General features: G+C 30.7%; 3 protein-coding genes and 5 pseudogenes across 3 annotated transcripts; 2 read left to right on the forward strand and 6 right to left on the reverse strand.

Moving 5' to 3' along the window:
* The window catches only part of LOC149057904 (uncharacterized), a 1,954-nt pseudogene extending 818 nt beyond the window's left edge, over positions 1–1,136 (reverse strand).
* Positions 1,137–8,552: 7,416 nt separating this feature from the next.
* LOC149057905 (uncharacterized) lies at positions 8,553–9,317 on the forward strand. Its single transcript, XM_089221258.1, has one exon. It carries the CDS (start codon positions 8,553–8,555, stop codon positions 9,315–9,317), a length of 765 nt encoding a protein of 254 aa, XP_089077384.1.
* Positions 9,318–12,104: 2,787 nt separating this feature from the next.
* On the reverse strand, positions 12,105–14,792 carry LOC149057906 (uncharacterized; annotated as a pseudogene).
* A 97-nt stretch (positions 14,793–14,889) lies between these two features.
* Positions 14,890–19,235, reverse strand: LOC149057907 (uncharacterized; annotated as a pseudogene).
* Positions 19,236–45,698: 26,463 nt separating this feature from the next.
* Positions 45,699–47,840, forward strand: LOC149057908 (52 kDa repressor of the inhibitor of the protein kinase-like; annotated as a pseudogene).
* A 1,289-nt stretch (positions 47,841–49,129) lies between these two features.
* On the reverse strand, positions 49,130–49,482 carry LOC149057909 (uncharacterized; annotated as a pseudogene).
* An 8-nt stretch (positions 49,483–49,490) lies between these two features.
* LOC149057910 (uncharacterized) lies at positions 49,491–51,382 on the reverse strand. The gene is made up of 3 exons (XM_089221293.1): positions 51,225–51,382; positions 49,673–50,563; positions 49,491–49,629 (listed from the first exon to the last, which is right to left on the reverse strand). The coding sequence occupies exons 1-3, from the start codon at positions 51,380–51,382 to the stop codon at positions 49,491–49,493; spliced, it is 1,188 nt and encodes a 395-aa protein (XP_089077419.1).
* A 4-nt stretch (positions 51,383–51,386) lies between these two features.
* LOC149057911 (uncharacterized) lies at positions 51,387–53,492 on the reverse strand. The gene is made up of 3 exons (XM_089221296.1): positions 53,118–53,492; positions 51,623–51,886; positions 51,387–51,545 (listed from the first exon to the last, which is right to left on the reverse strand). Exons 2-3 carry the CDS (start codon positions 51,800–51,802, stop codon positions 51,387–51,389), a joined length of 339 nt encoding a protein of 112 aa, XP_089077422.1. The 5' UTR covers positions 51,803–51,886; positions 53,118–53,492.
* Positions 53,493–58,815: the final 5,323 nt, after the last annotated feature.

Below are 58,815 nucleotides of genomic sequence, written 5' to 3' on the forward strand. Positions count from 1 at the left end.
TTTGCTTCAAGACTGGTAATTGTATCAGGTAAAAATCCATAATGTGACTTGATAAATACTAAATTTGCCGCAAGGCTTGCTTCAGAAAAATACTTTTGTGAATTTGGAATAGAAATAGCGTCTTCCTTATCCAAAGAGTCGACAATAGATTTAATAACTTCAAGGTGTTCACAGTAATAAACAGCGGCTCTTATCCACGTCCCCATCTTGTTAAAATAGGTGCTGGCGGTAGTGGAATATTGGGCGCTTTGTCTTTAAATATTGCAACACGATAGGGCACCTTCAAAAATACTTTTTTGACATTTGCGATGATTTTATCAACTTTACAATAATTTGCCCGAATTTTTTCAGCAATAAGATGAAGTCCGTGCACAATACAAGTAACGTGAATAACTTTAGGATAAAATATTTGAATTGATTTCCCGGATTTCACCATATAAGGAGCCGCATCACTTAAAAACAGTAGGACGTCGTCGTGACGCACTTTTTCTGGCCACAATAAATGCATCGAATTATCAAATAATTGCGCAATAGTCGAATGATTAGCTTTGGTCAGTACTTCGGAATTCAATAAAAATGTTTGGCCTGGACCATCGGTTTCAAGAGTACCGATTACTACGTTTGCAATATATCGGCCCAATGAGTCGGTGGTCTCATCTATTGATACCCAGATCTTTTTACCAGTGACAGCATTTCTAATTTTATTAATAGTTTCAGAATAAATTTCATCGACATAGCCTTTGCGCAAAGTAGTAATGGCCGGAATTTGTTTCCCAGTATATTTTTCCAAAAACTGTTTTAATTGAACGTTACCTAGCTTACGTATTAAGAGGTATGTTGGCTGATAGCATTGCAGAACATAAGTCTTTATTGAAAGATGATTTTTTAGAATTACTCACCAATTGTTGTACTTTTCCCAATTCAAGTGCATTTTAGTTTTTTTCTTTACGTTTGACGGAATTTTTGTGTTTATCTGTATTAATGTGTTGCGTAACATTAAACCGTTTTTCACTCCCTACTTTAACGTCACAATAGTTACAGTACAGGACTTTACCGTCGGTCGAAAACATACGGGCACCAAACTCAGACACAAAACAATTTAACCGGCTACTTAAATGCTGTTTAACTTTCGGAATTTTATTACAAATTTGAAATTATTAAATTTAAATGTTCAAATAAATTTATAATATTATACGGCTAATAAGTCGGCATGATAACACGATAACACGATTCCGCTGAACTGACTGAGACTAAATACTAAAATAATGATTCTTGTAGTGTCTAGAAACGTTTTATAAATAAATCCTAATCGAATAAAAGCCCGCATGGTGTACACACGTATCTGTGGTGGTGATATCGTAGGTATAGTTTGCGTTAAAATCGTTATCGCTTCTAAGAAAAATGTGTGACCGAGGACAGTCAAAAACCATATTAAACGACAAAAATTAAAAATAAATAAATTTTTATCCAAACATTTTGACTGTATTGTTTGAAATAAAAATGTCACTGTGGAAAAATCGATTCAAGTAAAATATGTCTCAAAAAATATTAAATAGCGCATAAAAGTGTAAAATATGCCCTACAAACTAAAAAAACGTAAAGTATGCATTTATATGCACAATAAAATTTCAAAACTAGCTTTGTGGAAGCATGAAACGTATTTGTTTCGCACTCTGTTATTTTTGTGGCTGTGCAAAAAAAATATACAAATGCTACAAGTCCTCTGCCCTAATTATAGGGATTATGAATGATAATATTAATATTATATTATAATGGCATAATATATTTTATGCAATATGCATAGAGTACTCTATTACTGAATTACTCTATGATTTTATGGTATACGATAATTTTACAGTCACTCAGTCACCGAAAAGCGCCCTCTATCTTTTCTCATCCGGCGTGCAATCACTTCGTGTCTATTAATATAAAGTCAATGAGTTTTCCCCTTGTCACTTATCATGTTATCAGTTATCATATACATTTTATCAATGCACAAGAAGTCCAACTCATATATTAACGCAGTGAAAAAACTGCAAAATAACTGACCGGGAATCGAGCCTCAACCTCAACTTCAACCCATTGCAACCTCAACCCGCCGTCGCCAATATACCAACAACACGCAGACACACAGACCCACAGACCCACAGACACACAGACACACAGTCACACAGACACACACACAGACACAGACAACAGACACAAAGACACACACACACACAGACACACACACACACACACACACACACACACACACACACACACACACACACACACACACACACACACACACACACACACACACACACACACACACCAATACAGCGGGACCCGGCCGCTGTCCGAGGTGGAACGGGGGAGAGTGGAAATAGCGTCCTCACCCAGTATGACCAACTTCACATATGCTGAGCTAGCAGGGCGGTCTTACTTCGTGCACAAACAGATATATCAACTCATTATAAGATCTGATTTACTAGTACTATTATTTCATAGTGTACAAAAGTACGTATATATCTAAAATAATCTGATAATATTTCAAATAAACATAATATTTTAAGTTATAATTAGTTATTACTATTATTATAACGAACGCCAGCGTATATACATCTTATTATTACTATTATTAGACAAAATAATGATGTGTAGGTAGGTATTACTAAGCTATAACCGAGAGCTTTATATTATTTTTGTTTTTGCTTTTACATATATAATATATTTATATTACATATACATGTATGTAATACTATAGCTTCACAACTATCTCTTTTTATTAATATATTTTTTTAAATCGTATTTTTTATATGTTAAACATATCACTAACATTATTTTTTTAAATTCTTAATTTTTCTTCATAAAATTTTACTGAAAAAAAAAAATATATTTATTTATAACCATTTTATCTTTACACACATATTTTTTATAATTTTTATCAATAGAATAGTAAAGTATTTATTTTATTTCAGTTCCTTCGGCTTCAAATCCCAATGATCTTAAGCGTGTACATGTGGAAAATTCGAACGAATCAGTAAATGCTAAACAAACAGGCATGACCATCGTTAAAACCCCCGGTTTTGTTAAGACTGGTTCATCGCTCTCTAATAAAATCATTTGGTATTATAAGAAAAATACAGATGATTTGAAAAACGTCAGCGCATTTTTAGTATCATCAAAAAAAGACTTAATTCAATTACTTAAATCATCGTCGACAAAACACCCAATTAAATTCAACCTAAGAGTTAGCTCTGCCAGTAGTTTGATTATTTTAGCCACAAAAGGCAGTACCAAAAATACTGTTTATAAAGAGGTATTGAGATGAATAAAATATGTCAATATAAATTTATCTTTTTGGCTTATATAACACCATAATCAATAATGTATATAATAATGTTACAACACTTACAACGACGTTGTAAAACTTAATTAGTTTTAAAAGATATTACAGAAACTTCTATACAATACATGGGCAACCTAGGATCAACATATCTAAAATCAGCCTGTAATAAATATAAAAAAAATGATAAAATAAAAGTAATAGTAGGTAACACAAAAAAGGATTTTGTATTAATTGATTATATTAATTCACCGTTAGTGGAATTGAGTGAAAATGGAAACTTGGTATAACTTTAAGACTTTAGAGTTAAATCATACACTTACGTACAAATAGCACCAGGTCCGCGATCTACCGCAGGTAGATTGCCTACCTGATAATATTATACTTAGGGTTACCAACAGTCCTTCATCGGGGAGGATTGTCTTACATTTGTTTCATTCGTCCTACGTCCAACAATACAGTAAACTTTTTAATAGGACAATCCTATACATTTTACGAAAATACCTATTTATATTTCATTTTTATTATTATTATTTTAATCTCATCAATTATTATTATTTATTAATTCTACTAGGACGTTCTAGACTTAGACATATTGCATTTTCTTTATATTATCACAATCTAATAATAATTATCGATTTACGTATTCTGTATGATTTAAGAAAGTAGGTATTATATCTTTTATTTAGATGTTTTTGGTCAGTTATCATTAAATCATACATACTCTGTTGGTTGCAGTATTATTGTTTACTAAACTATGCAGAGCCTATGTGTAGCTATGGCCCACATGGGGAATGAGAATTGTTTATAATAATTACCATAGCGGTGGTCTTTAAATTTTTTACTTTTCACCCCCCCCCCCCCCCAACCAATAACAAAATCTTGGCTATGGGCATAAACTATGTGGTTTAAATTGGATATGAGACAAATTGTCCTACATTGAACACCTTGAAGTTGGCAACCCTAATTATACTTCTGTGTGTGTGTTTGTGTGTGTGTGTGTGTGTGTGTGTGTGTGTGTGTGTGTGTGTGTGTGTGTGTGTGTGTGTGTGTGTGTGTGTGTGTGTGTGTGTGTGTGTGTGTGTGTGTGTGTGTGTGTGTGTGTGTGTCTGTGTCTGTGTCTGTGTCTGTGTCTGTGTGTCTGTGTGTCTGTGTGTCTGTGTCTGTGTGTGTGTGTGTCTTTGTGTCTGTTGTCTGTGTCTGTGTGTGTGTCTGTGTGACTGTGTGTCTGTGGTTCTCTGTGGATCTGTGTGTCTGTGTGTTGTTAGTTTATCGGCGGCGGCGGGTTGAGGTTGTGGTGGGTTGCAGTTGAGGTTGAGGCTCGATTCCCGCTCAGTTATTTTGCAGTTTTTTCCACTGCGTTAATATATGAGTTGGACTTCTTGTGCGTTGATAACTTAGATCATATACAATGGATAGAGCTACTGGCTAAATATATGAAGCCAACATTACTAAGGTGAATCGCCGCAAATGTGCATGCGCGCAATTTTTATCTCGCGCAGTCACGCGGTTAAACCGCAACACCACTGCGGCACTGTTTTTGACAGTGATAAACTGATAACGAAAAACAAAATTGAAAATTCCAGTTATTTTTTTGAAATTTAAATTTTTAAGTTTAAGCTGGTTAAAAAATGAATAACAATAACGCTTGTAGATTTTGCCTTAAAACTCCCGCCAAGTATCCAGGCATCTCTTTACACTCGTAAGTACATAGCACCGTACACCAGGTCCATAGAGTAATTGATGCAATCTACGATCTACCTCTCTTGAAAACAAATGCTACTGTACTTGTGCATTTTTAGACATCTCCCAAATATTTGACAAAGTCTGGCATGAAGGTCTTCTGTTCAAACTTCGTAAATTTCTTCCTCCTACACTATTTTTACTAATGGAGTCATATCTTACAGACCGACATTTTCAAATACTTACACAATATATTTAATATCAAGGGCGCCGAAAGTAGGTTATGTCATAGGTAAATAAAAGGGTGGGTAGATATAATGTTAAGAAAGATAGGGACCACATAATAGAATAATATATCCTTAACTGTTCTATATTTGTTTGAACTTGAGCCGTTTTCGCGCTTGTGATCAGCAGTGTGACCGTTGGACACCTGTCTTGTCACTCCGTTGGTTGTCCGACGTCGAAATGCGTTTGCGCGGAGTTTTTGGCGTCCGGCATCGCTGACCACCGGTTCTCCAGCGGTCCGGTTTTTTTGTATATTCACCACCGTCGTCCGGTATAGTTGCCGTGACCGGGTGTCGTGTGCCTTTTTTTTTGGTACTACCTTTGTAGTCGTGTGTCGACCGACAAATCCTGTAGTTCTATATATTGTATACGTTCGTCGATCGCAGTGTGTGCCGTATGGATGTCGACGGCCTTATAATTCATATGATATTATAGTTGCGTCGATCGTCGATCATTTGTATTATTTTGTATGCGGGTTTGATTCCCAACATCACCCGTCGCACGTAATTACACGTGCCCGCAATTTCGTGTGCGTCTATAATAAGTCGCGGAATTATCGTGTGTCTGGTGTATGAGACGTATAACGCAGCCGCCGTCAAGAGGTCAACGAGCTCACCATCGCCGAACCGTCTACAACATAATTTGGCTACCTCGCGGGACTAACTAACTTCGCACACCATTCGTATCAATCGCCGTGGGATTCCGCCATCATTGCGACTAGCGGTATCGTTACTATTATTATTATTGTATTTTTTGTCATATATATTTTTATTTAGTCTTGCATATTGCGCATTTGTTGTGTCCTTAATTATATTATTTTATTGGTATTATTATTTATTATTATTATAACAACTGTCCGAAGAGATATCTTCGGCGTTGTAACGTATTAACGTATAACATTGTTTGTACTTAAGGTGTAAGACACGTCTGATTATTATATATTCTGTATACCCTATTTCTTTCTAGTATTATTTACTGTCATTTGCTCCCACACATTTCGCGAGTCGTTCAACAAACTGCTCAAGCAAGTGCTGGCGGCGCAAACATTTTGGTAGCAGAGCGTGGTTTTTCCGTGTCGATGGGGGACCCAGTGAGCGTTGTGCGTGGGTATTGGTAATGTTATTATAGGACAAATTGTATTAGACACTTAATTAGTGTGATCAGCGCACGGTTCCGAGCGTTATCGTAGGCCGCTAGTGTAATTGCCTCGATATCACGCATTATCGGTATTGCCCTTATAGACGCGCGTTATATATTATTATAGTGTTTATCTGCGTGTATATTATAGCGTATATTATTATATTATTATTATAGTATTACATAGTTAGTGTTTTATCGTTTATATTTTATTTCATTTATCATGGTAAACCAGGAGCAGCAGCGGGTAGATCGGTTGACGCGATCGAAATTGTTCGCCGATGCAAAGCGCAAGGCCGCAATATCAGCTATTCGAGCAACACACACATTATCATTACATGCGTTAAAGGAGCCTGATATAGTTTCTGAATTTTTAATAGCAGCCACTGATTTGGAAAGTCAGTGGGCTCAATTTAAATTGGAATACGAGTCTTTTTTAGAACATTTAATTAATCTCGGTGAATCGGATGATTATTCGGTGGACTTGCCAGCTGAAGTTCAAACTCTAATTAATGCGTCGCGTTCGGTTGTAGGAAGGTTGACCCCGAAAGGCGTGGATACAATTGATTTATCGTACCTTAAATGTAAATTAGGACCGTCTGTCACCCCGAATAACCAACCGGGTCCGACAAAACAATTTTCTCGACTTCCTGATATTTCGTTGCCCGAATTTGACGGGGATTATCGTTATTGGCCTACTTTCTGTGATGCATTTGAGTCTTTGGTCAATAGTCGCCCCAATATATGTGATATCGATAAATTATATTATTTAAAAGGATGTCTAAAGGGCCGTGCGGCAGATACTGTGAGAGATATACCATTGTCGGCGGAAAATTACGCGTTGGTGCGGTCTACGCTTTCGGAGCGATTTTATCGTCCACGTCTATACTCTATTCGCCGTAAGTTGACCCACTTGCGCGCATGCATACTGAGCCGCCGAAACGTTCAGACCCCCCATGTCGGAGACAGGTGGCTTGTGATTGGTCAGTGGTGTTCGTCGTAGTAGTCAGCTGCCGCGGTGCATACAGAATGTTATACAAAATAATTGATACGAATTATAGCAATATAATAGCGCGCGTTCGCGGAGATAGTGTCGATACGTCGTGAAAATAATCAAATCACTACGTATACGCCAGGTGCGGTGGTAACGATCAACACTAGCGCTCCGACGACGCGGTGGCCTGCGCAGCTACGACCGGTTTTCGTCGAGCAAGTGGGTCAACTTACGGCGAATAGAGTTTAGTGGCTATGTCTTTGGTCGACAAATTGTTAGGCGCTACGCCCGTTAAACAGGAGTCCCTTTCCGAACTTATAGTTTCATGTGTTCATTTAGTGAAAGTATGTCTCTCCTCAACTTGTTAAAAATTCCAGATTTACGTTCTTTTATTTTATTTTCGGTTGCTTTTCGTTGTTTGCCGGTATCGACGCACAAATTGTTCGAAAAAAGTACGGTATCCGATTATCCAACAATTGACGAGCTCATGAAATTTTTGCGAAACCGCGTAGCCTTATTGGAGGTTGTAGGCGAACATCGTGATCACGGCGCCTTCATCGCGCATACAAAATCGACGTCACAACAGAGCCACCTCAAAAGGGAGACAAATCGATTAGGGAAGCCGCGGTTTTCGTCCCATCCCACTATGTTAGTTACGACCAAACCGTCTAACTCGACGAATAATAGTTGTCCGTGTTGTTCTGGTGCGCATGGTTTAGGGGTATGCGCTAGATTTAAAATGTGGGCTGTTGACGAGCGCTCTCGCTGGACACGGGAACATAAACTATGTTTTAACTGCTTTAGCGCCGATCACTGGGCTCCTAAGTGTACTGCCAAGTCGCGATGTCACGACTGTTCCCGTAGGCATCACTCCCTCCTTCACCCAACGGGGAATGCTATTCATGGTAGCGAGGACGCACAACAGTCGGATGTAGTGTTATGTGCGTCTGCACCACCGCCACAAGTGTCTAAAGTAACGTCAGTATTGTTAGGAACGGTGCTAGTCCATGTACGCGACAGGTCGGGCTCGTGGAAAACCGTACGCGCACTAATTGATTGCGCGTCACAAATTAGTGTAATAACTACCGCGTGCGCCGATCGGCTGGGACTTCGGCGTTAACGATGGACCACACCCGTGACAGGTCTGTCTGGCGTTACAATTATGGATGTTCAGGGCCGTGTCGATTGCGTAATACAGCCGCGATATACGAACGAACCCGTGTTATCAGTTCTGGCGTGGGTACTGCATTCAATTACGTACTAATGATCTCCCTAGGAATATATTACCTGCAGGACCGATTTTCGAATTTAGCGTTGGCCGATCCATCGTTCCACAATACAGCTCCGGTCGATTTATTGTTGGGGGGTGACGTGTATGCGGCAGTAATGGACGGGCGCAAAATCATGGTTGACAAAAATCTGCCGGTCGCGTTTAGTTCGATTTTCGGCTGGATTTTGATGGGACCAATTTCCGAGGGGGAACTGACGTCATTTCATTCATTATCGGTGTCCCTTACTATTTCCCTAGAGGAACTCATGCATAATTTTTGGGAAGTCGAAGAGCCTGAGGTTGCTCCGGAGACCTTTACTGATGATGGGCGATGCGAACAAATTTTCAGAGACGGACACGTGCGTTTTCCATCTGGTCGTTTTGCCGTGCCACTACCATTCCGCGCACCCGTTTCTGACTGTGAATTTGATCGATCCCGTGAAACAGCAATAAAACGGTTCGAATCGTTAGAACACAAATTGACCACGGATCCTAAGCTTAAGTCGATGTATAGAGATTTCATGACCGAATATCTCACGCTAGGTCATATGTCGGTTGCAACAACCCCCGGCAATATTATATTCCCCACCATGCTATATGTAAGCATGACGGTGTAGATACGAAAATTAGGATAGTATTTGACGCATCCGCGAAAGGTCCCACGGGTATGTGGTTGAATCGCGCGTTGCTTCCCGGACCCAAATTACAACGCGATATAGTTGATATTTTGATCCGTTTCCGTTTATTTCGCCACGCATTCACGGCGGACATCTGCAAGATGTACCGTCAAATTGTGATTTTACCTGAGTTCCATACTTATCAACACATATTGTGGCGCGACTCCCCGATCGATCAACTGATTATGAACTTAATACCGTGACGTATAGAGTAAACTGCACCCCCTTCCTTGCACTCCGCGTGCTGCGCGCCATAGCCGACAGTGATTGTGAGTCGTTTTTACGAGTTCGCGACGCGTTATGTCACCAAACATATGTCGACGATATCTGTTACGGGGCGGATACCATCACCGATGCGGTCGCTGTCCAATCGGAATTAAATTCAGTATTGGCGCGGTCAGGTCTCGAATTACGTAAATGGTCAAGTAATACCCCAGCTATCTTGCAGGCCGTACCGGCCGATCATTGCGTCGTAAAATGTACGTCATTCGCCGACGATGATAGCGTAGGCACGAAGGTTCTCGGTATACACTGGTATCCGAATGATGATTATTTTTGTTGTGAACTCAGTTTATAGGTGTCACCAACATTCACGAAACGTGGAATTTTGTCATTGACGGCCCAATTTTTCGATCCATTGGGTTTGTTTTCCCCTGCGATTTTTTTAGCTAAACATATTATGCAACGTACATGGCAGGCGGCGTGTGAGTGGGACGGCCCGTTGCCATGCGACATCCACACCGATTGGGCACAATTCGTGATCGAGTTGCCACAGCTTTCGACCGTTCGCGTTCCGCGGTTTTGCAACACCACTCCGGGTACGACATGTTTTTTATGCGGTTTCTGTGACGCATCATTACAAGGGTACGCGGCTGTGGTTTATTTGCGCGTACTCGATGCACCACGAGATTCATCGGTCTTTCTTATCGGTACAAAGACCAAATTAGCTCGTGTTGCGTGTTGCCTATACTGAGTAATTCATACAAGTTTGGGAGGATCTTGTACTACGAATTGCCTATACTAAAAGGCCTATCCTCTAACATGTAAAATTTAAGGGGGAGGATATTCAGAACTCCCCAAATCATTCTACTTAAGTTCAAATTTTTTTTCTACCCTAATTATTATGTTTCAAAATTTGTATTCTACCGAAAAACTTGAAAATTCATTGCAAACATCTCAAATAAATCAATTGATTTTCCACTTGAATCATAACTTTTGATGAATATTTTATAATTATAAAATATAACCTACACTTATTAATTATTATCGGGTATTCTCTGTCTATAATAGTTTTCAAGCAATGTAAGTTGATTTAATTTTAAATAATAATTTAATTTTACACGATTCATAATATGAATCTTAAATATATTTAAAGTTTAATCTTATGTTTATTTAATATTCAACATAATTTAGATAAGAAGTGTGATTTAATTTTTTAATTTTCTGCCTTCAATTTTCCGAGTTTTAAAAAAAAAAACTGTTAGTTATAATCTATTATAACTAAATATTAACCTTAAACTATATGTTTGTAATGATAAGAGGACGTCTCACGGAAACGTGTAGATCACTGTTATCTATATGTAGATATATATGTCTATCTATATGTAGATAACCGTGGTGTAGACATATAACGCTCAAGAGATAGCGTTGTTAGCCATATCGCCGCCGTCGCGGCAGGCCATGACCACGCCCCTAGGTCCACGTAACGAGGTCCGCGCGTCTTAACGCGGGAGAGGCACATTATTACTTCACGGACAGTCGATTAGAACGTATAATATTAATACACTCGTCACTCACCGATCACCGTAGAGCAGATTGTCGCTCAAACCTCATCTATTTCTTACGTACTAATACGAGGCTCGCTCGCTCCTAGATCACAGTGATCATCTATTTACCAACTTAAGCTCTTCTTAGCTTAAATAGTTTTAGCAGTATATAGAGTATACAAATTAATATACATTATAATTATATTTATAGATATAGGTTTATTACTTTTTAAAATACATGTAAAATTATTAATTCTTTACGATTTAACACGTCTTTAAGTAAATGTGTTACGTCTTTACGCTGTTACTTTTTTGTCGACATTATGTCCATTTATTCTGAATTCTCCTATTAGTAACCTATAAGTAATAGTAAAATATAATAGATCAGTAATAGTTACGTAGGTGATATTTATACAGTCACTGTTTATTTAAACTTGTATACAGACACAGATCTATATGCATATAATAATATAGTAAATTCTAATTTAAATTAGAAAAATCGCTTTTTTTAAATTTTTTTCTTGTTTTTTTTCTTTTTGTATTTCTTCTAATATATATTTTGGTTCTATTATATCACTAATTAAACATCGTTTTCCGTACTGAGGGTCGACAATCTCTGGCAGTAAACGTTCACAATAAAACCTAACAACAAAATTTCAATATTTAATATAATTATTATTTTTTATTATGTGTTAAGTATGTGAGTACACATATTATGTCGTATAATGTATATTATGTTTGGTATTTTTTACGATGTATTATAAAATTATTTTAAAGTTATAAGTACTTAATACTTATCATATTAATTGGGGGGAATAGGATTTTTGAAAAAATAAATCAAATTATTTTACTTTTTAATTAGGAATATGTAGTAACAATTATTATTGAGTAATAACCAATACAGTTAGCTTGCAAATAAGTTTCTTAATTTTTTTTTAATTTTACCTTTTTAATTTCCACTTTATTTTGGCAAAGGCTCAGCTAGACCATAGAATTCATCCGGACCAGTGTTTTTATGTTTTTTAAACGATGTTCTATTAAAATTAAGTCTTCTTTTTCTAGTGTTTTCTCATTTTTTATTTTTTTTTTGAGGTTATGAACCGTTTTCCTATCATACCTTCAAAAACAAAAGTTATATTATATCCTCAAAAAATCTACTTCGGAGAAGTAAAAAAGGCTTTCTGTGCGTAAGTTGAAGAGATTGGGAGAAAAGATAGAACTTTGGTGTTAATAAAGATGTGAAATCAATCTCATAGTTCTGTGCCAAAAAGGGCCACGGTTGAAAAAATAGAATTTGGAGCTTATTAAAGAAGTGAAATCAATACCCAAATTATGTGCCTCAACTTGAAAAAATATCTTATTCAAAAAAATGTCAAGATGTTCAACTGTACAAACATTGAAAAAAAAAATATTAGCACAGAACGGCGTGAATTACAGATAATCAACAAAAGTTCTAGTCAGACAGTTAAACTCGTAAACAACTAAACAAGTCAACAACTCCGATTTATGGGTAATTCATTATTATTGTAAGCCGTTCTGTGCTAATATTTTTTTTCAATGTTTGTACAGTTGAACATCTTGACATTTTTTTGAATAAGATATTTTTTCAAGTTGAGGCACATAATTTGGGTATTGATTTCACTTCTTTAATAAGCTCCAAATTCTATTTTTTCAACCGTGGCCCTTTTTGGCACAGAACTATGAGATTGATTTCACATCTTTATTAACACCAAAGTTCTATCTTTTCTCCCAATCTCTTCAACTTACGCACAGAAAGCCTTTTTTACTTCTCCGAAGTAGATTTTTTGAGGATTTCAATTATTTTTTCGAAGTACGTTTTACTTTGATATCTCGGGACAATTTATAATATATAATACGAGTGAGAGGTCCGAGCGCCGAGACGAAACTTAATGTATAATAGTCACGTTATCGGTTGGTGTGTTGTTACTTATGCACAGAATATAATATTTTTTTATATTAATAATACAATTATTTAATAATAATTATTATTATTATAGTATTAAAATAGTTATAATAGGTACATATAATAGCTCCCTATAACATAAGGAGTTGCACCGCATGTAGCTGTTGTTTTGTATAACAATAAACCGCGTAAAATAATGTACAATGCACGAGACGACGAGTCCACAGTTGTAGTATGTTGAATGTTCCGCGGCGTTCGCAGAGTGAATAGCTGTTGTTGTGTATAAGGTTCGCGGTACGGTAGCGGTACTGCGCGTGGCGTTTGCTACGGCGTTGGAAGGGGAAGTTTGGGCGGCCGCATCTCGCCGTACGACGGAACGAAAGAAAAGATCCACAAAACTGCAGTTTTTAGCTCTGTCTCTCTCGCACTCCGCATTCAACCAACGCGTGCGAGTGAGAGGTCCGAGCGCCGAGACGAAACTTAATGTATAATAGTCACGCTATCGGTCGGTGTGCTGTTTCTTATCGGTCGGTGTTACTTATGCACAGAAAGGAGTCTCTAGCGAGACTCTTCGATTTATTACAATGCATTATGCAAAAAGTGGTAGAATACAATTTTTTTTTATTATAGTTCAATATTATTTAAGGCCTAAATGTATACACTTTTTAAGGTATAGTGTAGTGTGGTAATTTCAGTTAATTTTTATTTTATTTATACTATACACTATATAGTATATATTATGTAGGTATAAATAAATTCTAGGCTATATCTATACTATATATTATAAATACATAGATTATAGGCTGTAGTTACAACTAACTAATAATAATATTATTAACAAATTTTCATTCTTTTACCTGGACTTTTTTCCATAATGTTTTTATGAAGAGCGTTTAGAAAATTTCCATCGGTATTATATGAAATGATTGCAGCTTGAAATCGTGTGTTGTATGATTGTTTTAATGAAAAATGTATTCGCTTTCCTGTAATAAATTTGTTAATGATACTGTTAAACTGTTCGCACACATTATTAGTAACATCGAGTATTAGACTAACAGCATTATCTATCACTCTTCTCAATATAGATAAAATCTCCAGCATAAAACCACATTTCTCTGTAGCTGGTACATGATTCTCGTTGTTTTTGGTTTTTTTACAAAAATAAACGTCACAATTTTTATGCTGGCCGAAAATATGATAAGGACTGTTTAAAATATCCTTTTGTAATCCTAAAGCATATTAATAAAAAAATTTGTAATAAAACATATTAAAATAATTTAGTAGTTTTTGATATCTATTTATATATATAGTATTTGAGAAAAATAAAACAACCTTTTATTTCATCTGTATCACTTATATCCAACTCCTTACGATATTGTATAGCTTTTCGAATAGCCATGCTAAATTTAGTTATATATTTTTTTTATTAACTGTCTCAGATACATTGGATATTTTGTACATTTTGTCAGCGCTGATAATTTTGTACTGTAATTCCTTAAAATGTGGTTTCGACATTCTATCTTTTTAACTAATTGATTAGAGCCATAGGGGACTAATTCCAACAATCGTTTTGAAACACTACATTCGCCATCACCTTGGATTTTTTTAAATTATATTTTACGTTTAAAATTAAATAATTATAATATTACCAATCAATCTATTAAACTTCAACCCATGTAATTCGACACTTCTTACAAACCCCTCAGCTATACCATCAGCTTCCATTCCAGTTGAAGCTTTATCCTAGTTTAAAAATATTTATGATTTCTGACATTTAACTTTAGTGCCTGCGCTCTTTCACAAATACAGCAATAACGGTTTCTTATTCCTACAAACAGTATTTTGTTTGTGCGAAAACCAATGATTGTGTGGCCTATTTGTTTTCAATAATTAATAAACATTATAATTAATAAATTAATACTGTACTTTGAATACCCTGTATATCTATTCAAATTTATAAATACAGAGTGATCCATTTAAATGACTACACTCATTATCTTGAAAAAATATTCAAATTTTCAATTTTCAATCTTTTTTCAAAATTAATAAGAATAATATAATCTTAATATAAATTATTGTTACCTTGGGTTTAACGATATCAAATTTATCAGTTATAGCTCCCTGGTTTTTACAAATTAAAAAATAGTACCCATTATTAATGCTAAAACCACAATTTTTTAAGAAATTGTATCTTGCAAATGTAGAATAGAAAAAAATTTTTTCACGAGAAAATTTATAAAAAAAATATTATAATTAATTTATGATATTTTTATTAAATGTTGCCATTAAATCAAAATTTCATAGTGGTGTAACCAATAAATATAGGGGTTAAAAAAATTGTAATATTATACACCTTCAAAAAAGCACACACCTAATGTTTTGGAAAAAAAAAATTGAAAAATGTCAATACTTTTGATATAATTAGCGTAGTCAGTTAAATGGATTACTTTGTACTTATAATGTTTATCGCAAACATTTTTTCTCAATATACTTACAGCTCCTGACAACGCATCATATTTTGATTTATAGCTGCGTTTTCCCCATTGACCGTCAGCTACATCAATGCATAATGGTATACCATCTGAATCAATATCTCCAGCTTCTATTGCCAAACGTTTTTCTTCAGCTCCTGCCAATCGTATTTGTTCCCAAGCAGTCTGTTCAATATTTTGACTAACTTGCTCGAATAGCTTACTATACGTATTGCTAGAAAAACCGGGTATGTCTACAATATCCGAGAACTCGTTAAGTTGTGAGTAACCAATTCCAACCCCAATGCTAGCGGTAACAGTTGCTTTATTCACTTCAATATATTTTCCAGTTTCTTCTGATTCGATTTTGGTAGTTATGTTACACATTGAGCATTTAAATAACCATGTACAGTAATATCCATTACGAATCTCCTTAACTAACTCTGAGTTAATAAAAGAGCACCCAAATCCACCATCGTGAATATCATTTTTTATTTGTTGAAAAACATAAAATACATCAATAATTCTACCAGTACTGCAATAATTTTTATATTAATATTTAATCATACAAATCAATTTTAATATTTTAATATTTTATTATTAAAATAAACTGCTTAAGATAATAAATAATAAGAATAATATTAAACATACCGATTGTTATCAAGGTTCAAATCTTTTTCAACATTACTTGAATTACTTTCATGTAATAAATTTGGCAAAATTGGTGAACTAATTTGTTTTATAATTATAAAAACAAATTATTTATCGTGAAATAAATATAATACAATATATAATAAATAGTAGATAAATAATATAAATTGTGATCATACCAGCAACTTTGGAAATCATTATCAACCGCGGAATGGGAAACATCTGTATCATTTATTGTACCAATATCTGCATAATCTGTTATAGCAGTATTATGCCCAGGAATATAAATTATAGGTGTAATAAGGTAATCGGAAAAAAAATCCCTGGAAAAAAAATCCCCAGACAAAAAATCCCCGGTAAATAAAATCCCCAGAAAAAAAATCCCCGGAAAAAAATAATAATGATAATAAAAAATCCCCAAAGGAACTAATTTGTATTTAAGTTATAATAATAAAAATAATAATATTATCTTATATTATATTTTTATACCTATATTATTAATTAGTATATATATATCATTGAAATATGCAACAAATATACATTTACAAAATTTATATTTAAAAATTCAAAGTTGTACTAAGTATAAAAAAAATGTAAAATAATAAAATATAAATGTATAAATAAGAACACGTATAAATAAATACATAAATATGACTGTTACCGACCAAAATGTTCACATTCATACCACAAATTTAGTGTGCAATAATAATATAATATTAGTTAGTTAATCAATAAAAAATAAATATACATATATGTATAATATATATAATTAGGTATAGTAAAATTATATTGACACAGCTGTCAAAAAGTCTCCAATGCTTAATTTATCTTCACTTTGTCTTATAACTAACTCTTTCAAGCGAATATTTATTGTTTGATTTTGTCCTCTTTTTGTACGTCTTGGTTCAACTTTTTTTTTTCCTGTTTGAACCGACGACGCCGCGGGAACTGCTCTCGCATTGCTTCCGCGACGTCTTGGTTCACCTAAAGCATCCAATGCTAACTGTGCTCGATCAGCGTCAATTTCGTTTTTAATTTCCCTAATAAGTTTCCATATTGTAGGATGTTTTTGACCAACTAGTTTGGAAAACCTATTATTCCACCCTTCAACGATGTTGTTGGTTCTGTGGCAGTCATTGAGGGTGGTTTTATTTACATTCCACACAGCTGATGGGAACATTGGTTGCAGTTTTCGAAACCTCATGTTATTTTCGTCGTTTCCAATTCTTCGATACATGCCATTTACAAAATACGAATCAGAATAATCTAATAAATCCATACGATTTTCAGGTAAACTTTTTTTTAAATATTTCATACCATCTTCTACGAGGTGTAATGGAAGGAATGCAAGTGCATCAATCATTCCACATTGTTTTCGAAACTCTTCATCCTTATGGTATTTCGTAACAAAGCCCAATTCTTGTACCTTCCTGAACGTCGATTGACATAAGTGATAGAAGCAGCCTTTTATATCAATATAGAAACCAATTACTTCTTTAGCTGCTTCAATAACTGCGCTTTCAAAATCGAGATGTAAACATTTGGGGTCAGGGTATAAATTTTGTTCAGCACATTCATCCATTATAATTTGAAACATTTCTACGTATGTATTTTTAGTTTTCCTTTGTAAAATACAGTAAATCGAAGTTACAAATACACTATTTTTTTTACCCGTATTACATATAACTGTAGGAAAAACTTTGGAGACAGTCCGAAATTCCCGTCTAAATACCAAGTATCTAATTCTGTAAGCAGTTACAAGTGTTCATCTGTTCCTTTCAGATGCCTCTGGACCATTATCCTTCAATAATAGTCTATTATTACCCAATAATGCCTATTCACCTGTAATAAAATAGATATAATTTGTTAAGTATAGGATTTTATTTCCTAATAAAGATAATTAAAAAAAAAAAAATTATACCATCAATAACAATTTCTTTGATATTTTGAGGTTCGTTCGGATCATGAAAACTTTGATGATATCTAATATTACGTTATTTTAAATATTCTTCATTGGGTAATTCAGCTAAAACGTCGACATCCAGATTCTTGATTACCTCCAAAAATATTTGGCTGGGTGTATCATTTGAGGATAAAGCTTTATTTTTTATTTCTTGTTTAACTTTTATGGCAGCTATAGCTATAAATAATAACAATTCTTATTTATATTGCTATTTGATACATTAATATACTTATACAGCATAAACCATTTAATTTCTATACAATTATACAATTACATTTAAAACATTAAAATGTTTTAATAAATATGAATTTTTAATTTGTACCAACATATTATTTTATAAGAAATGCACTATAAAATGCATTTAAATTATATTTATTATATCATATATGTAGTTTAAAAATTGGAAAAAAATTGTATATATTGTTTTTATTTTTATAGTGTTGTTACTGTAGTATTTGTTACTTGTTTAGTTCTGGACGTACTAATTGGTTACTAATTCAGTAATAGGTACCTATCGAGGCCTATGATAAAATATTGTTATCGACAATAATTTGTCGTGCTATATAATTTATTATTCGTACCGTCGCCGTCGGCAGTTTGCAGAAAGTTTCTTTTTAATCGCAACAATTTATGTTATGAACGAAATTGAAAAAAATTCTCTAAAAACTAAGAAAATGCACTAAAATCGTCAAAAAATGGCCTAAATAAATGGCAAAAACTTTTTTTACCTACCAGCTTAAAATATAACTAGGTATATCTCAAATCAATTATGACAAAATAATTAAAATTTGAGAACATATTCATAACACATAAATATATAAGTGTCCTAACTATATGTAAAATTATTAAATTAAAATAAATCTTACCATTTTTATCGGCAGAATGATTGTGATCACGGATCTCCCTTGGATTACTATTTTAATGCGATGTTTTTAAAATAGCTAAACATTTAAATGAACTATATTTTGCACACCTCCATCTCTTGAAAAACTTACAGTCTTTTTGGTGTACATAAGTATAACCATTTAAGAAAATGTTATCGTTCCCTTGATTAGATTTAACGATTTCCATAGTCGCACAGTCACACAAATTAAAGTTACTTAACAGGAACTGAAGATGTACTAACCGTAACCGTTATAATAACGTATAGATAAACGCGTAAATAATTATTTTATAACTTGTATTTTCCCAATTTCACATTTTATTACTCTATGCAACTGGCAGCCCGCGAACCTTTTTTTTCTGTAAAATGCTTTCTTATTGCACACTAAATTTGTGGTATAAATGTGAACATTTTGGTCGGTAACAGTCATATTTATGTATTTATTTATACGTGTTCTTATTTATACATTCATATTTTATTATTTTATATTTTTTTCATACTTAGTACAACTTTGAATTTTTAAATATAAATTTTGTAAATGCATATTTGTTGCATATATTAATGATTTTTACTACATATTTGTTGCATATTTCAATGATATATATATACTAATTAATAATATAGGTATAAAGATATAATATAAGATAATATTATTATTTTTATTATTATAATTTAAATACTAATTAGTTGCTTTGGGGATTTTTTACTATCATTATTATTTTTTTCCGGGGATTTTTTTTCTGGGGATTTTATTTACCGGGGATTTTTTTACGGAGATTCTTAATTTTATTTCTTTATGCATATTGTTGTTCTTATTTATGTTGGTACCTAAGTATTTGAAATCGTTTACCGCTTGGAAAGTGTACTCCCCGACACTCAGATCAGCTACCATCTCATTTTTTCTGCTGTCGACCATATATTTTGTTTTGTCTTGGTTAACTTTAGGGCTCATAAATTTAGCAGCTTTAAGAAGATTGTCGGTTTTTGCGGTTACCTTGATGCGTGTATTACCCATTACCACGATGTCGTCCGCATAAGCAAGTATAGAGTATTCCCCTAGTAATTCCATGTCTTGATATGCTGGCATTGTCCTTACCACTTTTTCAAGGGCTAAATTAAAAAGTAATGGCGACAAAGCATCGCCTTGCCTCAGGCCCGTGTTCACATCAAAACTTTCAGATAATTGATTTCGGAATTTGACTTAACACGCGGTGTTGGAATCACATTCTTTTATTAATTGGATTAATTTTGAAGGTATTTCAAATTCTTCTAAAGTTCTCCATAATTTGTTTCTTTTGATGCTGTCATAAGCTTGGCTAAAGTCAACAAAACATAAGTGCACTTCTTTTCCAAATTCATAATATTTTTCTAATGCTTGTCTAATCGTAAATATATGGTCAATGGTAGATTTTCCTTTTATGAATCCAGTTTGATATATTCCTATTATTTTCTAACACTTAAGTAGTTAATAAACTATAAACAGAGGTCGACAACGTTTTAATCTACACAGGGCATACTCAATTAAAATTTTAATTTTAAACATCATGTTTAAACATATTTGGTGGGCCAGAGAAAAAAGTGACAAGGGCCACGGGTTGACGACACCTAGGGTATATTAAATTAAAACGTTTTTGTTATTATTATTTAGTTAGTAACCAACTTACTCTGTTGTCTAATAGAAGGTAAGGGGCTAGAACCACTTTGTTCATAAATCATTGCGTCATGTTCTACAATTTTATTTGGTATATAACGGTGGACCTCATAGCTTACTATGCCATCGAAGCTTGAAATTGAAGATAAAATGCATAAAATAATAGATTAAAGTGAAACTAATTATTTTAAAAATGTCATTGCACAATTATTATGGTAAAATTTATAATCTACGTGAAAAATGATTTCCTCATGAATTATGTTTTTGTATTACAACAAAATAACTAACATCTTTATTCTTCGAGCAAGTATGTAATTTCGTCTAAATGTGAACTTCAAATGGTCTCTAGAGAAAAATCGGGCATATATATTCTTTAGAATTTATGTTATCAGTATGAAATATTTATGTAGCCTGGAGTTAAATTTTCAGCTGACAGACTATAGTCATTCAAAAATTATTTGAATACACATGCACAATTTTTTTTTTAAGCATTCGAAGTTCAAATATTAACAAAATTGTCAATATCACAAATATCTGCTCATTTTTTTGTACTTAACAATCTATCAATTATTTGAAATAAAATATTATAGTTGAAAATTTAAGCAAGGTTGTCCATAATTTTTACGTAAATAATTATAAAAGAAGTCGAGTGTAAATTAACTAAACTTTTACCAAATGCTTAAATTGCTATTTGCTGTTGTCTTTATGTAATTTAATTTTCAAAATATTTAGTCTGTTTTAAAGCTATTTTATAGGTTTAAATAATATATACAATTTTAGATTCTAAACGGTAACTCTAAAACAAATTACCGTAGACACATGAAATTTTCACTGAATGTATATACTGGCATTTTCTATACATGATAAAATTTTATAACAACTTAACATTTTTGGAGTATACTTCATATTCTAAACTTAATAGTTAATACCATTAATGACTTATGTTAATACTTTATAATAAATTGTATGAATGATTGGGTAAGTCGGGTACGTAATGAATCGGATTTGATTGATTTGTTATTTATTTTATGGGTATAGGTTCCTAGTTTCCTAAATTTACTTAAATATACTGCAACTAGCGTACATGTTTACGGAAAACACACAAAACATCATTAAAAAACAGTTTTAGAGCAATAATACCTATTATGAGGTTTGTAGAAAACAATATTTCGGAGACGACCTCGGGATTTCGTTCTATTTTAAATATACAGTTCGTTATAAAAGGCACAAAAACCTGTTTTTTACATTTTTTAAACAACTGTAACTTTTTTAATAATTCATATTTCAAAAAACACCGAGGAGGTTGTCTCCCAAATATTGTGCTCTATAAAATTTATTATAGGTATTTTTGCTCTAAAACTATTTTTTAATAGCATTTTGTTTGTTTTTCACAGACCTGTTTTTACCACTAAATATTACGGGTGAGACGTCCTCTTAATTTCTATGCATGGCCTGATATTAGAGATATCAGTATGAATATGTTATATCTAAGAACTCTATTTCAAATTTAGTTCAAATGATTTTTCTTCCCTAATTATTATGTTTCGAAATGTATATTCTACCGATAAACTTGAAAATTCATTGCAAACATTTCAAATAAATCACTTGATTTTCCACTTTAATCATAACATTTGATGTATATTTCATAATTATAAAATATATCATACACTTATTAAACTTATTAATTATTATGTGTTTATTAAAGCAAAGGGTAAGATGATTTAATTTTAAATAATTATTTAATTTTACACGAATTATAATTTGCATCTAAATTATGTTTAAAGTTTAATCTTATGTTTATATAATATCCAACATAATTTCAATAAGTAGTGTAATTTTTTTTTTTAAATATCTGCATTCTAAAAAAAAAAAATCCGTTAGTTATAATCTATTATAATTCAATATTATCCTTAAACTACATGTTTGTATTGTTTAATTTGTAATGTCACAGAATTTTAGGCCTCCATTAATATTATCATTAGTCATTGAACACACCTTTCCCCACGGATAATAGTTATCTATTATCCGTGACCTTTCCCTACAATAATATTATTATCATACCTGTCGGTTTGTGACCATTACTTTACTGAATAGCGTGTTGAGATTAAGACGAACAATAGTCATGTTATATAACAGGGGTGTCCAAACCACGGCTCGCATCTTATCGTAACATTTAAAAAAAAAAATTTTTAATATGAATTTATGTTTTTGAAAAAGTATAATATTTAATTTAATTATTAAATTACAGTGTATAGAAAAAAAATTGTATATTGTTATATAATTTGTATTTTTATTAAATACCATACCTTAATTTATCTTATTTACAATAATACAATATCATATATATAAAAATTATATAATAATATGACCTTTTTTTTTTTTTTTACATTTTGGCTCTTCCATATTTATTAATATATTTGGTAGCTTGCAAGTCTTTTCTCGCTGGCCACCCCTGTTATATAATCACTGTCCCCTAACCCCTCTTCAACTTAGTGTCCAGCGACCTGCCTCAGCAGCTGTGGCTACCTGCGCCGTCGGCGACACAGTCGCGTTCGCCGGTACATGCTGACAAGACGTCTGAAGCCCATTAACATTGTAAATCTCCGCAAAAAGCGACACTGCAAACGTCCCACTCCATCAAAATTTGACAACGGTCACCGACAAGCCGAGCCGTCCGCCGACGTCTCGAGTCTCGACACTCTTTTCATGACCACTGACTTTTGTGCACGTCCCACTGGTCAAGTCTGCCGATCCGTCCGTCAACATCAAAAATCACGCGGCCAACATTTGGTGTTCCTGACGTTCCTGACGTTCCTGTGTTTTTTCTTTTTTTGTCGATGTTCACCGACGCCATGATGGACTAAGTCTACGATCTGGGGCCGTGGAAGGCCCGGTGGCTAATATCCACAACCGTTTTCCACGTAATCGGTGCAGATGGGCCGTGTTGATCACGAGTATAAGGTGTATCGACGGCCCACGAGGCCAGCTAATCGCAGCCACCGGTTGCCAATATCTCATGCCACCAGCAGTCGTCAAGTATTACTTTTCCCCCAACCTTCCCCTGTTTTTTATTTTGATTATGTATCACCATTGTTTCTTTTTTTTTACACTCCGGTTCTCCTAAAAGGTGCCCCGGTAAAATCAAGAATTATTTTTCCCCCAGCAATCCCCCTTTCTCATTTTTATTATGTACCACTATCACTTTTTTTTTACTTATGCTCCGTTTTTCCTAAGAGGTTCCCCGGTAACCGTCATGCGGAGCCGTGGGTCGTTCCCTTTAATACGTATAAATGTATAATATGTCATACCGACATATGACTTCCATTCCGTGTTCAGTAACCGCTTGTCGGAGCCGTAGCATTACTATTCGTATCTTTCTCTATTACATTCCTTATGATTTTGTCATGTGCCAAATTATTATATATTTTTTATTTCCCCTGTTTGGTGCACCTTGCCATGTGCCAAATTTATATTATTATTTTTTTCCCCTGTTTTGTGTACATTGGCATGTGCCCTTTGATATTATTATTTTTTTTTGTATTATTTGCTAGGTATGCAAATTTAGTGCCCCGTGTAAAATAAATCTTATAATTACTTTCAAAGTTCTAATTTTTTTATTTAAAATATTTTTTTCCCCTATGTAAATCTTTGGTTTTCACTAACCACTGCGTGTAACAAAAATCTATAAGTTCCACAGACCTGACTCTCGAGCCAACACGCGGTGTGGTTTATAGGTCATGTGGCCAGTGTTCCCCTAAACACATGGGTGGAAAGTAAGTCCCTCACAAATTCTATGCATGGCCTGATAGTAGACATTAAAATATAAATATGTTATAACTAAAAACTCTATTTCAAATTAAGTTTAAATGATTTCCCTACCCTAATTAATATGTTTTGAAATTTATATTCTACCAAAAAACTTGAAAATTCATTGCAAACATTTCAAATAAATCATTTGATTTTTCACTTTAATCGTAACATTTGATGAATATTTTATAATTATAAAATATATTATTATACACTTATTATACACTTATAATACACTCTCTAGATTGGCGTGGTTTACGTAAGTTGATTTAATTTTAAATAATTATTAATTTTACACGATTTATAATATGAATCTTAAATATATTTAATGTTTAATCTTATGTTTATATATTATTGTACGGGCCGGGTACGGACAATAATAGGCCGTGATGCCCGGTCACCAAATACTTCGTACGCCGTATATTTATACTCACACACCGACCTACCGGTGCAGATTGTAAGTAGGTATAGTGACTCAATAGAAGTGGATGGGTTCGCCGAGAAAAACTAAAGAGTGCTAATGTGCGGTGGATGTGTAAGTGTGTATATGTGTGGGTGTGTAAAGACAGGTAAACAAATAATATAAAATGGTAACACAGTTTTTGGTAATAGTTGCTGTTGCTGTATAATACACAATAATAATAATAATAATAATAACACAAATATATAATAAAATCACAGCAACACAAACGTATAAAAATATAATATATATAATAAATCAAGGCCCTTATGGCTGAACAAGATAAATAATATTATAGCCCTTCTGGCTCAACACAGGAAAAATATGGCTGTATAAATGAGAAATATAAAAAATAAAGTATTATGGCCCTTCTGGCCTAACAAAAAGGTATACTTGTATAATGCTGCTATTCGAGTTATAAGTTTATATGTGACCCTTATGGTAAGACAAAATAAAAAATAATATAAGCAGCTGTAACGTGGTCGGGGGAACGACCAGTTAAATATAAGATATCCAGCGAGAGTCGTAGGACTCTATAGATATAATTACCGTAGCCAGGGGTATATATATATATATTAATTAGATTATTGCTATTAAATAGGAATATTATTAAATCTTATAATATAAAACGTGAATCCCTATATATATCGCTCTAAGCAACCCATGGAAGAATTACGTTTTTCTTCCATGGGTTTCTTAAGACCGGCCAATCGCGTTACTTCCTCGCGGCGGCGGCCGAGCTATCACGATTTTTCGGTTATCGTATCACTCATCAGTCACAGATATCGTGTTTTAGATTTTTCGAAACGTTTTACGCTCATTTTTTCGACTTTTTACTCGATTTTTCTGCTTTTACGCCCTTTTCCGTCGCCTTTTTTTACGTTTAATTCAAGTGCGTTTCTTTTAAAATCGAAAACGCGGCCGACTTTCGTTTTTTTTTTTCGTCTTTAAGTCCGCCGACTGCTCTTTTTTCGCGTAGTATACTCATTTTCGAACCCGTAGACGTGCGGTACCTACCTATTGTACTGATAATAATAAATATTATACTGTTTTTGTTTGATTCAATAAATATTGTTTTAAATACGTTTAATTCTGTCTTTTGCCTGTTCGAGATCCTTATTTTAAGCTCATGTCCACGGTGTTTGAGTGTTCCTACTTTTTATAAATTATTACAAAAACGGTTACTCGGTTAGTAGCCAAATATTTAACACAGCACATAAAAGGTGCGACTACATGTGATATAATAATATGTAATATTTATTTACACTTTTGTTCGTCGACGACTCAAAGAACGTAATCATATGATGCTACGGATAAGGTGTTTAATATTAATTGCTGTCGATAGGTGTAATGAGTAGTCTACGACGGTGGTTAATTATTTAATCGAGCACACAAATTGTACAACAACGTAATGTACTGTAGGTACACTACGGTTAATCGACAACGGTAGTATCGGTGTATATGTAAACTCTTTAGGGTTTTTATGTTTAAATTGATTAAATAACTACTCGGTTATACCATGAAAAGAATATTTTGGTGGTAATGTTAATAATTTAGTTCATTGACGGTGTTATAAAAGTGCATTATTAAATATCATTACTTATAGGCAATGTAGTTTTTATTCATTTGTGGTAATTAAATAGTTACTAAATTACACCAGTAGTAGAATATTTTTTGGTAATAATATGGACAGTTTTATTTATTAACGGCTGTATGAATGTCATTCATGGGACGGATAAAACATTAAATATTATTGTTGATAAATAATTTAGGTTCTATGAGTAGTCTATATTTTTGCACATTTGTGATAATCAAATACCTACCCAAATTTACCAGAAAAAGCATATTTTGGTAATTATATTAACGCTTTGGTTCATCGCCGGCTCTATTATTGTCAGTGTGTTATTAAATATTACTGTTTATAGGTAAGTTAGCTACTGTGAAAAGCCTATTGTTTTTAAATATTTGATAGATTTAAATAACACTTTAGTTCATTGACGGTGTTAGTTATGAAAGTCTATATGTACTGAAATGGATACGGTATTAAATTATGCTATTGTTGGGCAAGGTAGATTCTATAAGTAGGTAATCTATATTGGTTAGGTTAGTTATTTAACCAAGCCCACAAATGTACACCAATGTAATATAATAGTATAGTCACAAAACAGTTCGTTGACAACATTAAATGTTATTTGTATTAAATAGTATAATACACAGGTACATGCATATAATGTTAAACTTCCTTAATTTGACAAATTGTGTAAAAATCGTTAGAATTAGAATAAATTAATAAGCAAATTTAGTTAAACCAACTTCAATAGTTTGATTTTAATAAAATTACTCAAACATAGACTATCAAAATAAATTATTAAATATGTGATAGATCTAAATAACACTTTAGTTCATTGACGGTGTTAGTTATGAAAGTCTATATGTACTGAAATGCATACAGTATTAAATTATGCTAATGATGGGCAAGGTAGATTCTATAAGTAGGTAATCTATATTGGTTAGGTTAATTATTTAACCAAGCCTACAAATGTACATCAATGTAATATAATAGTATAGTCACAAAACAGTTTGTTGACAAAATGAAATGTTATTTTTATTAAATAGTATACATACATGCATATTATGTTAAACTCCCTTATTTTGATAAATTGTGTAGAAATCATTAGAATTAGAATAAATTAATAAGCAAATTTAGTTAAACGGACTTCAATAGTTTGATTTTAATAAAATTATTCAAACATAGACTATCAAAATAAATAAAAAATAATATATTGATATTACACTACATTTAGAAGTAACGACTAATTGTAAATTATTTAACATTTACCTAGAACTTAATTATTTAGCCGTGTATATGTATTTTTAAAATATACACAATGATTTTGTATATATTACAATATGTTTTGATTTTATTTTATACCTAACAAAAAAGAAATTGCTGTGTATTCACATGACTTCTTGATTAATTTTGTTAGTTACAATATGCAATAAAATAATGGTAGGTTAACTAAATGTTATGACTAAACAGTGAATAGAAACATAACTTAGTACAATATGAACAGAATCATAGATGGATATACTATACCGAAATAGTATAAACACATCGATTAAAAACAAACATACCTACTATATTATAAGGTTAACTGACACATAATTCACACGTTTAAACGTTTTTAGTATTAATCGCCGCTAAATTAAAACGGTTTAAATGCTAAAGTTTTTCCACAATCCAGTATCTCGGTAGGATGTCCCAGTAGGTTAGGCGTTAGGCATTAGATGTTAGGGTATAGGGTTCAATCCCGGCGGCGTAGAAAAATAAATTTGACAGATTTTTCTCCGACCGCTTAAGGAAAAAAGTAGTTCTAATGATAACAATTAATAATTTGATTTAATTTGTTTGATCTTTTTTTTGTATTTTTTTTAATTTACCGATGTCCTAATGTTTTTTTCGTTTTTTTTTTTTTTTTTTTCATAATTTTCCAATGTTCTAATGATCATAATTTGTCACTCGAATTACTGTTGCATATTATACCTACAATAAATACTTGAATACTAGGTAGTCCGTGTTTTTAGTCTGTTATATTTAATAACTACGCGTGATCTATTTATTGATATCAATGATATCGATAAAAGTGTTTTTGAAAATACTGTGGTCTCTGGATATCGCTTAGTACCGTTAATCACTTCACATCTTATATCTACGCGTACATCGTATTATTTATTAATTAATTAATAATAATAAAATTGTTAGTTGTAGGACTAGCTAAGTTTTGCGGTGGCTCATTTAAATAACATAGCCACCTGAGATCTTTTGCATTTTTTTCGAATTTTATTTAATTATTTTTTGTTATATTATTACTTAGTTCTTTTTTTAGTGAAGGTTGCTCCACCATCACTGAAAACCAATTAGAGCTATATGCCTAAATGTATTTGGATATCCCACAACGACGATAAATGATAATTGATGGGTACCTAACCATTTACGATCCGTCTTCCATAATAAACCGTTTTCAAGAAAAAAAAAACCATTTAATTAAGCTATGTGTGTGTATACTGTATAGTATACAAAATAGTATATAGTAGTATATAATATAAAATAAGCCATTGGTTACACTAAATAAATTCCAATTCCTTAAAACATACAATATGTTGTCTTCAGTATTATTCAATAACCTATAGGCTACACAACTTCCAGCAGTAATTTGTTCAAACTTATGATGACGTATATAATTTTAATATAAGTTAGGTTCGATTATATAGGTATATAAAAAAAATTTACTATATAGGAACACCTTGAAGAAAAACACATATATAAAAGGAATATCTTTTATATTACTCATTTCATCAATGCAAATGTAACAGAAACACAATAAAATAGATCATCATTGTATTAATACTTATTACTAATTTGTGACTAAACCATAGGTACTCTGTTAATCATGAGAATTTCTACACGGCATGCACACCATTTTATTTGTGATATTCATTAATTTCTTAATTCACTTAATACTTTATTATTATTCATCGTGAATTTCTATTGCGAATTGCGTGTTATTTATAAAATTGACTGTCTATATGATCAAATGCTATTGGTTTATCAGATTAAATACGTTTATATGCGTTTTGTTATTCATATATTTTTCGTGAACAAAATAGATATATATCTACTACCAAAGTAGCGCAGTTTTATTTATTGCCGTGGAACAGAGGGTCTGCAATCCACCGCAGGTGGATTGCCTACCTGATAAGCTGCTGCACATATGTTAATCGATATTCACTTGGGGAGATTAACTTGCTAGACACCAAAACATGGATTTCAAATTGAAGATTTTTTACATACGAAAAAGCATCGGACATGCGACGAGAGGCCGTATAATTCAATGGCTGGTATATAATATATATATATGTGTGTGTGTGTATGGTTTACGTTACTTCTCTGTGTATGATAAAATTTGCTTAGGGTTTATCATGGCGAATACAATCATGTGTGCTCTAAAATGTTTATAATAATATATTATGCGTGTACAGAATAGGTTTATACTACCAAAGTAGCCGAATTTCATGTATTGCCGCGGAACAGAGGGTCTGCAATCCACCGCAGGTGGATTGCCTACCTGACAAGCTGCTGCATATATGTTAATCGATATTCACTTGAGGAGATTAACTTGCTAGACACTGAAACATTGATTTCAAATTGACGATTTTTTACATACGAAAAAGCATCGGACATGCGACGGGAGGCCGTATTATTCAATGGCCGATTTGCATAGGCCATAGGTGATGTGAGAATATATCTAGACACTCAAACTCGAAATTCAAACATTCCCGCCTTCGTAACGAGTTCGCCAAGCATTATCAGAAATCCTTATCACCTCCTCAAATTTTTGTTTTTAAACAGGAACAATTTTTATATGTAAAACTACGACGACATTGTCGTCACTAGCCTCCACCGCCCACTTCAGCGAGTCTCACCTATCCCCCGAGTTTCAGGACAGCGAGTTTCCGACAGCAGCTAGTTATAAAAATAAAACATAATCATATTTATAATACGTAAAACTAACACTATTTGTATAAATAAAAAGTATAATTTGCCTCTGGCGGGGTAGAAATACTCGCAAGCAAGTACTCATAATACACAAAAGTAGTATAGATGTACCATTCCTGGCGCACTTTTATTTTATCAGTAAAAGATCACAAAGAAAACAATGTGCAAAAAGATCAGACAATTGAAATGCAATAATTATTAAAATATTTTTCGCAAAACTTATAATATTAATAATTGAAAATTTAAATGCAATATTTCAATATTAGAAAATATTGATATGTGATATAAATAATAGAAATGGAAAATATTTTAATATATTATATTTTCAATCTTTTTTATTTTGATTTTTAATTAATGTATTGAGATGGCTTACAAAATCATTTCTATCTATATTTGTTTAATAATGTCCCCAAGCTAATGTATCAATACTATTTTCCAAAATAAATCTTTTATCATCATAAGCACTTAAAGCTTTTTTGTTTTGTTCTACAGTAAAAATATCATGCAGCTTAGTTCTGAATAAATGTTGTTTAACATATTTTGATTTTTTTGTTAGTAAACAATTTTCAAAATCATTAAAACATATTTTATTTTCCACAACATTTTTTTTAACACCTTTAGATTTTTTAATTTCCTTTTCACTATCAAAGATTCGATGTGAATATAATTTGGATCTTAAACCTAGGTTAAATCCGTTTAACTCATCTTTAAACTTACCTAAGACTTTTTTGTTAACTAAAGGTAAACCATAAATATTATCTTTTGAATAATCTGATGTATCAAAATAATCATCAATTAATGATCTATCTTTATTATCTATCTTTACATTTATATCATGATAGAAATCATCATTTTTTATTTCTAATATTAGTGAGTCTGTATCTGTATATAATAATCTAACTCTATTTCCATATTTTTTCTTTATTATATTATAATAAAAATCATAGATTAACAATTTAGATAAATCTAAAATACACATTCCTATATATATATTGGTTGTTTGAAACATATTTGACATCTTTCCATATGGATTGCAGCTAAATTCTCTGTAAAAATTGTTCTTTTATCAAAATTTGGTCTGGCAATTAATTTGTCTAGTTTTGAAACATTAAAACATAATTTTATATCAACATAATTTCTCACATTCATCATAGTACGTCCATAAACACTATTGTTCATTAATTTGAAATATTCTTTTTCAAACTCATTCTTAGCTTTTGATCTAAGATTAGTATTGAAATCAATATACACTTTTAACCAAGGAGATTGACTAAATTCTAATACTCTATGAATTTTCTCTATCTTTAAACCTAGTTTAATATATAATTTTAGTGTTTCATAATGTATTATATATTTTTTCTTATCATACAAAGTTGTTAATAATTTTGGGAGTTGTTTGTCATCAAAATGTCTTTCTGGTGCTAAAGGGAAATCTGAATGTAGATCATGAAGTTCTTTAGGGTAAGATAAATCGACTTCTAAAATATAACCTTTACATGATTTATCAGAAATATTCATTACATAAAAATCATTCAGATTATCAACCCATTTGAAATCTCCAGTAGGTAAATATTTACTCATTGCCCAACCATAAAGATTATTTGCATCCAAGTATTGTAAAAATATTGATTCATTATTTTCTTTAAATTTATCTCCCATATATTTATTATTTACTTTTGAATATCTTTGACTACATTGAGATAAGCCCCCTCTTATTCCGAATTCAAACATCAATATTTGATCGATATCTGTTAATAAATCTAGCTTTACTTTTGTCATTCTTAACATGCTATCCCACGCAAATCCTGGTGTAGTGTAATACCACAGAGGATCTAATTTATAATTTTTTAAAGAAATGTCTCTAAAATTTTCCACTATATCTGTTAATAGTAAAACATCAATCTTATTATATAAACTGGTGAATTCACGAAGATTTTGTATATTAAATACTTTCCAAATTTTTTGTGAGTTTTCATATTCCTCTTTGGTTATATTTTTATCAGTGAGAGAACTATAGAATTTTTCTATAGGTGGTAAACATGTTTCATTAAATTTATCTTCAGAATCCATATACTCATAAGGATAAGCTAACTTTCTAGTAACTAAATCTAAATGTTCTTCAGGAAAATATTTACTAAGCTCTTTAAATTGATGTTTTTCAAGATTATTTGCTAGTTTATCTAAAGAGCTTGGTAAAAATTTAAATGAATCAATAAATCTTAATTCTGTTGTTAATATTGTTTCTTCATCTTTGATCACTTTTGTACGTTTTATAATTTTTGAAAACGAAATATATTTTTCCTCATTATTAGGAATTAATTTTATATCGTTGTCATCATTCCCAAATTCTGTTATAAATAGATGAGCATCATAACCTGATAGATTATGACAAACGATTGGAATAAATTTAGGGTTTTGATAAGTAAGATTACATATAGCCCCTCTATATTTACCAGTCAAATGATCATGATCGCAAACTTTTCTCATATTAATGTTTTTATTTTTTATTTCTTTTTTCCTTAGATATTGATATTTTTTAATATTTTCATAATCATTATATTGTTTATAATATTCAATAGCATTATGAAATATTTTTAATTTTTTTCTCTAACCTTGGAGGTAATTCACTTAATAATCTTTCACATATATGACATTTGATAGAATTATTAAAATTATTTTTTTGGTCTGCAGTCATCAATTCCATTGGAACTATTTTATCATATATTTCTGAAATAGCTATTTCTTCATCATACATACATCTTAAAAATTCTTGAGCTACATTTGGACCAGAATATACTACAGGAGGTTTATAATCACCATTACTATATTTAATATAGTAACAAAAATTATTAGGTATATGTTTCTGATAACATTTTGTAAAAGACTCTTTATCATTTGGTTGTCAAGTGTATATTGGTACGAGTGTACATTCATAGTCAAAAATAATCTCAAAAGGGATTCTTAAAGAATGATTATACTTCTCAAATTCTAAAGTTTTATTAAAAGGTTCTGGTAGAATCATTTTAGCAGCTTTATTATTACCACAATAATGTTTATGTTCATTTAACTTATTTTCTGTATCAAAACTATTTAAACACATTTTACATAAAAATCTTTTATGACCATCTTTTGTCATTTGACTTCCTACTAATTTCCATAAATCCTTAATCCAACAATAATGACCTTTATTCTCATTATCCTCTCTTAAATACAACAAATCTATATGATTAGTTTTTTCAATTTTAGTTATTTCTAGTGGTAAAATTATATGTGTATATTGTCCTTGTTCTTCTAGATAGTAAATATTAATAGAAATATCCTCTGTTTTTTTAACAAATTTTGGAACGTCTGTGAATTTTACTGGAAAAGCAATACCTTTTAATTCTTCATCAAATTCATTTTCCCATTTTTTATATTTTGTAACTCTTTGTGCATCTTTTTTAACATCTTTACTATGTAAAGCAGAGAGTATTGACCAAAGAAAACATTTATCATCTTCATTTTGAACATTTATAACAGCGTGTATGTTTTGAATATCTTTAGGTAATGGAATATATTATGAAGAACCTTTAAAAGGAACATATTTATTTATATTTATTCCCAAACTTAAAATTTGATCAAGTCTCCATTGAGATTCTTTCATTACAAAATCTTCATTTTGTGTTTTAAAATTACATTCTTTATATATCATATCTTCTTCAGATTTACCTTTCTTATATATAGCTAACATCATAATATTTACTTTTAAATCTTTCTTTTTTAATTCATGTTTAATGCGTCCTATTACTGGGTTATCTAAACGATTTAAAACACTTGTGGATCTTTAATACCCGTGTTATTTTCAATAACATAAGTTTGTAATCTACTTTTAATTGCAGTTTCTTCAATTTTTAGAATAGGTCGATTATCTTTCTTTTCAAACATTTTTGCACTAAAATTAAAAACTTTATGTGGTTTTGGTATTCTTTCTTTTTTTGTTCTTATTGTTTTTGTTGGAATTTTATTGTACATTTTATTAAATTTAGGTTTAATTGTTTGATCTACATCATTTGTTTGATGACGAATAGATTTCAAATGTCTAGACCAATTTTTGTAAGTAACTGTTAAGTTACATTTATCACAAGTTTTGTTAGGATATGTTTTTTTGTTATCCATTTTATTAATATTAACATTCCCTTTAACTAAGGAATCAATTTTATTTAAACTTTCCATTCTTTATTATATAGGATATTATTTTTTTTTTACATTCAAATTTTTAATAGAAATTATTCTATTAAAAATACATTTTTTTAAAACAGATAAGAGTTGACCGACTTACTATTCCACCTCTCGTCTGTTGTATTATAGATATCACTTCCTTTAACTCATGTCATTTAAAAACAATGTGAAACATATCGTCGATTTATTTAATTTAATATTAAGATCCCATAAAAATTTTCACATTTTAAGATTTCCTAAATCTTGAACAACCTTAACATCTTCTAGAAAACGATGTCTATAATTACCTGTTGTAATTATCATATCATTGGCTATTCTACAAAGTTCTAACCAACTTGGTGAATGCAATAGTTTAGAAATATAAGGATTTCTAGTATTATCATCTTCTTGATCAATAATGAAAATATTTCCATAAATTGGAATTTTATGTAGATTATATTTAATTATTTTAGTATTATCATGATATTCAAAACCACAAAATTCAACATATAAATTATCTTTTTTTGAAAATTTTTTCATATATTTTTTTATATCATTTTTCATTAATTTCAAATAATTATATTTGTTTTGTTTTTCTTGATTAATTGGTAATCCTTTGTAAGTTTTATTATATCTAAAAGGTACAATTGTTTGATCTATATCATTTTTGTTTTTTTGTTATTTTATTATTGTTATCAATTTCTTTAACTAAGGGTTCAGTAATATTTAATACATTCATTATTTATCATAAAAAATATTATTATTTTTTAGATTCAATTTTTTAATAGAATAATTTCGATTAAAAATAACAATTCATAATATCTGGAGACAATAATAACGTGTGCCCGAATGGGACACGCGTTAAATATAGAAAAATTAAATAACAATTAAAATATTGTTTTTTGCATCTCTTCGTTATAAAAACTCCCTTCAACCGCTTCATTGTTTAAATCTATAATTTTATAGGTTATAGGATTTGTGTTTAAAATTTCATTAACTATAAACATTTCTGTTGTCCAATTATTACTGTATTTATTAGCAAATGTTTTTTTATAAGCTTTTATTCTGACTCTATCACCCACGCTAAATTTTATTTTTAATTTAGGTTTGTTTTTTGTATAAAATAATTTGCGTAGAACAAGGTCTTCGTTAGATTTATTTACTTCACAAGGTTTCATACCAATAGATCTATGTATATCATCAAAATTATATTCATCTATTAAAGATTGTAAAATGTTAAACCATTTTTTAGATTTTTGCATTTCAAATTTTATTCTCATTTTTTTGTTTAATGTTCTATTAAATCGCTCAATAATTGCAGATTTTTCTTCGTTTTGAGTATGATACATATGAATATTATATTTTTCCAAAGTTTGTTTAAAATGTTTATTTACAAACTCCAAGCCTTTATCAACATGTAGTAATTTTGGTGGTTGATGTTTTTGTGATTTAGCTTGTTTTATTATTTCTTCAAATGTTTTTGAAACACTAATACCATCTTTATTTTTGAGTGGTAATGCCCATACAAATTTTGAAAAAGTATCTATAACAGTAATTATATAACAATAACCTTTATTTTCATTTGAATAATTTCTCATTATAACTAAATCAGCAGCCCATAGATCATCAATACCTTTAGTGATAATCCTTCTTTTAGGAAATCTTAATCTGACTGGTTTATGAAGTTCATTAGCTAATAAAAATTTGTCTGTATTATTTGAAATATTTTGATTTATAGATTTATTGGTGACGGGTTGTTCAATTTCAGATGATGTTGTAAATTTACTTTTATTTGTTTTACAATCCAAACATTTTGTTGAAATTCTCCATCGACCATTAACTGTTTGCATTTTAATAGGATTTAAATTTTTTGTTCTTTTTTTACATTTAAGACAATGTATAGTTTGTAATAATTCATCGCTCATTTTATATTGCAAAAATTTTTTTTTTTGATTTTTCCAAAAATCTTTGGAAATAATTTTAGACTATCAGACTACGAGGGGGGCTTAAAGAGAATTAAAATTAAAAATGTTTAAAGCAAAAATGAACTTTCTAACATAAATATTACCGGAGTTATACTTAAATCAAAAATATGAAGTGAGGGGTAAACTTTTAGTATGTAGTGTAGATAAGTATATAAATAATATCTGTGATGTTCCGACTTGATAATATCAATTATTAAATGAATTATCAGACTTTAAAATATTTAATAATAATAATAATAACAAATATTTTCAATTGAAAAAAAAAAATGCAAAAAATTTACAAAAGTAGTCCCTGCTGTACAGACATCCGAATCTAACACTTTTTTATTATTATTATTATTATTTTTTTTTTTTTTCAAACGTCTGTACAGCAGGGACTACTTTCACCATCATTGTAGCACAACACAATGAGAAGTCGTTATTTGTAGACTCCAGGGACCAGTGAGGAGAACATTAGTAATGATATTACAACCCACTGCGTCTTCAATCCAACTATACTTAGCATATAGTTGAACAAGCCACATGTTGTAGCATTGTAATTATCACGACTAAATTCCCCCCAGCCAGTATCGAACCTACTATGAATGCATTCAAAGCCTAACGCCTTACCCATTGAGCCACATTACTCAAATATGTGTAATAGTATAAAACACTCTATTTAAATAATATAATTGGTATTCGACAAATGATAATATCCTATAACTGTATACAATAAGTATTATTGTCACCCTATATATTAGATAACACTGCAATAACGGATGTGAAAAAAAAATAATCAGTCTAGCTACACAAACGTTGATATTATATTATATATTATTATTATTATACGTAAATATTATTATACGTAATTATTCACCTTATACTTATACAGTTAATAACTTATCTTATAATAATAAAAAAATTCAAATTGAATCTCCTTGTTATTATAAATTAGATGAAAAATTTAAAAAAAATTTAGGATTTGAAAACACAGAATTTGATTTTTCATTAGTTGTTAATACTTTAATGTATTGTCCTACTTCTGAAGAAAAATATATAAATATAGATCAAGAATGTACAATTAGATTAGGTAGAAATGGTGAAATACCGAAGATTGAAATTCCAATAGGAATATACACAATAAATGAAATTGAAAATTTAATGAATTGTTATGATTGTCCTAAAATAAGTCTTGAATTAATTGATGATTTTTTAAATATTACAGCCTCAATCGGTCTAAGTTTTGATGAATATTTATCAAATTGTTTAGGTTTTGAATATATGGGATATTTAATCCCTATAAATAGGGTATGGCCTGATTCATGGAAACTAGGTCCTGATATTGAATATACAATAACAGGATCAAACAAACCAATTTTTTATACACAATGTTTTTTAAAAAATATAAACGGTGTTATATTGCAATGCATCTGTATTTCTCGTAAAAATTATTTCCATATCACCTTGGAAAACAGGATATATTTGGTCTTTAAACCATCCTAATCCGAATTGTGATAATTTACCCATAACATTAAAACGACCTCCACCTTTATATTTGCTTGAAAATCCTGAGTTTATAATTGGTCCGTTTGGATCCACAGAAAAATCTAACACACCTTTAATTGTACTAGCAAATCCTGGATTTTCGATTTCATCCAAGACTTTACCATGTTTTTTAACTTCAATTCTAGTAAATAAAAATGCAGGAAAATTATCAATTAGTTGTATTTTTGATTCTTTAGGATAATCTTTTCCATCTTTTTGCAAATATCTACCAAAAATATAAAATTTTGCATCTTTAATGCTCAGAAAATCATCCATATTATCTATTCTAAAAATTGTAGTTTTATTAGGTGTATTAAGTTGTGAATTATTCACAGGTAAAAAAGTTTTAAATTGAGATCTTTCAATATATTGATCGTATTTTTTAAAAATATTATACATTATTATTTATAATAGCAAATATATATATATTTTTTTTTATATAAATGGATAAATTAATGGTAAAAAAATATATTGAAGATGACAGTAAAGAAAAATCTTTATTTGAAATACCTTCACGAGTTTTAGTGGTAGGAGCATCTGGCTGTGGTAAAACAACTTTGTTGTATAATATGATTATAAGTTATTGGATTCCATATAAAAATCTATATATTTTTACAAAAAATATTGATCAGCCAGTTTATAAAAAATTAAAAAAAATATTTGATGGAATATCTTCTATAAACATTCATTTTTCTGATGGTGATATAATATCTGTTGATGACTGTGAACCTAATAGTGTAGTGGTTATTGATGATTTTCTTTTAGAAGATCAAAAGTTGATAATGGAATATTTTATAAGATCGAGATCAAAGAATATTAGTGTTATTTATTTAACACAAAGCTATACTTCAGTAGATATAAAAACAATAAGAAATAATTTAACTGTTATAATTGTTTTTAATCAGTCAAATTATTATATTGAAAAAATATGGTCCGATTTTATTAGCAAAATTATACCATTAGACAAATTTAAACACATTTTTAGAACTTATTGTAAAACATATGATAAAAAAAATAAAATAAAAACATATGGTTTCATAACAATAGACATAATAAAAAATTTTATCTTTGACAATAAAGGTAATGATATTTTAAGTATTGATGAACGATGAAAATTATTTTTTATGTAATAAATGGATATCAAACAAATTCAAAATGAATTAAAAAATAAAAATTAAAAAAAATATAACATTTGAAGACCAAAACAATTCCAAGGTCTGAAATAACTTAGAAAACGAAACAGAAAAAATGAAACAATTAATTCATCTTAGACAAAATTTACAAAAAACTTTTAAAAAATCAGATTTAGAACAATCCGAAAAAAATTTAAATTTTATAAAGAAAGATGAAGAAGAAGATGAAGGTGACATCAATAACGCGTCCCCTATTCAGGGACATGTTGAATATACACCAAAAAATATACAAAAAATAATTAATCTTAAAAAAAATTTACTATAGAAAAACAGTTTTAAACGATAAATATACATCAGAAGAAAAAGTAAAACATTATGAACCAATATTAAAAGCATTATCAAATGTTGAATCATCTGTTAATGATGTTAAAGAGGTTGCTATTAAAACCGATAATGATATTCAAAAGATGATAATACCTACTCCTTATAAACCTCGTAATCCAGAATTATTACGACTAACAGAAGATCAAGATAATATGAAAACACCTAAAAGTTCTCCACGAATAACAACAAATAAATCTCCTATGCCTAAAAATATAATAATATTAGGTGAAAATGCGCAAAAATATTTACCAACTTTACCAAATGAAGCTAAAGGTGTTAATCCATTTGGAATATATCATATAAGTAAAACTGATGAATTCATGATCGGAAAATACCCTATAATATTTGACTTTGATGATATAATTTTAAATGGAAAAAAACATATACTAACCCCAGGTATTAACTCATACAGATGTTACAAAATCAGAATTTTATACAAAAGAAGATTTTGAAAATTATGAAAAAATATTAATTGAAACAGATTCAATATACCAAAATAATGATATTAACACAGGAAAACCTAAATCAAGTGGAAGTGCTAAATATAATGAAATGATTTAACCTATTTGGGAAAAAATTAAACAAACATCAACAAAAACTAAAGAAAGTAAACCAAAAACATCAAAAAAAGATAAATCACCAACACTGAAAGAATCACAAAGTTTTCCCAAAGGAGAAGGTTTAATAAAATATACAAATAATCCTATTGAATTTATTTATATCGATAATATAATAAAAATAATTGACAGACTATATTTTATATTAGCAGAAGAAATAGCGGGAAATTATGGTTTTCATAATGAAAAACTTGGTATCGTTCATTTGTTTAAACGAAACATGGAAACACTGATTGATACTCCCAAAAAAGGTGTTGAATATTTACTACAATCTTTGTTAAATTTACCAAAAGAAACAACAAATAAGTTAGAATATAATATTAAACAATTAATTGACAGACTACATGTTATATCATCTGCAGAAAGATCGGGAAAAAACACTTATCATGATGAAAAACTTGAAATTCTTAATTTTTGTATTAAAAAAAATAGAAAAGATAATTGATATTCCCGTTAAAGGTGTAGAATACTTAATGTCGTATATTTCACATTTACCAAAGGATATTATAAAAGGTTCAGGGTTTTTTAATGATTTTTTAAATTGTTCAAAATTACCTCCGATACATTGGCCTGGATATAATTATCTAGGACCATTTACAAATTTAGATGAAAATATTCCCCCGATTAACAAGTTAGACGAATATGCAAGAGAACATGATTATTTTTATAAAGATCATAAACATACTAAAACAAGACATATCGCTGATAAAAATTTACAACAAAAAGCAATGGAAAGATTTTATGCTTCTGATAGTTCTTTGAATGAAAAAATTGCTGCTTTGACAACTGCAAATGTAATGAAAACAAAAAGATATTTAGGAATGAATTAAATATTTGAATAAAATTTAATATTTTGTATAATAAATTGCATTTTAAATTAACTGAAAACCATAAAAAAAAGTTGGCTGAAGCTCATAAAAAAAACTCTAATGCGACAATTCATATTGCTAGTGATAAAATATATAAAGGAGAAAATAAATATTATTTAGATCAAAATCAAATAGATAAATTAAAAAATGCCAAGAAAAAAAATTCTGGAGTAAGGTTGGAGATTACACCGAAGCAAATTAAAGGTGTATTTTTACCATTAATTTTACCTTTTCTAGAAGCTGCAGCAGTAACTACTCCAGCTTTAATTGCATTGTATGATAGTTATAAAGATAGTAAACAAAAGAAAAAAATAGAAGAGGAAATAATTCGACACAATAAAGAAATGGAAAAAAATAAAGGTTCTGGATTGAAGACAAATAAAAAAAAAAAATCGAAAAAATGATTAATTTCGATATATCAACATTTAGAAAAAACATTAAAAATTATCCAGGTTGTTATACAACTTTTTGAAAAATGAATGTGGGATATTTAATTTAAATAATTCTACTCAAAATGGTTCTCATTGGTTTGCATGGAAAAAAATAAAAAATTATAAAATATATTTTGATTCATTTTCGAGTACTCCTCCTCCTGAAATTTTAAATTATTTAGGTGATGATAATCTGTGGTATAACAATGACAAGTTTCAAAACTATGATGATCCTCCTATATGTGGACATTTATGTTTAGAATTTATTGACAATTATAAAAAATTTATTTAAATATAATATATTAAGATATTTTTAATAGAAATATTTCTATTAAAAAATGATGATTATTTAGTTATATTCTAAGCAATTTGTGATCGGAATCTGTACCTCCCATGCCAAGACAACAAATTTTAATATTTCTTAAATCTTGAAAAACACAAATATCATGAAGATATTTGAATAAAAAAGTACCTGTTGTAATTATTAAATCATTAGCTATCTTACAAATTTCGAGCCAAGTTGGTGATTCTAGTATTTTAGAAGCATAAGGCTTTCCATTTCCAGAAATATTGTGTCCATTATCGACGATTATAATATTTCCTTTAATAGGAATTGCATTTAGATTATATTTCATGATTTTAATATTTTTATTATTAGTAATATAGTATTCATATTTACAAAACTTAACAAATATTTTATTATTTAATATTGATTTTTCTATTTCATTTTGCATTTCATTTTCTTGTAATTTATTAAAATCTTTGATAGTTGTATCCATTGTTTTATCATACATTTCAATTCCTTTAACTAAGGTATTCAATTTCTTTTTAATAATTATTGTATTTCAATTTTAATTATTAATATCATAAGTTTTGTAAAAAAAATAAAAAATATTTTAATAATTATTGCAATTCAATTTTAATTATTAATATCATAAGTTTTGCGAAAAATATTTTAATAATTATTGCATTTCAATTGTCTGATCTTTTTGCACATTGTTTTCTTTGTGATCTTTTATTGATAAAATAAAAGTGCGCCAGGAATGGTATATCTATACTACTCACAAATAGTCTACACTTGGTTAAAAAGAAATATGGCTCTAGAAAGTTTTGAAAAGTATCCAATTAAAATAAATTGTTGATTTATATTCTACCGAAAAACTTGAAAATTCATCCCAAACATTTCAAATAATTCACTTGATTTTCCACTTTAATCGTAACATTTGATGAATATTTTATAAATATATATTATACTAGCTGAATTATTACCCGTCGTTGCCGGGTTTAAGTATATAAATATAGGTAACCTGGCAAGATTAAATTTTGTTTAATCTATTGAAATTTAAATTAATTCAGATTGTTAAATAATATCTGTATATACTCGTATATAAAACAGTAAGCTGACTGATTATGATAATAATAAAATTGTAACTAATAAGTAACTAAATAATAAAAAAATAATAACTAAATTAACTAATAAACTAATAAATAACTAATAATTATCAAACTAATAACTAAATAAGTTACTAATTAAGATGTATTAAATATTATATTTCAACAATCAGCTAGTTTTATACATATTAATTTAGTTTTTAAGATAATAACTATTATCATAACCTATTCTATAAGTTATAGCTTTTGGCGGCCGTAGCTTTGTTCACGATAAATTTTAGCACTGAAGGTTCAAAATAAAATATGTTTTACTAAAAGTTTTTCAAAATGTAGTCTACAAAACTTCTTTGTAGACAATGTTCTTCGCTGATCTATTAGTAGGCAACAAAATCACCAAGCTACTGGGTGAGCTTATGCGTGAGCAAGCTACGTAGAACTGCCCATGTGAAAAACAATTTTCTCGCAAATCTATTCCTGCAAATTTGAGAGTTTGGCCTTGAGACATGTTTATAGTCATTGCAAAACAGACTTTGAGGGGAAACTGTAATCGTTTAAATTCGAACGGAAGATCATTCGGAATTAAAGGGATTCGTGGTACAAACACAGTTTCCCCTTTCGCACATCCAGTTAAAATTGTGGCTTCTACTGTTCTACTATATTGCGATGTAAGGCTTTGACTTTAAGCCTGGTCCCGTTGCACAGTTTAGGTGGTTTCAAATTTCGCAACAACATAATAGGTGTGCCCACACGCAGAATAAGCTTATGATATGACATACCCGGTGGTTTCAATGAATTTAAAAATTCAACCGAATAATTAGTTGCATCGTCTATGTTGACCACCATATCTATTGAAGTATATACTTTTTTCTTCCCCTTCAAAAGACATCAGCAGTGTATCATTGATAGCCGCAGTTTGGTTATTTTTTGGAGTGAGTATAGCAAGTTCACACAACCATTCCATAGGCTTATCATGAATATAGTAGTTATTTAGTAGGTTATATAATAGTAGTTACAACTGTGCACAAACTTTGTGGGATAGTTATCATTTCGTCAAACGATGGATAATCACCATTGCCAATTTCAAGTAAAAGATCTGCAAATCTACCAGCAAACTTTTCCTCTCCCAGGTATACCCTCATATTTTTTGACAGTTTGAGTATATTAATCTGAGGCCATAAAGTAGATATTTTAAGACATGACTGGACTTCATCAGTTCTGGTCCCTTTTGGTACTACTGGTAGAGTCTTCCTAAAGTCTTCAGCCAGTAAAACCGTTACACCACCCATTAACCTATTATTTCACCTTATATCCTTTAGATATCTATTTAAAGCCTCAAAACCACCCTTATGTGCCATTATAATTTTGTCCCACACTATTATTTTTGTATTTTTTTAAAACTTCCGCAAAATTACTTTGTTTTAATATATTACAAAAGGGAGTGACCGAAGTTGTTAGATTGAGGGAGATGGTCGGCGATGAGTTTATTACGACTGAAGTATTATATTTTCCGTACTTTGATCATGAAAACGACAACTCCAACATCGCGGCTCGTAGATTTGTCAACCAACGACGCGATATTAAAATACGCAATAATACCTCCACGGGTTCTACGTGTAAATAGCTAAAAACCCGGCTTATAATAATAATAATAATAAAATAATACCACGAAATCGCTTTAAAGTAAGATTACGCAATTTGTATAATTGAGCTAGCGGTGTTTTTAAGTAAATAAATAATTCTGAATAATTTACCACTCAGTGTGTGAGTTGCAGTCAGTTGAAACGCATGTTTGACATTAGATACAAATGCATTACAAAATCAGCATTCAGAGAGAGTATGTGGAGGTTGTCGAACTTTCTTTGGATTAGTAGTAGTACAATGATGATTTTTTTGTTATTGTGTTTCTGTTACATCTGCGTTGATAAAATTTTTTCTAGAAATGTTTCTGAAACAATACAAATATCTGCTGATATTTTTTTAAGTAAATAAATAATTTACCACCCAGTGTGTGAGTTGCAGCCAGCTTAAATTCATGTTCGACATCAGTTACGAATTCATTACGAAATCCGCATCCAGAGAGAACCACGTGGAGGTTGTCGAACTTTCTCTCCTCCGCAAGTTTTACTTATGACTGCTTATAAACCATACGTCACACAGACTTGTCACACAGACTTTGATCACACAGATCAGATTTGATGTTCACAAAGATGTAGTAGACTTCATATACAGTTATATTGCTTGTAGAACTTCTCTGTAAACAATGTTCCTAGTGACGAATCTACCACGATCATATCTGTACATACCAACTCTGATGGATTGAGAGTCCCTCACACGTGAAAACGCTACATACAGTTGTCCGTGCGTGAAAACTGGTGAAGGCAGGAGTAATCCAACTCTATCAAACGTTTGTCCCTGTGACTTGTTAATAGTCATAGCAAATGACAAACGTACAGGAAATTGCACTCGTCGCATTATAATGGGCAGGTCGTCTTCGCCACTCGACGGTGAGTGGTACCGCAGGTATGACTATATCTTCCTGTGCACCACCAGACAACATCCTCGCTTTGAAATTGTATCGTCGCAGTTCAGTAACAACCAACTGTGTACCATTGCAAAGATGTCTCTTAGAATCTAGGGTAGGCAAATATTATTCATTATGTCTAAATCAAACATTCAGACACAATTGACTCAATGGGTATCAAAAAAAGCTGAAAAGCGTTGTTGTGATGACAGCACTGGACCCATCACGAAAAAACTTCATACATCTGATCCACAATCTTCCAATTCAAAGAATATTATTCCAATTGAATCATCTACACTAAAATGATGAATCTACTAAATTAAGTAAAGCTACTTGTAACAGTGCAGTTTGTGATGACACATACAACATGGACATTGGAAACTTTTTAAGAACACCCGGTCGTACATTATCTGATAATATTAAAGAAAAAATAATTAATATGGATAATATACCACCTGATGACTTCATATATCCATTTACTATGAATATTAGAAATGGTAAAAATGTGAAAAGATCATTAAGAAAAAGTTATTTCGAACTGTTCAAATGGCTAATTTATTCTCATGTTAAGTCGGGTTTGTTCTGCAAGTATTGTGTTTTATTTAGCAATAAAGGAGGAAGGTATAATACGATAACTTTGAAAAAATTTATCATTGAACCTGTAACTAAATTTTCAAATTTAACTGGGAAGGATGGAGACTTGGAGGTACAATATACATATAGTATTCAAGAAGACACTGACAATATCATATATGAACCTAAACTTACTGGTGAAATTTTGGGTAATACAGTAATTAAAATATTAAAAGAATTTTCTTTAAACCCGGACTACTGCGTTGGGGTTGGTACAGATGGTTGTTCAGTAATGGTGTCATCAATCCGAGGAGCTGTTAAAACTATTCAATCAATCGCGAAGAATGCTGTTCACTGTCCTTGTGCTAACCATGCCTTAAATTTAGCTATTTCTAAATCATCAACCGTACAATGTATTAGAAATAATGTTGGTCTTTTAAAAGAAATAATCTCTTTTTTTAATATGTCTTCCAAAAGAAACTTTGTACTAAAAACCGTTTTAAATGGCAAGCCTCATTTAAAAAGTCTTTGTGAAACGCGATGGGTGGAACGCCATGACAGCATAATGATTTTTAAAGCATCAATACCTCAAATTATAGAAGCCTTAACCAATATTTCTGAGTGGAGTGAACAAGATTCTTCATCGAAAGCAAAAATATTATTAACAGCTATGTGCACTTGTGAGTTTATTATTTCGATTGAAATATTATCTAACTTCCTTAGTGTTACAGCTCCAATTAGTAAAATACTTCAAGGAATAGATAATGATGTTTTAGCTGCATTTGATTGTATTCAAGATGTTATAAGTATTTTGGAAAATAAACGTACACAGTGTGAAAAAGTTTTTCAACAATTATTCGAAGACAGCAGTTTATTGATGAAAGATCTTGACATTGAAATAAAAACTCCAAGACTTTCTAAACACCAAATTAATCGCTCTAATCACCAATCTAAGAGTACCGAAGAATATTACAGCGTGTCTGCATTTATATCATTATTAGACAATGTATTAGAAGACTTAAAATCAAGATTTTTAAACAAAAAAAACAAAACAATAATGATATTGATTCAACTTATCCAAAAACATATTATTCATATTGATGACAAGATGATTAACACAGTCACAGAAACTATAGTAACACATTATAAATTTGATGATGAAGCATTAGAAGAGTCACAATTGAAATCTGAAATAGAACTTTGGAAAGACAAATGGAACAGAATAAAAAGTGAAGGTAATGTAATAATATTTTATGGTCTAACATTACTAACTACAAATTTATTGAAACAAATTGTGTTATTTTAATGTATAGATGGAGTTGTTCTTACTGATGCATTAACATTTATGGACCAGTGTAATGAAATATTATATCCAAATATTAAAAAAATACTACATATTATTGCTTGCTTGCCTGTTTCTGTAGCTTCTGCTGAGCGTAGTTTCTCAACATTAAGAAGGTTAGATAGTTATCTATATTTTATATTATATGCTTTTGCATCATGCATGATTATATTATATTTTAATTTATATTGCTTTGTACATTTAAACTTAGATTAAAAACTTGGTTAAGGTCAAACATGGGCGTAGAACGCTTGGTTGGGTTAGCTTTGCTTAATATTCATAGACACAGAACAGTTGAAGTTGACGAAGTTATTGATTTATTTGCTGGCAGTAAAAAAAGAAATTTAGATTTTGTTATATAATTCATATTTTGTTTCAGATTATATTATAAATTATAACCATAAAAAATTGTGCAATTAATTTATGCCCCCCCCCCCCCAAAAAAAAAAAAATGTTTCACAGGTACGCCACTGGGTCAATGTCTCTCAATCGGTGATTGAAGTCCTCCAACACGTGAAGTCCGCTGGCTTGATACAACGCCAGCGGGTTTGTTATCTCGCAGTGCAATAGCATCGTTACATATAGGTAACGTAGCTGGGCTGGAGTGTCCAATGTTGCTGATTCAGCTATGCACGCCAACATAGCTTGGTCGTCTTCCATAATTCCCACCGCGACGGCTGCAGCCGCGTATGTTGGATGCTCTACCCCGTCTACCTTCCTCATGTCCCGGAAACACTGTGGGCCTCTCTTGTGAAGAAGTAGCAATCGTAAATAGAAACGATCGCGATCAAGTGGGTTGACAACGTACATTCAAGCCAACGTCTCGTACGTCATCTGTCTTTGCCGTCGTGACCACGTTCTCCTAGACGCGTTCCAAGTGTAATATACCGGTATCTCTTGGTAAAGGTACTGTCTAGCCTCTACGTCCGTCACGTTGAGCTCAAAGAATGCCGTGAGTTTGGTCCGAGCCAGAGCTGCGTTCTGCACCCGCTCTAGTACCTGTCCTGGTCCAAAGTACACGTTGTGATAGTGTTCCAGGTGGACAGGAAGTCTAACGATCGTATGACTCTTGTTATGCATTTCATACGATAATAACCTCCAAACGGCTTCTGGTGGACTGACGTACCGTGAGTTTACGTAACTGAAATCAATACCAACGTATAAAATAAACATTCAAGAATAAAATATATAAATCATAGAAATGTGATTAGCTCACATCCAATTCAATGTCAATAGAACATTATGTAATAAAGAAGTGAATACTTCCTTTTAAGTGAAATAGCTAATGTTCCGTTTATGTTGTATACAAATGTCTGTTAAGTGTAAAGTATAGTTAATTAATGTATTGAAGTGGTATGCAATGTCACTTTTGTTAACAAAATGTTGTTATTGTGTATGAGATTACAAAATGTAATTTAATATTATATTGTAGATATTAATATTAATGAAAATCCAATTTACCAACAACATTTATCACAAATACAGAATAACACTTAAGGTAACATTACTGAGATTGATGCAGCTTTAAAATAATTTAGGTTGACTGTTGGATAATGTTAATATCATTTGTATCATAAAAATAATTTGACACAACAGTGATAGATGAAATGTAATTTTGAAGTCAACAATTAAAACTATAAGTTTGAATCACTTACTTTTCAATTTCATCTCCATTCCAAACTTCTAAGGTAGCTGCGTCATGGCCCTTGTAGACGTACTTATACAAATACATTACGCTCTTCACGGTTGAGCACACCTCAACGTTTATGTGTGCATCATACTTGACCAGCAAGTAAGGGTTGTACGGGAAACAAACTCATTGCCGACAGGATGACCTCTGACATTGACCACAAGTCCATTGTTCGGCCTACGATAAGTCGGGTAACCACCATCAGAAATGTATGTAGTCTCCTCGCTATATTCTTTGGGATATTTTTTTGTACAACTGTTGTCCAACATACACGGACAGTTGTGGTTGAGTTGTCCACACGGACCATGAATCATGTGCGATTTCACACTGTCAAGTAGGCGCCTTTCAGTTGCCGGGTCAGGCAAGAAGGCACACACAACATTGTCGACGTCGTCCTTAGTAAGTAACTTGCTGTCCTCATGCAAGATGATGAGGATATGTGCGTGTGGAAGATCACGTTTCTGAAACTCAATGGTGTAAACATAAGCATCGACATTACCAAACATTTTATTCACTGTAATGTCACGCATTAGCTCCTTCACTTTTGCGTGAAACACTCTTGCCACCAAATCAGGCCTGTCGGTTGCCTTCAACCAACTTGGAATGTTATCTACTATCTCTGGCCACCTAGGGTTACACGTAAATGTTATGAATAAGTCAGGCTTTCCATACTTACGCACAATGGCCATTGCGTCGTGGTAACATTGTTTCATGTACCGAGGGCCACCTAGAAACGTTGAAGGCAGAATTGTCCTGCGGCCGACCGGATTGATTTCGTCTAGGTGGAGCTGTTGGTTGATATGGTCCAAAATGCCTTGATTGGCATCAGCAAAGAGTGCTTTTTGATTGGCTCGGATGTAACGTAGATTGTTCGCTTCCATGCGAACGTACTGATCGCATATGTACATCTGTAATAAAAAACCACCAGCGTGTAATAAACTAAATGTATGGCCTTCATTCCCATTGCTATTAGTTTCAGTGTATCTGATGGCCAGGCGATAAGCAGCAAACTCTCTGGTAGAGTTCCGAACACGCACTGCGTTCCGGCGGTTGCCCTCTTGTTGCAGGTTGTAATGCCAGTCGGTTTCTCCATGTGGGAAGAGCAATGGATACAGCATTGGATCTGCATGAGGTGAGCCAGCTGATATGCTTTGCATCCGGTGATTTTGGTCAACTGGGTTCAAGTCATAGATGACCAGATCGAGGTTCCTTGGTGGTAGACCATCTTCACCAACAAAGACAACTGCTACTTCGTTCACATGAGCAGCTGGTTGATTGTGTCGCCGTGCGTCATTGTTCGGGTCGGCGATGATGTGCATGGTCACTCTTTTCGGTTGCAACATAGGATTGGCAGCAGCAGCATCTTGTTCCCTTTGCCATACTTGTCGCATGTTTCTGTAAGAAAATAATATTGTGGTATTATTAAAGCCATATGATATATCTACATGTGTGTACAGTATAAGGATAAAGATTAAATGTTATCCATATGTAAGTGTAACCTGATAAATATCACAGCACAGTATATATCATATTATTCGGATGTGTAGCACAAATAATGTATAGTATGAAATACAATTTTGCATAGAAGTATTAAGTGAAAGTGTCGTTTGGTACAATACACACTGTAATGGTAACAAAAGTAAAATCAATATTTATATTGAATAATTGCAAATATGAAATTGTAAGGAGCTGTGGGAGTTTAATCATGTCTTTTAAACTTAAAATAATTATTTTAAGTAGTGTGTTTTAATTAAAATGTAAACTACAGAATAAGGATAGATATTTAATCAAAAATGTTGCACTACTATTCAATGCAATTTTAACCAAAGTTATTATTTGTTGTATCCTATAGAAATATGTAAAAGTGCAATACCTATATTAATGTAATGTGTATTCAATGCACTCAATACTAATTTAAATGGTTTTTTTTTTTTAAACAATAAAATGTTGAAGTGTTATTGTTATTTGATTGTTTGTAACATGTTAATAAATGTGATGTGCTTATTTTGCTAAATAATATGTAATTATGTTAATAATTTAAAGTAATATATATTACTCGAAAGCCACTGCAAATGGATTGATTCGCCGTAACATACTGTCTAAGTCTGTAAGCAAGTTCCCCAATAATGGTCGTTCACGTGGCTGTTGTGCCATGCGAATCTGATTTGCTGCCCCTGATTCAATAAAATACAACTCACAATACCTCGGTTGCATTAGTTCAAGTACGCTCGCAAAAGAAATGACGGGCACCACAGTGCAAGCAGACAACATTCAATGATCCCATGTCATGCCATTCTGGAAGTTCATGTTGAATGCCAGCTGGTTGGTCTCTCAAGGGCGCCCATACTCTCGGTACAACAGGAGGAATCGGTACAAACTGTAATTAAAATGCACAGTTATTAAGAATAATGTTATAAATGTTTATTTTAATGTTAATAAGATGTATTTACTAACTTCTTCATTGACGTCTGGTAGTGGAACGTCAAATATATCCCTGAATTCAAATTCTGCCTCTGCGTCAGCAGGAAGTAAATCAACATACTCAATGTCATCTTGTACCACTTCCTCTTGTAGAATTTCTTCTTCAGCTAGGTCCATCATTACCTTTTCCACTTGGACTTCAACAACTTCCATCTCCAACCCATTGTTACCAGGGATTGCCACGTCCGCTTCCAGTTCACCTTCTGGTGCCGCAATCTCAAGGACTGGTTGAACTACCTATAGTATTAAAGAAAGTCTGTTGTGATGTGTAATAACAATTCCAAATATTATAAGCTTAAACAGTCATTGACTGTCAGTCAATATATGTGTTGTATGTGTTATTATAATGATTAACTACATATCAATGGCGTGTAACTTGCTAAGCATCTGAGATTTAGCTCACCGATAGGGAATGTAATAAGCACAACATATTAAATAAATTAAAAACAGTGTATAGAGAGCATGTTACAGTCATTTAGTTAGTAACATTTTAGCTGTATGACATAGTGAGTTACACTTAAGACTGAAAAAAGTTTATTAGTACCATTTGTTGAATAATTAAAACTGTAATAAAATGTATATGTTACATGAATAAAATAAATTATAGCCTAGGAAATGTATTCCTTCTGATAATAAGGGAAACAATACATTTAAGATACACATAATGGTGGTGTAGAAATGAATGTGTTAAAAGAACAAATGTGTTAATGTAAATAGTTCAATTAATTTGTTAGAAAAAATTACTTTTGGTGTATCTGAATAGTAATATGAAACAAACAGTTGGTATTTTACTTTAAAATAATATACTTAGTATTGTGTCTAATAAGCATGAAGCTATACGTTAATATATGATATCACTATATGACATTATGTAATATTGTTACTTTTTACTGCAATTAGTGCCTAGTTATTTGAGAAAGGTTGTTTAAGAAACATTTTGGAAATTAATCATTTCATAATTTATTAAGAAAAGAATAATTAACCTCATATAATTTGTGCGGTTGTTATGAATACCTAACTATAAATAACTAGTATATAGTAGGTACCGGATATAATATAGTGTATGATTAAACAATGATGTTTGTAAAACAATTAGGATTAAGAAATAAAGATGTTATTATAGTTTAGCATAAATAAAGTACAATCCCAAATCTGCAAGTATGCACTAATTATATAGAAGGGATTGTCCTACTTAAATTTAGATATAAGGTACGATAAGATGATATGTAGTGAGGTTGGAAATGGACAGGACGGAGTGTCTATACCTATTCGATTAATAAAACTAACTGATAACTTATTTAGTTCGTGTTTGTTATTTTAAATATATACTTGAGTTCAAAACTCTACGAGTACGAGGCTACGGTCAACCGACTTGTAACACGGTGTAACTTATGTTTATGTGTAGTTTGGTATAACATTGAAACAGTGTCATTAGAATACCTAATAACAATAGTTATAATGCACTCACCAAAGATGGCACCACTCTTGGACACAGGCGACGACGATTTGTTTCTGCTCTGTAATCACGACCTAGTATGAAATGTCTGGAGCACAGTTTTGAGCTGGCCAAAATCCGTTGTGCATTTATACCACAGTTCTCAACAAACAACACCCACTGACGCCTCTGTTGGTCATTCGCTGGAAACCTAATTTAACCATTAAATTATGAGTAGTTTTAGTGTAAGTTTAGATTGAGTTTTTAATAAAATTATGGTATCCTGTGCAATGAAACCCCATCAACACCATCAACGTTTCCGCAGATCAAACACAATTTAACCATTGTGATGTGCCTAAAGTTTGACATTTTAAAGAAAATATAAAATAGCACCATATTGAAAACGTAATTTAATAATAATGTATTATATTATTTTAAAAGCCATCTGTATTATTATTATTAAAAACATGTAGAATAAATAGACAAATAGTGCATAAAAAGGTTAATATATCTTTTACGTACACACGACACTCGGCGTCGTTATATCGTTTTTATGTTATCATTGTTATTATCAGTATGTTATCACTTATCAGTGTCCGATTATACGGCAACACGGGAATTCCAGAAGTTTTGTGTTATTTTTAGAAGGAGTGTGTATACCGTACACTTATGATGGTAGTATGGTACAAAAATTGTTTAAGAAATGTTCCTAACGTACAAAACAAAAGTGTAAGAAAAGAATTATAACAAAATATGATGTTTAAAAAGCGTGACGTACGTAACGGGAATGTAATTCAACATCTACCGATCGATGATCTTGGGAAAGAATGTAGAAATAATAGAAACATTGAAATGCAAATAAAAAAACGCAACACCTTCGGAATAGCAAGTTTGGATTTTGAGGGAGCACGCTCGGAAAACAATGCATGTTACTTTTTAAATTAGGTGTAAATTGATAATTGGGTGAGGAGTGACTGTAATGATGAACATATACATGGGGTAACAATAAGGTTTTAAAGAATAAAAATTGTACTAACCAAGTCTAAAAAATATCCAACGGAATAAACAAAAAAAAAAAGTAGAAAAAAAGTGTGCAAATTTTAATAGTATACGTAATCACGTAAACACGAACGTATCGCACAGACGCAAGACGCTCGTCGAAGAAAGTCTCCCGAAGTTGTGGCAGGAACACTGACCCAGGTCCACTGCGCTTTTCGCCCTCTACTCCACCACCACATAACAGCAGTATTACCAAATGTTACCTACCTGGCTACTTAATTTAATTTGTTGTTAAGGTAAATAAGCTTTTTTTGTCAATGGTCAACGAATTTGACAGACCCGCGGTATTGGTAATAACATTGGTAAATTCATAAAATGCTAGGCATAGAACAAAACTAAAAACTGTGGAATCAATTCTATATACATTTACCGACAATCAGTTCGAGTGAGTACACGTTACTTTATTATATATTTTAATAATTTTTTTTTTTTTTAACGAAAACTTTTCTTAATATGGTAATTTTTCATTATAGAATGTTCCATTTCAAGAATTGTACGGTGAAGGTGGCTGCAAGCCCCTTCACCAACCAATCTAAAGCAATTGTAGCACCTAAAAGTATGTTTAAATATTGTCACATGTCATTATGTATACCAGGGTTGTCCAACTTTTTGTAGTTGTTTTCATGTTTAAAATTATCAAAATATTACTTAAAAATTAAATTAGGTTAGGAATGACGTAATTAGATCGTATACATTGTATACCTTCTTATTAAGATTTTGTTATAATATATTATTATGATTTTGAATTGAAATTTTAAGTGTTTGGTAAAATAAAAAGCTTCGAGGGCCGCGGGTTGGACCATCCTGACGTATACATTGATGAATATATATTAATGTTATCCGTTTTTCTTTTTCAGAGTGCTACAATTGCAGAATTGTAAGGCATTGTAAGGCATTTAGCCCGCGATTGTAAGGGCATTTTGTAAATTTAAATATATATATGTGGTACGTAAGCAATACATCTAAAATATTATTGATTATGCAGGCAGGAGTAAAAAAAAAACAAAAAAATGTTCTAAGGACCGGTCACCTCACCGGCAGCGAGGCAGGGTCACCCACGTACGTGGCGACTCGCCCCCCCTCCCCGGTGTTGTGGAACCGTAGTCGGGTGCAGGCCCGGCACCAGCACTCGGGCCATGCGCGAGGCCCAAGTGCTGCGTCGTCGGTGGCCAACCAAATGTCCACCTTGCATGTTGAAGTGAGTAATATTAAAAATATTTTTATATATATATAATGTTTAACATATATTGTTGTTTATTGTTAATAGGATGACAGATCTGTAGATTGGGGTAGGGGTAAGCTATAAAAAGTTCCTATGTACCTTGTACCTACTAATTTTTAATTTTTTTTAAATTTTCTCATTCTAATTTGTTCTTTTTATATATTTTCAGAATGATTAATAAAGTGTTGTTAAAACAATAATTTATAATTGTCTTTTTTTTATACATAACCTAACCTAACTTATATCACAACATAACTTGACAATAGATCTATGAGTTAAATGTATTGCAATACACATGAAAAATGTCAATCCAATCTGTGAATTCAAACTACTTATGTTTTTAATTATTAAAGTAATATATATCAAATAGTATGTTATATGTGTATTATAATAGTATAATTACTATAAGTGAGCAATGAATAACAACTATATACTGTATTTATTGTACAATACATATATATCTATATATATTATTTTATATTTTAAAACAAATCATCATTCATAATATCATCTAGATAATAATATAATATAATATAACTGATTAAATTTGTGTGAATTGTGTGTCAGTAAACCTTACATTGTACTATTTATTACTAATTATATTTCTATTTACACTGTTTAGTGTTTAGTCATAAAATTGTATATTCCAATCATTATTGCACTGAAATTTCTTTTTTCTTTTTTTGTATAATATAAAATAAAAATATTATAATATATACTAATAATGTTAAAAATAAATAATAATAATAAATAAAAAATAATTATGGTATACTTATTATTATTATTATTACTTGCACATTACTTACATTACAATGTCATAAACAATTGACACATCAAGCTCATGTCTTAGGTATGAGTAAAATGTATTGCATTCTGTGCATTCAAACTACTTAAATTTTTAATTATTATAAAATGCTGATCATGTATTTAAAAATGAGATGGTATGCATTGTCATAACAATGTAAATGTACCTATTGCTTAGGTGCGTTAATTTATAATAGCAATAATATATAATTTTAAATTATTAAATTAAATAATTACATTACATAATACATCATATGCATGAAAACATTTACAATTTATTAATTAAAGTTAAAGTATATATAATAATAAGCATAATATAGCATTATTATTTTTATATATGTGTATTGTATTTTTAGGAGATAGGTATTATCTAACCTAACACAATAATAAAGTTGAATATAATAAAATATTATAAAGTAGAATAGTTACACCACTTGAGGAATTTAAATTCAATTTATTATTAATGTGTGTAAGCCAATGTAAAGGATAGTAGTAATATATATAAATGAATAAAGAAAATCAACATACTTGAATGAATATTATAGTAGATTACATGTATGTTTACTTACTTACATTGTTATATAATAAATCCTACTAAAATTCTTAGCTATAAGTAAAATGTATTTCTATCCAATTTGTGCATTTTTAATTATTAAAATGCTGATTCCACAACTATAAATAACATAACATTTTAGAAGATAAGTTTAAAACAGTGATATATATATATATATAAAAAAAAATAATTTTGAAAAAAAAAAAGTTTTTTGAATATTTATTGAATCTCGAGCACTCGAAATATCGTATGGCTCTATATTATATAAAATAATAATAATATAATAATCTTAATATAAATGGCATACGCTAGATAATACGCTAGAATAATAATAATAATACGGAACAAATTATTTAAAAAAATATTCACGTCAACCGTCGACAACGAAGCACGAAAAGAGAGAATGAGAGAATAGATGCGCGAGTGAGCGAGCGGGCGGCGACGCAAAAGTGGGCGGCAACGGAAAAGAACGGGAAGCGTTGTGATTGGACGTCATGGAAGAAACGTGGAGTACAGGCAGCGCCCCAAGTGGGATTTGTAGTGTGTATAAGATTATACACTTATTAATTATTATTGGGTATTCTCTGTCTACAATAGCCACAAGTAAGTTAATTTAATATTAAATAATTTTTAAATTTTACACGATTTATAACATGCATTTTAAATATATTTTAAGTTAAATCTTATGTTTATTTGATATTCAAATTAATTTCAATAAGTAGTGTGATTTTTTTTTTTAAATATCTGCGTTCAATTTTCAAAGATTCTAAAAAAAAAAGTCGTTAGTTAAAATCTATTATAAATATTAACATTAAACTACGTATTTATAATGTTTAATTCTATGCATGGCCTGATACTAGACATATAAGTATGAATATGTTATAACACTTATAACCAAGAATTCTATTTCAAATTAGGTTCAAATGATTTTTCTACCCGAATTATTATGTTTCGAAATTTATATTCTACCGAAAAACTTGTATATTCATTGCAAACATTTCAACTAAATCACTGATTTTTCACACTAATAACAACATTTGATGAATATTTTAAAATATATTATACACTTATTAATTATTACCGGATACTATCTGTTTATTATAGTTGAACGTAAGTTGTTTTAATTTTAAACAATTATTTAATTTTACACGATTTATAATATGCATCTTAAATAAGTTTGATGTTTAATCTTATGTTTATATAATATTCAACATAATTTGAATAAGAAGTGTGATTTTATTTTTTAAATATCTGCATTCTATTTTCCGAGTTTTTAAAAAAAAAACTGTTAGTTATAATTTATTATAATTAAATATTAAACTTAAACTACGTATTTATAATTAATTGTATGCATGGACTGATAGTAGACATATAAGTATCAATATGTTATAACTAAAAACTTTATTTCAAAAAAAGTTGGTTTTTTATCCTTATTATTATGTTTCGAAATTTAAATTCTACAGAAAAACTTGAAAATTCACTGTGAACATTTCAAATAATCACTTGATTTTCCACTTTAATCATAAAAATTGATGAATATATTAAAACTATAAAATATATTATACAATTATTAATTATTATCGGGTTTCTCTGTTTATTATAGGTGTAGGTAAGTTGATTTGATTTTAAATAATTATTAATTTTACAAGATTTATAATATGCATCTTAAATATATTTAATGTTTCATCTTATGTTTATATAATATTCAACCTAATTTAGATAAAAAGTGTGATTTTATTTTCAAAATATCTGCATTTAATTTTCAGTTTTTTTTGAATTAAATAACTAGTTATAATCTATTATAATTAAATATTAACCTTAAACTACGTATTTATAATGTTTAATTCTATGCATATGGCCTGATAGTAGACATATATGTATGAATATGTTATTACCAATAATTCTACTTCAAATTAAGTTCAAATGATATTTCTACCCTAATTATTATGTTTCAAAATTTACATTCTACCGAAAAATTTGATAATTCATTGCAAACATTTCAAATAAATCACTTGATTTTCCACCTTAATCATAGCATTTAATGAATATTTTATAATTATAAATTATATAATACACTTATTAATTATTATCGG

This window comes from Diuraphis noxia, unplaced genomic scaffold (assembly GCF_037042655.1).
Source record: "Diuraphis noxia isolate RWA-SAM2 unplaced genomic scaffold, SU_Dnox_SAM2 contig0002, whole genome shotgun sequence".
Taxonomy (NCBI): Eukaryota; Metazoa; Arthropoda; class Insecta; order Hemiptera; family Aphididae; genus Diuraphis; species Diuraphis noxia.

Bases quoted from the DNA above. Each gene is read 5' to 3' on its own strand.
- LOC149057911 (XM_089221296.1), bottom strand. From the start codon at position 51,802: ATGGAAGTTGTTGAAGTCCAAGTGGAAAAGGTAATGATGGACCTAGCT. The intron at 51,546-51,622 runs GTTAGTAAATAC...TTTTAATTACAG, and splicing joins TACCAGACGTCAATGAAGAA to TTTGTACCGATTCCTCCTGT.
- LOC149057905 (XM_089221258.1), top strand. From the start codon at position 8,553: ATGGACCACACCCGTGACAGGTCTGTCTGGCGTTACAATTATGGATGT.
- LOC149057910 (XM_089221293.1), bottom strand. From the start codon at position 51,382: ATGCAACCGAGGTATTGTGAGTTGTATTTTATTGAATCAGGGGCAGCA. The intron at 50,564-51,224 runs GTAATATATATT...ATTTTCTTACAG, and splicing joins CCATTTGCAGTGGCTTTCGA to AAACATGCGACAAGTATGGC. The intron at 49,630-49,672 runs GTTTGGTAATGT...ATTGAGTTTCAG, and splicing joins GACATTACAGTGAATAAAAT to AAACGTGATCTTCCACACGC.